Genomic DNA, 72,089 nt, shown 5'->3' with positions numbered 1-72,089 from the left:
CGTGATGCAGTTGATGGTAAGTTCATTGGAAAGCACGACCTGATCATCAGATTCCTGAGAGGAGCGAGGAGACTGAATCCTCCTCGCCCTCGTTCCCTCTTGGGACCTCTCAGTGGTTTTAACTGCCCTGCAGAGTGTTCCCTTTGAGCCTCTGCAATCAGTGGAGCTTAAGTTCCTGTCTATGAAGACAGTGCTCCTGGTTGCTTTGGCCTCCATCAAGAGGGTAGGGGACCTGCAGGCATTTTCGGTTGACAAAGCGTGCCTGGAATTTGGACCGGCTAACTCTTACGTGATCCTGAGACCCCGGCCTGGATATGTGCCCAAGGTTCCCACCACACCCTTTCGAGATCAGGTGGTGAACCTGCAAGCGCTGCCTTTGGAGGAGGCAGACCCAGCCTTGGCACTGCTCTGTCCAGTACGCGCACTCCGTGCTTACGTAGACAGAACGCAGTGTTTCAGGAATTCAGACCAGCTCTTTGTCTGTCATGGTGGGAAGCTGAAGGGAAAGGCTCTCTCCAAGCAAAGGTTGTCTCACTGGATAGTGGACGCCATTGCTTTGGCTTACCAGCAGCAAGGTTGACCATGCCCCCTTGGTGTGACGGCCCACTCCACCCGGAGTGTGGCATCCTCTTGGGCTCTAGCGCATGGCGCCTCGCTAGCAGACATCTGTAGAGCTGCAGGCTGGGCGACACCTAACACGGCCTCTGGGTGACCCCCACGTGTGTAGTCCACTGTAAGCCTCTCTGAGCATGTGTATTTCCCTCGGCAAGCCACCTTGCCACCCCTGGGTTTGAAATATTCCACCTGTGGCTGGACACCCCAGTGATTCTCAATATGCAGCCCCCTGGGGTCATGTGTATTCCAAGTCCCCCCTTTCGGGCTGGGCATAATTGCATATTTCCACTGATATATGCTTCCCAGTGTACCTTGGTACCTTGGCATAATTCCAGCAGCCATTAAAAACTGTCCCTTTCATGTTAATGTTGTTTTTTCATTGTTTACATGTTTAAATATTCTGAGAATGCATAGTTTAGTTCTAATGTTTAATGTTTAAACTGTAATAAATGCATACATTTTTTTTTTTGGCAGCCATTTTGTTTTTATTGTTTATGCCAAAACAGTGATGTTTACAACTTGTTATACGGCAGAAATGGATTCAGCACCTACAAATCATATAGAAACAACACTTGAAGTACTTTTCCTCAAAAATGCCTACTGCATCTTATCCAGGGCTATTTATCTTTATTTTGGGACTCGACTATAGCAGTGCAGGAGCTTCTACAGCAGCGCCAGTGACACAATGTGTTACAAAGGTAGAGCAAAGGTGCCATCTAGTGGCCATTGGCAGATGCGCTGTAAGTGATCGCTACAGAAATGCGCATGACATAAACAGCTGCACTCTCCACAGCAAGACTGTCACAGAAGTCGCGGTGCAGTGTTTGTGTTGAATATGAATAACTGTGTAAGTCCTTATGAGAAAAATTAGTTTCATTTTATCCCTTTCTTGTTTAAAATCGATTAAATATGTGAATATCTAGGAATAATCGAGTATTTGGGTCATAAATCCACTCGAGAGAAATGAGTCATGCCGTGTAGTTAGCAAAGAATGAACGTCATTGCAGAATGCTTATGCATGTTGTTTGTAACTGATTTAGCCTAAGTGTTGCGCTTATATTATTCAAACATGTATATAATTTTTTGTACTGTACAGATTAATACATTAAGGAATGGTGACTCACAATGTCTGTGCTGCCGAAGAAAGTTCAGTAAAGTGTTCAAACTGATTCTGCCTCCTGTCCTGTGTCTGACCGACGCTCCAGGACGAGAACTATAGCCTCCTAAGCACCTGTGGTCCTTTCTCTCAAACGCAATGACTTCACAAACTGGCTCTTTTATTTAGAAGATGATCATGCAAATTAATAATAAAACTAATAAAATCCTTTCGGTGTGCACCCTCTCGTAACACGGACAGTCCCCTGCTTTAAACCTTCACATTACACATAATAATCTTCTCACAACAAAGAATAAAAAACTAAACACCCCATATTGCCTTTAGTAGACCTTGGATCAATTATTAGTATCATTGCTGGTCAGGTCTCATTTTAATGCAAACAGGCAATGGTATTAATTAAGCTCTATTTAACAACCTTTTTAATAAGATCTAACCCTAAAAAGTTCAAACAAACGGTTTGTAAATATTTAATCCATCTTTTAAACGATGTAGTTGTTCAAAATGTATTTCATAGTCAGCAAACACAACAGGCGTGAGGTCAGGGCTAGCCTGGTCCTACCAGACTCTCGTACATTTCATTTGTAAGAGAGTCTGGCCACTCTCCATTGACAAGCGTTAACTTCCTTGAAGGCGGGTACTCTGTACTGAAGTTTAAAAATATTGGATCTGCCCAGAGTCACTCTGGATCTGCCATAACCAATTGCTAACGTTTGGTCGTGACGTAACCTACAACTCAAACTAGCGCCCAACGTCATCGTTCTCAGCCACTCCTTCTGTTCGCTGATTGGACCGCCAAAAAATTGGCCGGAGAAAACCCAAGAATATACCACAAACCCAGACGGAGTATACTGAAGGAAAATGAAAATTGAGCGGAAGAACGTAGGAGGGCGGAGCATGGCTAGGTCAGGGCAGCAAGCTTATATAAATCAGTCCACAACAGAAAACAGTCCAGGGCAGGCAGCAAAGAATCACGGAGAGGATAAACAGTCCAAGAGTAATCCACGTGAAGACAAAATGTCACAATCACAGACTCTGCAACCTCCCTCTCCAGCCATCAGAGAGCACCTTCGCCTGAATATGGACTTTTTCACTACATTTCCCATCATGCATCTCCCTGGACTGATTACACCATACTCATGTTCAAACACTCATTTAAGCCACACTCACACAACACTCTGAGCGAAGTCTTGTGTTGCTATTGTGAACATTTCTGAGCGTTTATTCCTGTGACTGCCTGATCGTTTTGTGACCCTACCCGTTTCTGGATATCTCCCTGTCTGCTAGTGGTGGGCAGATCGAGGCTTCGTGAAGCAATGAAACAGTTGAAGCAAATGGGCCATATTGTGTCGAGGCTTTGAAACAATCCGACACCCGTCTCAACGGTGACACCTAGTGGTCACTTGCAGGTGTTGATCTGAACCAACCTTGACAACGAGCCATTAAAAATGTGTTGTTTTTTTATTATTGTATTTCTCTAATATGTGAAGATTGTAACCTATGGCTCCTCACAGTGCATAATGTTATTTTGGTCATGAAAAATATATATTATTAAAAGAAATCAAGCCACAATGTCTCACTTTTTTTTATAGAAAATTGATTTAAATATTAATTTCTTTGCTGTGGAAGGACTTAGCCTTCTTTATTTTTTTTGAGGAAGAGTCTGAGATCTACTGATGAAAGTCAGGTGTAAGGGTAACCAGTGCCGGGTGTGTGAGAGGGAAATCTAGTTCAAAGAGGTTTAATATTCGTTTGTGACAGATTTTCAGGATAAGCCCATTTATTTATTCTTTTGCTCTTTATTGCGAGCTTTAATCAGTTTGCATGAGAATATTTGGACCTGGTCTGACAAAGCGGTTTATCACACATTCAACAACTGTTGCAACTATTAAAAAATTTAGCATTTATTGTTATAATGTCTCATCTGGATATTAAAACCCTCAAGTTTCTTCAATAATAATCCCAATATTATTTATTTTACAATTATGTACCTAGTGAGTTCCTCTATAGTCTATACTAGCATTAAGAAATTTTCATCTTTTCAATTTACATTAACCTGAAATATTTTCAAATGAATCATAACTAATCAAATCGTGATATCTATATCGATACTCAGCCCTGTAGTTTGATTGAATCAAATAAAATCATCACACAAACAGATTCTTCTGTTAAGCTTAAGCCATTAGTTGGTCCACATCTTCCTCCAGGTGTGTAGATCATCTCGTTGCCCCATGGACGTTCCCTCTTCACCAGGGAGACTCTTTGGGAGGCGTAGCAAAGGACTTTCTCTCCTTGGCGAGGGAGGATTGTTAATAGCACGTCCTTGATCCCTCACTTTATGCTGTGGTTGTTGGTGTAGTTTAAGATGAAAGGCTTAGACCCAGGTGTCACACACTCAACAATTTTGCTGATCATTGCAAAAAAATAATCTTTCCCTGAAATTTTTATTACGGATTTTTCCATACCAAAACTCTATTATTATTATTTTTTTCTTACCCAGTTGGCAGATAATTTTGGTTGCTTTGTGCAAAAACTCACTTAATTTTATTATTTTTCTGATCAGAAAACAATATATAATTTATTATGTCACTTTACTTATCTAGTAAATGTTTCTTGATTTAAGGATTTTTTTATATTCGGACTGGACACAAGACAGAAATACTAAGTAAGAAAAGCCTTTTTTGCAGTGAAATCATTGCAGATTCAGCTGTTAGACCTCTATAACTGAGCAGTAAAGAGGAAAGCACTGACCCCTCTCATCCTCTGTATCACTCTTTTACTGCCATCAGGTCATCGGTTTAGAGATCCTTTGGCCAAAAATGAAGCTTACAGGAATTATTCCCACTGCAGTTTCTATCTATTAGTATATTGTATTTTAGTTTCTGTTTATTTATTTACATATCCATAAGGTGTTTTTAGCGCAATTTTCCTACGGACAAAATTGCGATTGTTAACTCATGATTTCTGTTCTGTCTGTGCGCACCAATCTTGCACTTCTATCTCCTCCTCAACCAGACCACCTAGAGACTTCGGGTTTTCGGCATTATGTTAAGGAAGGTCTAATCTCGGGAACGCACAAAAAAAAAAAAAAAAAAAAAAAAACATACAAAGATTTACTATCTCTTAGTGTTGTGATCCCATGACGTCAGAAAATTGCGCTAAAACACTCACTGAGTTTTTATTACTTGTTTCTTTTTTTTGGGATGAATTGTGTCTGATGTGTGTGATTTATATTGTGTAACAGATAGCGTACAACTAGCGAACTCCAGAAAGCTGTCGTCATAACTTTAGTGACTTTACTGGTGATTGCACTTCTCAATATTTTTTCTATAAACAACAAACAACAATAATTTTTTCAATGAACATTATGTTCACATTTGCATACACTTATCCAGCGAAACATTATTATTTGATTTTGTGCATAGTTCCTTTTAACATAATTTTAATTAATATACACTAAAAATGTATATTCAGGTGAGATTATGTACAAACAGAAGAGAAATTAGCATGTCAATACGCTACAACATATCACGTTACCAATAACACGAATCAAGTCTGCTTATAACAAAAAAATATAGCAATAATCTCAATCTATTAATTCTTAAACACTTTAAATCACTATTTAGTAACCGAGTACGTTCCCTTTCGATACTTTACTCGTGCTGTATCGCTAGACGCTGTTATGGGGAACCAATACGATCATGCCGTGCTATGGCTGCGGAACGACTATAATGTTATACTTGGCCTTAAAGGGATAGTTCACATTGAAATTAAATTTTGGAATGTTTTAGCTTACCTCAAGGGCATCCAAGATGTAGGTGTCTTTTTTTCCGCTGTAGTTTCAATTGTGATATTTTTAGGTCAAACCGTTCTTGTCTGACAGTCATATAATGCAGGTCTATGGTCACCACCTCAAAGAGCATGCACAGAGTCCAAATTAAACAATTACCCATCGTAAGTACACATTGATGGCCTAAGACACGAAACGAGTGATTTGTGTGAGAAAACGAACAGTATTTATATCGTTTTTACCTCTTGTAAACAAACACGTCCAAGTGATCTGAGGGCGCGCGCTTCCGGCACTTTCTTCTTCTTCTTGTTTTTTTTAAAGTGGATCGCAAACAAATATGTGCATTACCGCCACCTATCTCAGAAATGGACCATTGACACTTTCCTATACTTCTTTAACCTATCAACCGACATAAATTCCCCTTATTTACCCGCATAGAGGCTTCATAGAATTTGACCATTTCCGGAAAAATGACCAATTCCCCCCCATGACAGAAAAAAAAAACCTCATTTAATTCCGGCGCTTTCCGGCGCTTGCGCAGTGCAAACGTCACACACCAGGAAGCGCGCGCGCCCTCAGATCACTTGGACGCTTGGACGTGTTTTTTTTTTTTCCTGTCATGGGAGCTGAGAGTGGACGGAGGAGCTGAACACGCAGCACCATGCTCTGTGCATGCTCTTTGAGATAGTGACCATAGACCTGTATTATATGACTGACAGACAAGAACGGTTTGACCTAAAAATATCAAAATTGAAACTACTGCGGAAACAAAGACACCTACATCTTGGATGCCCTTGAGGTAAGCTAAAACATAACAAAATTTAATTTCAAAGTGAACTATCCCTTTAAGCCCTTAGCAGAGCCCAGAGGAACCAAGACATAATAGGGAAAAATCATTTCGCTCAGACGTAAGTTGGAAGGTATTATAGCAATAGGCGACAGCCATAGAGTTATCCCACATAGTAGGTGGTGGAAGTTCATGGTGGTTTGGGCTCGGCTGAGGACAAATCCACTAGACAGAAAGGGCTTGTGCCTGCAGAGTAAGGACTTCTAAATTGTAGAACCTGGTAAATGTGGATGGCGAGGACCAGCCGGCCGCCGCACAGAAATCACCAATGGACACTCTACTGGACCAGGCCCAACACAAGGCCATGCCTCTGGTGGAATGAGCTCTTACTCCGATGGGGCATTGTAGTAGAGGTCTACATGGGTCCAAAAATTCGTGCCCAAACCCGAAGAGACCCGTAATGTGCTGGACCCGGACCTGTGCAGATCCGAGAAATGCCATAAATGTACTACCTGGACCCGTCTATTATTTGAAAGCTGGACCCGAACCCGGCGGGAAGACATAGACCCGACTGGACCCGATTGTCACATATTCCACACAAGTTGTGAAAAATCTAACTTTTTGTCTTACCTAATTTTAACACTGAGAATTTGAATAATTGTAATGTGATGATCAGATCCAGATATCTAAATCAAAGAATATCATAGGTTCGGGCGGTGGTGGTTGGATTATTTATTTTTAACAGCGGATTCGGGTGACTCAAATTGCACTAGATTAATGAATTTATCTTTAAAATGTGCAAAATATTCTTCCAGGGGGGCATGGCCTCAGACCCCCCTGGAGGTACCGAGGTCCACCCACAAAAATACTGTGGGAAACACAGTAGGTTATATGATGGTATATGAAAAACAGTAATTAAATTATCTTATTATTAAAATACATGATCAGGGCCCGTATTCATAAATATTCTAAGAATCCTCTCAGAAAACTCTTAATTTAGCTTAAAAACTTTTACGTAGGAGTCTTAGCTTAAGAGCGATTCGGGAGTAAGGAAAAGACAAAAACGTTCATCTTAGTGAGGATGCGGTGCTGTATGACACAATCTTTTGAAGACTGTGATTGGTTGGTTGTCCAAGAAGGAAAAAAAGAGTGATTTTAAGTATAGGGTCTAGTCTAGTGGTTCTCAACGGGGGCGTTCAGAGAACAACGGGGGGCGTTGGAAGCAAGATTTTTGAAAGGGGGGCGTTCAGGTGTTAATGGGGGGCGTTCACGAGTTTAAATATGTAACGCAAATTTTTGTTCATTTACTTTTATTCATTTTAAGCATTTAGTAGTTGTAATAAACATTTTAAGTGGGCTATTTAAAAAGTGTTAGGACTATGTTTTTGTTCAATTATTTTGTAAAACATATGCGCGCAGAGTGTGATATCATTGTGTGTGCACGCGCGTCTATGGTGCGCGTGAAAGAATACCTCAGCAGCGCTCAAAAAAAACATTCGTCCTCAGCCGCTCTACTCCTGACCGCAAGTCCACCGTCAGTGTTGTAGGTAGGCACTACACTAGGCAGGTTTTTTGTGTTCATTTCTATTGCATGACGATTGAAAGCAGTATCAATAATGTCAAAAATATGATGTGCAGTCAAGTTTGGGTGTGTGTATAGGCCTATGCTGTGAGTGTTCTCACCGCGCGCGCTTGTTGTGATTCGCGGAGTTTTGACGAGTTGTAGGCTATTTTGACGACTTGATATTATTTCTTATTTTTATTCAAAAGTTTAGAATGCCTAACATTCTAAAATCTTCCAGTTCAATGCGACATGTAGCTTATCTTTACTTTTGCAACGACTCTATTATTTTTCCAGTCATAGACCAGCGCTCAAGCACTGAATAGAATCATTAAGAAACACTTATATTTTTTCAAATATTTTCAATAAATCATGTTCCCATTCACTCCGGCGACGAATTTTAAAATTAATTAAACTATATTCTGTTTATAAGGTAAAACTTTTACATTTTTAGGCATTAACTATTTCAAATCCCAAATACCAAAATGTTTTCTTTGTTCACCAAGTAATTTACTGGCCAGGCATTATTGTTAACTCACAAGACAGTAAGGAGAAAATGACAATTTCAGGGATAATTTAAATATATTCTGCAATCACATTTTGGTAATGTATTCATTCATTTCACATCTTCTGCTTGGGTAGTTTCAAGATATAAAAATAATTAATAATACAATAGTAATTTAATTGTTCATATGTGTTTATTCTTGTTAGAAGATTTTTTTTTTTTACTGATTATGAACACAAATTAATCGCAACAAACCTAATTGTATTAATTATACCATTGAAGAAAACAAGCTGATACCATGGTATTTTAGGCCTACAATTCTAACATAATATTTCATGAAAAATCAAGATTGTATTTATTTATTTTTCGAAAGTAAGGTTAATGTAATGCAGCTTCTTGCAATACTCTCCTAAATGCATAATAAAACCTAAGTGCAAACATTACCACTTTAATGACCGTCCTTTATCTTTCAGTGCATTTGTTTTACATTATATGGCTATTACTGTCATGGGATTAATATTCTAACTATTAGGCTATTATGTAGTAGTGTAATGCAGACAGACACAACTAAAAGAGGTTTGAATTTTTCTTTGCACACTGAATATGGTTTGGCACTTTTAATTTTGAACTCTCAAAGTGCACCAGATTGATGAATTTAACATTAAAATGCACAAAATTTTCTTACGGAGGGGCATGCCCCCCAACCCCCCTAGAGGCACACTCACCACAGATTTACCAAAATCCGGTGAGAAATACTGGTATTGCTATGTCAATGCAGTTTATAACTTTTTTTTTTTTTTTTTAATGAATCACTGTGGAGTATAGTCCAATTGTATTAATAAAAGACAATTTTGCACTTATTTCATCTATAAACTCTCACTCGTTCCTGCTCGCTCATTAGTCTAGGGGTGGGGGGCGTTAAGGGACCTGGATATTGGATAGGGGGCGCTGGCCCAAAAAAAGTTGAGAACCACTGGTGTAGTCTAAGCCTTCATTTTGAAATGACATGCGTAATTTTTCCTATTTGACCGTTCTCACACACACACACATTATATATGTGTGTATAAATTATTTTTTTATTTACCATGCTGTTAATTTCCTATAAGGTATTTGATTGGCTTAGAATGATAAAAATGGTTCCACTCTTTCCAATTACACTGATTGCTGGCATGTCTATTTAACCCTCTGAGGTTAAATAGAAGGATTTTCTTCACATTGTCGCACTATAAACTTTTTTTTTTTATTTATTTTTTTTTTTGTTATTGCAGATTAACAAAACAGTAACATATACAAGGTAAGAAATCATTGACATAAATACAGAAGCGAGGGAGGAACAGAAACAGAATAACAACAACGAAAGAAAGAGAGAGAAAAAAAAAAAAAAAAAAAGAAAGCTCAATCTCATTGTTGATATTTATAATCAATAATAATATATCAATATTAGTGGTGTTATTATTATCGATGATAATAATAATCATAACAATAGTAATAGTGTTAGTTTTAGTGATTTATAAAAAAATTATATATATATATATATATATATATATATCAAAAATAAATAAATAAATAAATAAATAAATAGTAAATAGTAATGATAGTATTAGTGACAGTAATAATAATAACAATAACAATACATTAAGATCAGTCCATAAGTTATTGTATATTTGCTCTAAGCTCTAGGTCAGGGGCTGATCCACAACTGCCAGTGAGCACAACCAGCATGTCCCCCCGACAAAGACACCTCTCCTTGATCCAACAATCCAATCCCCTCCCCCCCACTGCCACCAGCGACACCCGGCCACAGCAATTAATCCTCTATGCTCCATTGAGTCTTCCTCCAATAAGTATGCTGGGGCACCATATCAGGCACCACCATACCAAGCTCCCTTAGTCTGGTCGTGACCTAACATAACCAAATGTTATTAGTGGTTGGCCCTCTTGTCCCAAATTTTTTTTTTTTTCCTCCTCCTCCATGGCTAGGACCATGGTGTGCACTGGTTAGCTACCCAGCCAGAGACACCATATCCAACCCAGGTATCAATCCAAATTATTTTACATGAGGGAGGGATTTGGCCGGAGGCAGTGAAAGGGGAAGGGTCAATTAGACCACTGAGACTACAATGACCATGACAACAGGGCATGCCAATCGGACCCACCAACAGCACCTAGAACAGACGCTCAACCCAGACGGTTTATATTATTAAAATATCTATATATATATATAATAATTTAATATTTATACTTAACATTTTGTTATTTATATAATAAAGAGAGGACTGACTAATAATTATATTATAATATTACCAAAAACCACTATTCTTAATACCACCATCACAAATGGAAATAATTAGTAATAGCAATAATATGCAGATTTAAATAAAAGAAAAGTATAGCTTATTGAACATCATATATATCTATATATCTATACACATATATTGGGGGAGTGCGTGGATCCGGTTACAGGTTGCTGAATTATATGAAGATGAGTTAGGAATGGCTTCCAGATATCAAAAAATGTAGATAGAATATTCTTGTTAGTGTATGTTATTTTTTCTAATGTGATGTATTCTATAAGAAGATTAGTCCAGTGATTGATATTTATACAGTTTTTGGACTTCCAGTTTTGCAAAATTACTTTCTTGGCGATAGTTAGAGAAATGAGGAGTGGATTTTTGTATTTAATTGGGAGATGATCAACTTCCATATAGTTATTGAGTAAACAAAGTGACGGAGATGGAGGGATTCCACAACCCATGATAACAGAGAGTTTTGTGGTCACTGATATCCAAAATGAGTAAACTGATTGACAGGTCCATAGGGCATGAAGATAGTCATCTGTGCTCCCCATTGTGCACTGTGAACAAATGTCTGTGTCCCTCAAGCCCATTATAAACATCTTTTTTTCAGTGATGTGGATCCTGTGTATAATCTTAAACTGTATGAGCTGGAGGTTAGTATTGTTAGTCATTGAGAAAGTATTGTTACAGACTTCCTTCCAGAGGTCGGTGTTGGGGGATAAGGCTAAATCATTTTCCCATTTGTTCATGGGTATTATAATTGTTGTATCATTATTTAATATAAGTTTATGTAGTTTGGATATTAGTTTGTTGGTGTTAGTAATTTTCATTATATCTTCCATTAACTTAGAGGGATTAAGTGGGTTATTAATTATGTTGATCTTGGATTTAACTATGGATTTAATTTGTTGGTATTGTAGAAACTGTTCTCCCCCAAGACCGTATCTCTGGACTAGCGTTTGGAATGATACAAATTTATTATTTTCAAATAAGTGATGGAGATGCGTAATTCCTTTTTGTTTCCAGGATGGAAAATGTATAGGTTTATTGCATAGTTGAAAGTCAGGGTTGAACCAGATGGGGGTGTGTCTACATGATGTTAGTGATGAGTTATTAATTTTATTTACTTTCCACCAGGCTGTTAGAGTTGATGCAATTGTAACATTATTAAAATAGTGCATTTTTTTTAATTGATTTTGGTAGGAAGGCGAGATCTGAAACTGAAGTATTTTTACATTGATTTTGTTCCAATTCCATCCATGAATAATTGTGATTTTTATTATGGATCCATTTATACAAATATTGTAGCTGGTTTGCTAAAAAGTAATATTGAAAATTTGGAGCTTCCAGGCCACCTTGTGATTTTGTCTTCTGTAATTTTTCTAGTGATATTTTGGATGTTTTGTTTTTCCAATAGAATTGAGAAATTAATGAATCAAGTGATTTGAGCCATTTATCGCTGGGAGTTGTTGGAAGCATTGAGAACAGATAGTTGACTTGTGGTAAAGTTTTCATTTTAACTGTAGCAATGCGCCCGACAAGTGATAGTGGTAGGTTAGTCCAGCGTTTTAAATCATCTCCTATTTTTTTTAAAAGTGGAGTATAGTTAAGATTGAACAACTCTGACAGTCTGGAAGAAATGTTGACACCCAAGTATGTAATGTTGCCGGTGCGGAGTGGGAGAGAAGAATCATGAGCTGTGGAATCCCAGGCATCCTCTGAAAGTGGTAGTATTGTTGATTTATTCCAGTTTATTGTATAATCAGAAATTTTTGAAAAATTATTAATAATTTTAAAGGTTTCTTTCAGTGATTTCGAAGGGTTTTGCAAACATAACAATAAATCATCCGCATAAAGACAGATTTTATGTTGTGTATTGATGTTTTGTATTCCTCTGATATTATTGTTTTGTCGTATTGCTGCTGCAAGTGGTTCTATAAATATGGCAAATAAAGAGGGAGAAAGTGGGCATCCTTGTCTGGTCCCTCTGTGAAGTGTGAAATTTTGTGATGTGATCCCGTTTGTTGTTATTGTGGCCCTAGGTGAAGAATATAATATTTGTATCCAATGGATGAATGACTCTCCAAAGCCAAATCTGTGTAGAGTGTAAAGAAGAAATGTCCAGTTTACTTTATCAAACGCTTTTTCAGCATCAAGTGATACAATTATAGTCGCACTATAAACTTAAATGTCTCCGTCATTTATGGTCATACAGAAAAAAGAAATATAAAAAAAGAATCTGTGATATTTTTACTTTTGTATGTGTCCACTTACAATCAAATCAAAACATTGTGCTTTTGTAAAATAAAGAAAATAAACAGGGTGTGCGTTCTGCCTCTCCGTCGCGGTGAAATGAAAGCTTTAGCATAAGTTCTGCTGGGAAGACTCAATTACTATGTGAAGTATTACTCGACAGAATCAGAGGTGGTTAAGAACATCTTTACTAGAGCTTCACATGTTCAATACAATAATCTCTTCCGGCCCACGCACACTGCGTATTACGTACACACGTATTACGTATGACAACATCCCCCCTGTTTAACATAAGTGTGTAAACACCTCAGATAACCAATACAACAACAAAATTGCTTTTTTTTTTTTTCAATGGGGTGCACATTATAACTATAATGAACAATAACAACTTGTTTGATGACTACGTGTGCAAAATACACATTTAGTCCATATTTGTTATTCTTTTTACTGCTTGACTATTACTTCAGCTTTACACAAAGTCCTTGTATTGGGCTGGCTTGATAATGACCCGTCCAGACCTTGTGCATGTTGGTCTTGTTGTCTCAGTACCTGTATTGTCTGTTTTTGTATCAAGAGGTTGTGTGATTTTGTTCTCATCTGGATTCTTGTGACTTTGTTCAACCACATCTTTTTGTGGTGTTTCAGCGAATTGTACCTTTTTCTGGACTTTCTGTGTTTGTGGAGCATACATTTCACGAAGTTGGCTCCTAGCGCGTCTAACTGTGTTTCCATTTGGTGTTTGAAACAGGTAACTTCTCGGCTCCTTGCATCTTTCCACAATAGTTCCTGGGTGCCATGTTTTCCTCTCCTTGTCCAGCACTCTCACACTCTGTCCACGAAACAATGGTGGTAAGTCTCTACCGCTACATTGGTCATGGTGTGTTTTCATCCTTGTAATCCTTCTTTCCAGGTGCTGTCTGTGTTCCAGTTTACCTGGATCTGCATGGCTTGGTAGGAGTGTGGTGATTGGTCTGCCAAGGAGTAATTCTGCAGGGGATGGTAAATCACTGTCAATGGGTGTCGCTCGCACCTGCATTAGAGCCATTTGTACATCTCCTTTGTGTTGTATTGTTTTTTTGATGATGGATTTGATGTGTCGCACATGTCTTTCAATAAATCCATTGCTTTGTGGGTAGTGTGGTGAACTTGTGATGTGTTTTATTCCACAATCAGTTATGAGTTTCCTGAAAGGTTGTCCTGTGTACTGCGGTCCGTTGTCTGTCATTATTTAATCTGGTCGACCAAATAAAGACATGTAACATTGCATTTTTTGTGCAACTGCATGGCTACTTACTGGTATGGGCATTTCATCAACTAATGGGTACTTGGAATATCTGTCCACGGTAAGTAGGTACTGATGGCCATGGATCTCGAATAGATCTTACGCCAGGTATTGCCATGGCTTTGTGGGTGTTTTGTGTGGAATGAGAGGTTCTTTTGGTTGTGCATCTTGGTGTTCTGCACAGGTACTGCAAGATCTGCACATTTTTTCAATGTCTGTGTTTATCTTTGTCCAATATACACATTCTCTAGCCAACCTAGTGTCTTTTCGATACCTTGGTGGGCTGCATGGAGTTGAGTCAGAATGTCGCTGGTCATGGATTCTGGAATAAGCACTTGTCTGCCCTTAAATACAACTCCAGCTTCTATGGCGAGTTCATCTCGGAAGGGCCAATAGCTGCGTAGTTCTTTCGGTAAGTCTTGAATTCTGTCTGGCCATCCCTGATGGATGATTTCTTTCAGTGCACTGAGCTTGGGGTCTTTTGCAGTCTCAGTTCTGAGAATCTCTTGTTTGTTTGGTTAGAAGTTTATAATTGCAACAGTATGATGCTCAGGGTCTTCATATTCGGTATCCAGCCCATCAATGCGTTCATCAAGTTCAATGTCTTTATTGTTTTCGGGGTTTGGCAGGCGGCTGAGAGTGTCAGCTAAAATCATTTGGCATCCAGGACGATACACAATGCTGTAGTTGTATCCCTGTGTTTTGATCAGCATGCGTTGTAGCCTGGGAGGAGCAGCATGCAGAGGCTTTGTGCATATGGTGACGAGAGGTTTGTGGTCCGTTACTACGACAAATGATTTGCCATACAAGTATGTGTGATATCGCTGCATACCATACACAATAGCAAGCATTTCTCTTTCAATGTTGCTGTATCTTGATTGACATTCAGTTAGTGTCTTCGAACCGAAAGCAATGGGCCTGTTGTCTTGCACCAGTGCTACACCAATGCCTTTCTGTGACGCATCTACCTCCAGTGTTAGGGTGGCTGCTGGATTGTAGTACTTTAAGCAAGCATCAACAGTCACTGTTGTCTTTAGGTCATCAAAGCATTTCTGATAATTAGTGTCCCACACCCATGATGAGTCACTTTTCAGCAATCCTCTCAGATTGTGGGCTTTATCAGCAAACTTTGGTATGTAGGGTGACAGGTAGTTTAGCATGCCCATGAATCGATGAAGATCATCTTTGTTTTGTGGTGTTGGCATTTTTTGTATGTCGTGGATTTTGGCTTGATCTGGTCTGATGCCTTTGTCTGTGTACAGGTTGCCAAAAAAAGATATGCTCTGCTGTTTGATGATACACTTGTCGCTGTTAAACACCAGACCTGTTTCTACAGCTCTTTCCATCAGGCTTGTCAGATTCCTGTCGTGATCCTCCTCGTCAACTCCACAAACTGCAACGTCGTCTGCTATGCTGATTACACCATGAAGACCTTCAAGAATTTGGTCCATTTTGGCTTGGAAAAGGTCTTGGGACACACTGAGACCAAATGGTAAGCGTCTCCAGCAGTATCTGCCAAAAGGAGTGCGGAACGTGGTTAGAATCTGTGACTCCTCTTCAAGATGTATCGACCAGTATCCGGCTTTTGCATCTAGCTTGCTGAACACATTTGCATTTGCAAATTTTGGGTTTAGTTCTTCCACAGTTGGAATTTTGTGAGGGCACCTCTTCAGGCTTGCATTTAGTTTCTGAGGATCAAAGCAGATTCGAAGTGATCCGTCTTTTTTAGTGCTGAAGGCAAGACTAGAACACCAATCTGTGTGCTCTTCAACTTTTCGCAGGACTCCTTGATCGACAAGTTTGTTCAACTCATCTTGAAGTTTGTCTTTTATGTGGATACTGCATTTGCGTGGTGGGTCGATGAATGGATTGGCACCTTCCTTCAGGATGAGCTTTGCTGTGCCATTGAAACTGCCAATTTTGTCAAATTGGTCTGGGTATTGCTCTCTTAGTTCTTTGATGCCTTTTATGTGTTGATGGGTACTCACATTTGTTTGACGTTCTCCGTGTCCTTTTTTTTCTCTTTCAGTCATCGCATCAACGTTTACCGTTACAAGGCTGAGGAGCTCACTTGTGGGTAATCCAACCATGGCTGGTCCAGGTACATCAACGACATAGAACTTTGCATCTATCCATCTGGACTTTTTATGTTGGCATGGCATGTTGATGGTTCCAAAGCAGGGAATCACATCACCAGTGTATGACGTTAATTTCACATTGGATGCTGATTTTAGATGTTCCATGCTTTGTGGTGATGCACCATACATCTGCTTGAATGTACGCAGTGGAAGCGTGTTTCCAGATGCCCCCGTATCTATTTTCAGGTGAAGCGTGTACCCATGTCCTTGCAAGAGAGGTGGTTTAATATTCAGAGTTGTGTATGCCTCATCTCTGGGTGGTTTTACATGGATGCTATGCATGCACTTAGAACTGATGGTGATGGAGTAAAAGTGTTGTTGGTATGTATACTCATCGTCTTTAGTGCTGTCTACAGTGCTAATGCTGGACTCGTCTTTGCGTTTGTGTTCTTTCCATGGGCGAGCTTGGCTTTGGTATCTGTTGCGCGTTCGTGACTTGCTTCTTCTGCGCTGGCTGGATAGCTCTCTCTGTCTTCTGCTCTTTTTACAGCACTTTGCCCAGTGGCCTCTGTTACCGCACATAGAACATATATCATTATATGCAGGGCACTGCCTTGGCTTGTGGTTTGTGTTGCAATTTTGACACGTTCGTCCTCTTGTTACAACATGGACATTTTCAGTCTGTGACATACCAAGTTGTTGTATCTGTTCATTACCAGCTGCTAAGGCTTCGTACTTTCGCCCCTCTGCTAGTACTTCGGCAATTGGGTGACCTTTAGGTTTGCTGTATAGGTCGTTTCTTAAAGCATCAAAAGGAGTACTGGCAATGATAAGTTCGACTAAGCGTTCATTGAGCTCATCGTCAGTGAATTGGCATTTCAGTCCTAAAGTTCTGGCTCTAGTCACAAAGTCATCGATGCTCTCATTTGGCTTTTGTCTATATTGCATGAGATGGAGCCTGTGGATTCTGAAGTTCACATTTAGCTTTAGTTGTCCTTCAAAGAAATTCCACAAGGTGTCAGGTTCTCTCTTATTTGCATCACTAAGCCCACTTGCATTTAGTCGTTTTAATCCTTCATCTCCAATTCCTCTACATATTTTTCTAGCTTGTTTTCCTGCATCCGTTATTTCTTCATTTTCCAGGTACAGATTCATTTTTTGTTTAAATAAAGACATTGCTTCACTCAGATCGGGGTCAGACCAGTTCATCATTGGTAGATGTGCTGCCATTTTTGCGCATTTATCTTGTACTCACGTTAAAAGTGGTTGTTCTTTTCCGTGTTTTGTTGAATCATCTGGACTGATAAGCAATTATCACGCAGACAATGCTCTTTTACGATCCCAAGCGTCGCGTGTACAAGAGAGCGCGTCACGGAGTGGTCTCCCGCGGCATTCCACACAGCCATATGTTAAACAGACTGAGCTCGCGGCATAATTTCCTCGCTTCACTGGTCACGAACACTCCCGCGGATGATGAATGGGGTCGGCTGCGCCCCTGCCTTCGTCTTCAGGCAGGAATTGCAGATCCGATACCCTCGGATTATGCACTACGGACGGGGCCTACGCCAAATGACTTTGTATATTATCAGCTTGCTGAGCTGTCAATAAATGTATGGTTTATTGAAATAATTCTCCCGAGTCTTTCTGGTAGAACTTTTTTTTTCTTGAGCAAGTCTATAAACTGAAACAAAACTCAGCGAATACTTGTCACACATGTATGAGCCATATACCTTTATAAACATTTAAGTGTGTACTTTTAAATGATCGGATTCAAACTGAAAACAAATATTCTCTTTTTAAGTAATTTGTATAAAACCAACAAGATGTCCAGCTTCTCAAAAGCTTCCTAATTATTTTTAATTTGAGCACGCCCACTCGCGCAAAAGAGATTGACATGCAAATCTCCACGTGGAACGCGATCGCGCTCATTACCTCAGAAACAAAACACCAAAACACTTCACAAGTCTCTGCTTTTCGTCGAGCGCCGTGAGCTTACATTGGAATTACCTCAGAAGAAGAAGAACGCGATTTGAAGACAAGAAAGATGTAAGGTAAGAAATTCTTACATATTAGTTTGTTATTGTTGCATAAATTTCACATTGCAGTTGAACTGTTGCTAGCCTATATGGTGAATATTATAATATTTAGACCCGTGTTTACTGTTACTGTGTTTGTGGATATCTGCTCAAATTTAGATATGTATATGGTAACCATAATGTTTTATATTTGAGCGAAATCGCGTTTGAATGTATCATATTCAAATCGCCATCGCATTTGAAAAGCACCAAACGGCTTCATGTTTTTACTATTATCTCATTTCATATCATCATAACGAATGGAAACATTTGAAGTAATATGATAATTAATATATTTTTCTCTAGCTTAGTTGTTACTGAAATAATTTGGAAGATTTATAGGCTACTATGGTTATTGTTATTATTATTTTATGCAGCACTGCTCATAGCCTATGCCTACAAGGCACAACAAACCGAATGTTCATTATATTATATTATATATTGTTGGAAACATTTATGTGTGTGTGTGTGTGTGTGTGTGTGTATTCTGTGAATTTTATAAAGCAATTTTAACCAGAAAAATCTAAAATGTATTCCCAAAATCGTGCAGGCCTTTCTCTTGATATCAGTATGTTCACTTTTTTTTTTTTTTTCAGGGCCCAGATGCCACTCCTGCTGACTTCAACATTCACATGAGTCTATGTACATGAACATGGTAAAGTGAAAATCAAACACCTTGGAAATGAAAGGTATGTGCAATGTTTTTAGGAATGGCACAAAGGTCTCTGTCTTTGGATCAGTGTGTTCAATACATGCTTTTGTGTCATTTGTTTTGTATCTTTGGATTATGTTGTGTTGTAAATAAATCAAATAATCTAAAAGCCATTCTTTTTTAAATCTCCTCATTTACAGTATTGTGCAAGGTTGCTCAGAATGATAGGGCCCTGATAGCTCCTTATAGGGCCGTTAGGGGAGTGTCTTTGTCTTTCTCAGGTGAGAAAAGCTTGCATATTAATGAGCTTCTGCATAAGGCTTTTTCACACAAAACACGTCATAACATTTTTAAATCAATATATTGTCTTATCTGAATGAGCAGTCAGGGTGATTTTCACATCGTTTTAGAGCAAATATTCTAGGCTACGTCATACAATTTTCAAAAGTCTTGTGAAGAAATAATCAGTATGGGTTTCATGACCTTATTTCAGTGAGAATTTTTTTTTGTATTTTCACAAACCACGCATAAATGTCATTATCTCAAAACAACAAACTTTTACACACATGCTGCTGATATATTATTGTAGCAGAGTTTGTGCTGAATACAGTGTAATTAGACTTTAGCCATGAAAATGTCACAAGTAACAGAAATAAGCACAAATGTCAGAGCATGTCAGAACACCTCCAGGGCCAGAAAACAGCTCAGACCTCAGAGGGTTAAGCGGTGTTCCCTTACGAGAACGTTCTCTCGTACTGCGTTGAGAACGCTTTGGGAAAACTCCTTTTCTCGAGAATATTGAAGCCTTTATTTTAAAACGCATTGCTGCAGCATAAGCGAGAGCATCAAGCTCGCGCGAGCTAGCTGATAGGCTGTGCTGCAGGCAACTGCACGAACCAATGGCGAGAGAGCAGAGGCGCACGAACCAATCAGAGAGCTTGGCGCCCTGCCATACTCGAGCGCGCCAAATAGGGCGTGGCAGGAGAGTATAAATACAGAGAAATCTCGCCATAAAACAGATCTAATCTCCTTCAGCTTCGAGACTCACCTCTTCGCTGAAATCTCCAGAGAGAAGCCGCTCGTCGTGGAAAAGCCCTTCAGCGGAACAGCTTCGCGTCTTGGCAGATCATCTTTGCATCGCCGGCTGAGCGTTTCCCTGTGGCATCCGATGAGTATCCTTTTTTGCTATCTCACAAAAGAGCAAATCGCTGTTTTCACAGCGCGCAAACGGCGTTGATTCAAATGCCTGTTTGTGAGTCCTGCGGGGTTTCCCTGCATGTGTCTGACAGACACACACTGTGTGCTGTCTGCCTCGGTCCTGAGCACACCGAGTCAGCGCTCACTAAAGGCGGCTGTCCACACTGTGACAGCATGACCATGGCGGTTCTCCGGTCACGTCTCACCCTCGCTACTTCAGAGGGTGAACCCGCTTCTCTTCCGTCTTCGGCGCCCCACGAGCCCCGTAGGAAGAAGCGACGTAATCAGAGGATCCCTGAATGCGGTGAGGTTGAAGAGCTCACGCCGGGTCTCTCCCCGCGTGCTTCGCCCTCCCCCCCATCTCCGGTTCTGTTCGCGAGGAGCGATCAACGCCCCTCTCTCGAAGCGGCGGGACTCGTTTCCTTTGGCGGATCCGCGGAGGATGATGACGCAGTTTCTGTGGCGGCATCTGAGAGCGAGGAATGGTCGGGCTCTGCGGACCCCGCCCCCTCCTCTCTGTGTGATCGTCCTGACGCACGTGCGAGCATCGACGCCAAACTTTTCCGTGTCATGTCTCGCGCTGTCGACGAACTAGGACTCAACTGGCTTTCCCCAGCTGAGCCTACGAGAGGCCGCCTTGACGAATGGTACCTGCCGGGCCGCCAACAGGCCCCCCGTCAGCGCGCCTCCCCCTTTCTGCCAGAGGTTCACGAGGAGCTCACTAAAAGCTGGCGCGCGCCCTTTTCAGCGCGAACGCGCTCTTCAGCTTCTCATACTCTCTCCTCTGTCGACGGCGCTGAAGAGAAGGGCTACGTGTCTCTTCCCCCCATCGAGGAAGCGGTCGCCGTTCATTTATGCCCTCCCACTGCAGGCAGTTGGAGGTCTAAAATGGCGCTGCCTTCAAAGCCTTGCAGGGCTACCTCAGCTTTGGCCGCCCGCGCCTATACCGCCGCTGGCCAAGCTGCTTCGGGGATTCACGCCATGGCTACACTTCAGGCGTTCCAAGCAAAGCTCCTCCGCTCCATGGATGAGTCAGGCCCTTTCCCGGACACCCTGAAAGACCTCCGTAGTGCTTCAGACTTGGCGCTTCGGGCCACTAAGACCACCGCACAAGCCCTCGGCCGCAGCATGGCCAGTTTGATTGTGCTTGAGCGCCACCTGTGGCTCAACTTGACGGAGATCAAGGACGCAGATAGGACCGCCTTCTTGGATTCTCCAATCTCCACATCTGGTCTCTTCGGCCCATCTGTTAACGGCTTCGCGGAGCGTTTCACTGAAGCACAGAAGGCTTCAAGTGCTATGAAGCACTTTCTCCCCAAACGCTCCAGCTCGGCTTCACGGCGTCCCAAGAGCGCGCCGCGGCCAGAAAAGTCAGTGCCTCAGGTTCACCAGCCCCGCCCAGCGGCTGAAACCGGTCAGCACCTAAAGCCGGCAAAACGGTACCCGTTCCCCAAGCGCCAGGGGCCCAGGCCGAAGCTCACGCTCGACCACGAGCCTAAGAAGCCGTCCTAACCGACAGGAAGAGGGGTTCATGTCCCGCCGCGGCCGGACCAGCCCCGAAGATCGCTCGAACGCTTCTCACAGCCCCCTCTTCAGTTCAGGCGGCTGGAGTGGTTTTAAATGCAGAAATAGGGCCTGTTATTCGTCATGCACCTCTGCACACAAACGCTGTTTTAACAGCGACCCACAAAAAGCACAAATCGAGCAAAATTTCACTTTCATGTCTAGTCGAGCCCCCGTCTCCAGGCGCTCAGTCTTCAGATATGATCATACCTCTGGTTCATCGGGCTCTGGCATGGCAGGCCATACCCGGAGTCTCAGAGTGGGTAATGAACATTATAAAGCGCGGTTACTCGCTTCAGTTCTCCCGCAGACCACCACGCTTTCGAGCTGTTATTCAAACTTCGGTAAGGAGCACATTGTCTCACGTCCTCCGCACCGAAGTACAGGGTCTGCTGGCAAAAGGGGCTATCGAGAGAGTTCCCGCCGCACTAAGCGAGTCAGGGTTTTACAGCCGTTACTTCCTCGTTCCGAAGAAGGACGGCGGCTTAAGACCCATTTTAGATCTCAGACATCTGAACAAAGCCCTCATGACACGGCCGTTCAGAATGCTTACAACCAAACACATCCTGGCGCAAATTCGCCCAGGCGATTGGTTCTTCTCAGTGGATCTAAAAGACGCGTACTTTCACATCCAAGTGAACCCCCACCACAGGCCATTCTTGAGATTCGCCTTCGAGGGGCAGACATACCAGTACACAGTTCTACCTTTTGGACTGGCACTGGCACCTCGTACGTTCACGAAATGCATGGATGCAGCTCTCTCCCCCCTAAGACAGCGGGGAATGCGCATCCTGAACTACCTCGACGACTGGCTCATTTTGACTCAGTCAGAGGCGGAGTCCAATACTCACAAAGCCTGGCTTCTCAGTCATCTGGAATGCCTGGGGCTCAGGGTGAACTTCTCCAAGAGTATTCTGTCACCCAGTCAACGTATCACGTTCCTGGGAACAGTTCTAGACTCCGTACTTATGAGAGCATGGCCCACATCAACCCGTGCTCTCTCGATCCAGCGGCTCGCCGCGTCGTTCACGAAGGGCGCTATGTACCCCTTCGAACGTATCAGAGGATTTTGGGCCTTATGGCTTCGGCAGCTTCAGTACTCCAACTAGGCCTACTGCGCATGCGTCCTCTTCAGCTGTGGCTAGCACCTCGGGTACCCCCTCACGCTTGGCGTTCAGTTATCTTGAGTATCAGGGTGGACCAGCATTGCATTCTAGCACTGGCCCCCTGGATGAACGCCAGCTGGTATCAGCAGGGCGTAAGCATGGGAGTGGTCTCAGAAAGGAGGGTCATTTCGACAGACGCCTCCAACTCAGGTTGGGGAGCCCTGTACGAGGGCAGGCCTGCCTCCGGCCTCTGGTCGAGCTCGGAGAAACGCCTACACATAAACTGCCTCGAGATGAGAGCAGTTTTTCTAGCCCTAAAAACCTTCCTTCCACACCTGGCAGGACACCACGTCTTGGTCCGGACGGACAACATGTCAGTGGTGTCCTACATAAATCGCCAGGGCGGCCTCAGATCCCGCAATCTGTTCGCCATAGCTACTCAGCTGCTACTTTGGGCTCAGACCAATCTGCGCTCGCTCAGAGCAGCTCACGTGCCGGGCACGTTGAATATAGGAGCAGACATGCTCTCTCGGGGCAACGTTCCCCCAGAGGAATGGTCACTCCACCCCCAGACAGTTCTCCTATTATGGGAAGTCTTCGGGCAGGCAGAGGTAGACCTCTTCGCCTCAGAAGACAACTGTCATTGCCCAATCTTCTTTTCGAAGAAAAAGGACGCGCTGGCCCACGACTGGCCCAATCGTCCCCTTTACGCGTTTCCTTCGGTCTCGATGTTACCTCAGGTCATCGAACGGATCAGGAACACGGGGTGTGCGATCCTCTTGATAGCTCCTCTCTGGCGGTCCCAATCTTGGTTCCCAGAGTTGATGCAGCTGTCTGTTTCAGACCCTTGGCCAATTCCTCTGAGGAGCGACTTATTGGCTCAAGCGAACAGAAAGATTTGGCACCCCCGTCCCGACTTGTGGGCCCTTCATGCTTGGCCACTCAACGGTTACCCCAGGACCTCCCAGAGGGCGTCCTGAATACTATTCTGGAGGCTAGAGCTCCGTCTACCAGACGCCTCTACCACCTTAAATGGTCAGTGTTTTCCAGCTGGTGTCAGGCTCGAAACCTCGACCCGTACACTTGTGAAGTACCAATGGTTCTTTCCTTTCTCCAAGAGATGTTGGACGCGGGACGTTCCCCGTCCACACTCAAAGTATATGTGGCAGCCATCGCGGCTTTTCACGTTTTGGTGGCTGGTTCCTCTTTGGGAAAATGCGACCTTATTGTTCGCTTCCTTAAAGGAGCAAGGAGGCTCAACCCGCCTCGGCCGCCCTCAGTACCGGCCTGGGATCTTTCCCTGGTTCTACGGGCTCTTAAGGGGCCTCCCTTTGAACCTTTACGGTCGACGGACCTAAAGTCCCTTTCCCTGAAAACCGCTCTGTTGCTGGCACTGGCGTCAGTCAAAAGAGTAGGGGACTTACATGCGCTTTCTATAAGCGCTTCCTGTCTTGAGTTTGGCCCTAACGACTCTAAAGTCCTTTTGAAGCCAAGACACGGTTATGTGCCTAAAGTGCTCTCTACTCCGTTCAGAGCACAGGTAATTTCGCTGTCAGCTCTCCCAGCTTCGGGAGAAGACAGTGATGCTCACACGCTCTGCCCTGTTAGAGCGCTGAGAATATACTTGGAGCGTTCGGCCTCGTTTAGACAGTCTGAACAGCTCTTTGTCTGTTTCGGGGGCCGAACCAAGGGGTTGCCGGTCACGAAACTCACATTATCCAGATGGATAGTTGATGCTATTGCTCTAGCATACACCTCACTGGGCCTCTCCTGCCCCATAGGTGTCAGAGCTCACTCTACGAGAGGCATCGCCTCCTCGTGGGCTTGGACTAGTGGTGTCCCTATTGAAGACATTTGTGCGGCGGCAGGCTGGTCAGCTCCGTCCACATTTGCAAGATTTTATAACTTAGAGGTCCCTGCTTTACAAGCACGAGTTCTCTCCATCTAACCCTGACTCTCTGGATCCAGGTTAATTCTCTAAGTTGTAAGGGAACTTTACATAGGCTGGCCTTTTTTGCCCTAGTCTATGTACACACTATATATCTTTAGGCCCGATGTTCTGGTCTGTGGTATTCTGGCTACTTTCCTATCCCGGGATTCCTGGATTAGAGTAGCCACGAGACTTAGCACGGCGTTTTAAAAAGGGTTCCCAAAGCGTTCTCAACGCAGTACGAGAGAACGTTCTCGTAAGGGAACGTACTTGGTTACTTACGTAACCTCGGTTCCCTTAGAGATAAGGGAACGAGTACTGCGTTGCCCTGCCGTGCTATTCTCGAACATCAGGTATTTTCGTTCAGTCGATTAGACCTGTTTTATGGCGAGATTTCTCTGTATTTATACTCTCGTGCCACGCCCTATTTGGCGTGCTCGAGTATGGCAGGGCGCCAAGCTCTCTGATTGGTTCGTGCGCCTCTGCTCTCTCTCCATTGGTTCGTGCAGTTGCCTGCAGCACAGCCTATCAGCTAGCTCGCGCGAGCTTGATGCTCTCGCTTATGCTGCAGCAATGCGTTTTAAAATAAAGGCTTCAATATTCTCGAGAAAAGGAGTTTTCCCAAAGCGTTCTCAACGCAGTACTCGTTCCCTTATCTCTAAGGGAACCGAGGTTACGTAAGTAACCAAGTACGGTTTGAATGTTGGTTTTAATGTATCAAACATGGAATCAAAACCAAGAAGGGTGAGAAAGCCCAACTGGTCAGAGGAACTGTAACGTATACGACTCTGGGTTAATTTGAATTAGCTCAAGGATATAGGGAATTTTGGAAATATTAACAATCATAACTCATGGTCATAATTCATAAGTCGCATGTACATTTATTTTATCAATTTTCGAGATTACCTCGTTCTATGACTGGTCTAATCATCAGTTATTCGTCCAGCGAATAACTGTAAGATCATCACAGTATTTACAAACTCCAATAAAGTTTAGGTTCTGGCCACGAACAGTAAACTTCATGAGTTTATTAAATTAAAACTACTGAATGTAGTCTAATATCGAGCTTGTAGCTTAAGATCTTTTATTTCATTGACTTTAGAATGGTGGGTTTTCAAACACAAAGACAGTGAAAAGTATAAATGGATTTTAATAAGTGTAACTAGATTATATGAGCTACAAATAGAAACGTACGTAAAAATGCAAACAATAAACACAACAAACATTTAAACAATAATAACATACGTGATAAGAATAAAATGAAATTAAAGAAAGAAAGAAAGAAAAAGAAAGGGAAAATTGTTACATACAGAAACCTAAAGTTACGAGACACCGGGAAAACAGCTTTTATCAGACAATGTAGACTACTTGCAAGTTTCTGTGCTCTTTCTGGTCAGGCTGAAGAAGAGGGGGAGCGCGCGTGCGCGTGTCCTGTTCTGCTGCGTCTTCTGGTGTCGCGCGAAGCTTGAAAAGGCTCACTGAAATGTAACGTTACCGAGAAAGTTCGTCTTCGTCTTCCGTGAAGGAAGAGGCAAGATATAACTTAGTTGCAAAGAACGGCTGCTATGGCTCGAACATGTGTTCGAGCGAGGAGAAGGCCGGAGCCTTTCAGATGTTTCTTGGAGCCGTGGAGAAGAGGATGAAGAGAGATCCGGAAAGAGGGAGGAAGAGAGCGTGATGAGGGGGTTTCTTCCTTTTAAGCAAACATCTGTTTACGCCTTCTCTTGGAACGACAGCGAATCAGATTGTCTTTTCTGAGGCGGGGAAATTCTCTTTGTGTGAAGAAGAAAACGCCTACTTTCACCATATGTCTCCTGAACGAAATAATTCATATTTCCTCTTAAGATTATACATACTGAACTAAAGATGTTACTTATATAACTTAGGTGGGACTGATTGAATTAAAACAGGACGGTCAGACAGATACCAAGAATTACAGGTAGATTTTGGACACACATAACGTTAATTTCATATGCATCATTACACACAAATAAAGCTTGATTAAACATACAATAAAATTGTCAGTGTTTCCGTTATGGCACATGACGACACTTGAAAGAAACATAGGAATACATATCAACATTTAGTGACTTGTATGTGTGGGAATGTGTGTTTCAAAGTCACGCAGTTATAAAATCACCAGGGTTCCACGCTGAAATGGGGGGAAGTCAGTCAGACCGGCGCTGGCGAATTGGTCTTTGTGTTTAGTTTAGCTTTATTGTCCCCCATGGGGCAATTTGGTTGTGGGGTGATTATTAACCCGTGAGCACAAAGAAGATGTGTTTGGAGACAGGATATACTAATTTGAACAGCATGTGACCTTATGTCAGTCATTGTCGCTACAGAACAGTGTTTACTGTTAGCCCAGTGAGCGGATGAACATAAGGCCATTCTTAAAGGTGCATTAAGCAACTTTTCATGTTAAAAATACCCGTTTTCTAACCCATACATGCTTAAACAATTGCCTGATGGGCTGAATGAGCCCTTCTCTGATCACTGAGATTGTCTCTATAATCCTGTAAAGTAAAATAAATAAGAGGGATTCGGGCCGGAATTTTAGACTGGGCGGCAGGTTTGTGTATTCGCCACCATTCTCCGTAGAAGATGGATTCTAAGAGACCAGCTTGTAGTTCATTTCAAACACCAACGCAAACTCCACGTAAGATAAAAAAAGAAAACTTTTGTCCGTGAGCGTGCACACTTCTGGTTGCAGTTTCGCTTGCCGCCAGAGGGGGCATAGTTCTGCAAAAACTCAGAGACTTGCGCAATGCACCTTTAAAGGAAAATTCGGGCCGGGTGTCACAGCACGGGGCAAGAAGCAGACGTGGGAGCGTATAGCACAAACTATTAACGGTTCATTCCCCCTGCTTGTGCACACCAGTGAAGACTGCGAGAAACGCTGGTACGTGTTGCAATCCAAAGTCAGAGAGGAAATTGCAGCACACAAGCGGGAGTCATCACGCACAGGTGAGCGCTATAACACTTTTTTTAAACCGCTGGCAAACTTATCTCAAACAATTATATGTATACTGTACATGTGTGTCACGGAACACACGACAGCGCCTCCTCCTGGTTTCACTAGGTCCCTCTCTCCTGCTTACTAGGACTGCAATTCACCTCATTATGATTTCATCCGTTTCACCTGTGCACCCTCAGCTCCCGTTCTGTTCTCATTTGTGAAGTCTTGTTTTACCAAACCTCTGTCTCAGTTTGTTTCTCTTGCTACTCAGTATTTTGACTTGATCTCGTGTATTTGAACTTGGACTCTGAACTCGTTTGTGAACCTTTGCTGCGTGCCTCTGACTACTGCTTGTCTGACTACGATTCTGGATTGCCCCTGTCATCTTTTGAGTTTGTCATTATCTTTAATAAATATCTGCACATGGATCCGACCGTCTCTGCCTCTCCGTCACAGAAGACTTCACCACATCAGGATCCAGCAGATTTCAGTCGACTGGCCTCCGAGGTATCTAATCAAGTTAATGTACTCACTGCCCATCTGCAACAGCTGGTAAAATTAACCACTCTCACAGAGAAGCTTGCAAGAACTGTTCAATCCCTATCGCTGCCTAACGTGACTGAGAATCAAACTTCAAATCCAGCTCCACCCGCTTCTGCACCACCTGTCGTGAGTAACAATTCCATTCAGCCCAAATGATCTCTTCCTGAAAAATTTGATGGCTCACCGTCTGCTTGTAAGGGATTTCTGTTGCAGTGCAGTCTGTATTTTGATCAGCAGACACAGTCCTACTCCACTGATGAGAGCTGCGTGTCCTTCATTTGTTCCCTACTCACTGGTCGAGCTCTGGAATGGGCCACTGCACTCTGGTATGGAGGTCAGCTCTCTTTCCCTTCTTATAACGAATTTCTGATTCAATTTAGAGAGGTGTTCGAACACTCAGCGGGAGGAAAGGATCCAGGTGAACTACTGCTCACGTTACGCCAGGGAAATTCGACCGCAGCGGACTACACGCTCTCTTTCCGTACCCTTGCTGCTCAAACTGGATGGAAGGAGGAACCTCTTAAGCTCATTTATCGCAAGGGACTTAACCCGAACCTCCAAGGAGAGCTGGCGTGTCGCGACGACGGTAAAACTTTAAATCAAATTATGGAGCTTGCTATCCGCCTTGACAATTTGTTACGCTCCCGACGCACACCTCTCAGATCTAGTCCTCTTGAGTATACTCTCCCCAGCGTGGAGTCGGAACCCATGCAGATTGGCTACACACGCCTCTCCACAGCGGAGCGGGAGAGGAGACGCCGTAATCATCTCTGTATGTACTGTGGAGAAGCAGGACATCTGAAGGCCACCTGTCCGGTTAATCCAGCTCTCAAGAATTCTGCTACGGTGAGTTCTAATTGCTCTTCTAGACTATTTTCTGTGGAAAGTTCTCTGAAATTTAATGGACTGGATTTAGACATAAAAGCCTTGATTGATTCAGGCGCTGCTGGAAACTTTATCGACCTCACTTTTGCCAAAACTCATCGTGTTTCTCTCCTCGCATGTGAGTCCGGTGTTATTGTGGAAGCCCTGGATGGGCACCCTCTATGGTCTGTAGAGGTTCAATACATCACTCAACCCCTCACGCTCAGCTTCGGGAAACAGCACTCTGAAACCATCCAGTTCTTCACAATCCACTCACCTGGGCATCCAGTAATTTTAGGACTTCCATGGCTGGAGAGACATAATCCCCAAATTTCCTGGTCTGAGGGGAGAATTTCCCGATGGTCCGAATTTTGCCAGATCAATTGCAAGGCAGCTGTTCAAGGTACTGAGCTCCACAACACTTCCCTTAAGGGAGTGGATTTTCAGAAAATTCCCTCTGAGTATCATGATCTCGCTCTGGCTTTCAGCGAAACTGAGGCTTCTCACCTTCCTGCTCATCGTGCTGGCGACTGTGCTATTGAGCTTTTACCTGGGACTGTAATTCCACACGGAAGAGTATACCCGCTGTCACAACCTGAGACTGAGGCTATGAAGGCGCACGTTGTCGAACAGCTGGCAAAAGGTTTTATTACCACTTCTACATCTCCAGCCTCCTCCGGATTCTTTTTCGTCAAGAAGAAGGACGGGGGTCTTCGGCCGTGCATCGATTATCGTGGTCTTAATGAGGTAACAGTCAAGTATCGCTATCCTCTTCCACTAGTCCCAGCTGCTTTGGAGATGCTCCGCTCTGCCCGCTACTTTACCAAGCTGGATCTAAGGAACGCATACAACCTGATTCGCATACGGAGTGGAGATGAATGGAAAACTGCATTTTCGACTACATCAGGGCACTATGAATACAGGGTTATGCCTTTCGGCCTGTCCAATAGTCCTTCCGTTTTCCAGGCTTTTGTTAATGAGATTTTCCGGGACATGTTGCATCTGAAAGTTATTGTTTACGTTGATGACATTCTGACTTTCTCTGATTCCCTTGAAAAACATGTCCAGGATGTCCGTGCAGTTCTCAAGCGCCTGATCGAAAATCAACTCTATGCCAAGCTTTCCAAGTGCGAATTTCATCAGACATATATCTCCTTCCTGGGCTATGTCATCAGTGCGGACGGTGTCCTTATGGATGACAGCAAGGTCAAAGCTGTGGTTAACTGGCCCCAACCATCTTCTGTTAAAGAGCTGCAGCGCTTTCTGGGCTCTGCTAATTTTTACCGCAGATTTATCCGCAACTTCAGTGTGATTGCAGCTCCTCTCACATCTCTGCTTCGAGGAGGTAAATGTTTCAGGTGGACAGCGGATTGTACTGCGGCCTTTGCTCAACTCAAGGAGAAGTTTACCTCTGCTCCTGTTCTCCATCACCCAGATCCAGAGAAGGAATTCATTGTGGAAGTGGATGCATCTAACACAGGTGTGGGGGCAGTGTTATCACAGCGTCATGGTAATCCAGCTAAGATGTTTCCTTGTGCCTTCTACTCTCGCAAACTCAATTCTGCTGAAAGAAATTATGACGTAGGTGATCGCGAGCTTCTGGCCATGAAGACCGCTTTTGAGGAGTGGAGGCACTGGCTGGAGGGAGCCCGTCAACCGTTTACAGTCCTCACTGATCATAGGAATCTGGAGTATATCAGCTAAACGTTTGAATTCTTGCCAGGCTCGCTGGTCTCTGTTTTTCTCAAGATTTGACTTCAAGGTTACTTACAGACCGGGCTCCCAGAACGGCAAAGCTGACGCACTTTCCCGCCAGTTCGATGATCCAGCCGAAGAATCCAAGCCTGAACCCATTATCCCCACTGCTCTCATCGTGGCTCCCGTTCAATGGGACATCATCTCTGAAATCACCACTTCACTGAGTAAACATCCCGCTCCGCCAGAATGCCCCGCTGACCGCCTCTTCGTTCCACCAGATCTCCGCCACCGCGTGCTTCAATGGGTTCACTGCACTCCCAGCGCAGGTCATCCAGGTATTGCAGCCACCATTCAGTTAGTCTCAAACCGCTTTTGGTGGGCTTCTCTTCAGTCTGACGTTATCAAGTTTGTCCATCTATGCTCTGTCTGTAATACTGTGAAATCCTCCCATCTCAAGCCCGCAGGACTGCTGCAACCTCTGCCAGTACCACGTCGTCCCTGGTCACACATCGCTGTGGATTTTGTAACGGATCTACCTCCAACTCAAGGATTCACTACCATCCTCTCCGTGGTGGATCGTTTCTCTAAGTCCTGCCGTTTCATTCCTCTGACCGGTCTGCCCACGGCCTTACAAACTGCAGAGGCTTTATTCAACCAGGTTTTCCGTCTGTTTGGTCTGCCCGAGGACATTGTGACTGACCGCGGTCCCCAATTTACCTCCCGTGTCTGGAGAGAATTGTGTGCAAAATTAAACATCAATGTCAGTTTAACTTCTGGTTACCATCCCCAGGCCAACGGGCAGGTTGAACGCCTTAACCAGGACTTGATTCGTTTTCTGAGAACTTACTGCCACCAGAATCAACAGGACTGGAGTCGTTTTCTGGCCTGGGCGGAGTATGCCCAAAATTCCCTTCTAAAGCCTGCCACCGGTCTAACGCCCTTTCAGTGTGTTCTAGGTTTCCAGCCTCCCCTTTTCCCGTGGTCCGGGGAGCCTTCCGACCTCCCAGCAGTAGATGCCTGGCTCCGGTGCAGCGAGGCCACTTGGGATGCTGCTCACGTCCATTTGCAGCGCGCCGTTCGCCGTTATCAGCAGCAGGCGGATCGAAGGAGGCGTGAGGGTCCCAGATACCGACCCGGCCAGTGGGTGTGGCTTTCCACTCGAGATCTTCGTCTCAAGCTCCCATGCAAGAAGCTCTCTCCTCGTTTCATTGGACCATTCAAGATACTTCGTCAGATAACTCCTGTTTCTTTTCGTTTGGCACTCCCTGCTCAATACAAAATCTCACCCACTTTTCATGTGTCCCTTTTCAGACCCGCTGTTGCTCCTAGGAGAGAGGGGAGCCGGGAGGAGGTCGCTGCTGTTCAGACTCCCCCCATTGAAGTGGACGGCGCGGAGGCCAGGTCTCAAGATATCCTGGATCCCACATTAACTGCTGCATTTCACCGGGACCACCCTGACCAACCTGCTCCAAGACCCCGTGGAAGACCCCGTCGTCGGCCAGGTCCTCGCTTCCGGAGCCGCTCGCAGGGGGGGGGCTCTGTCACGGAACGCACGACAGCGCCTCCTCCTGGTTTCACTAGGTCCCTCTCTCCTGCTTACTAGGACTGCAATTCCCTCATCACCTCATTATGATTTCATCCGTTTCACCTGTGCACCCTCAGCTCCCCTTTATCTGGACTGTTCTGTTCTGTTCTCATTTGTGAAGTCTTGTTTTACCAAACCTCTGTCTCAGTTTGTTTCTCTTGCTACTCAGTATTTGACTTGATCTCGTGTATTTGAACTTGGACTCTGAACTCTTTTGTGAACCTTTGCTGCCTGCCTCTGACTACTGCTTGTCTGACTACGATTCTGGATTGCCCCTTATCAACTTTAATAAATATCTGCAAATGGATCCAACCGTCTCTGCCTCTCCGTCACAGGATCTTAATACCACACAAATTATGTACAAAGCTAAAAACAAAGTATAATAATAATATCCCTAATAATATCCAAAAATGGTTTAAGGAAAGAGATAGTAGATATAATTTAAGAAGGAGAGGAAATCTCTCTCAATCAATGGCACGCACTACATGTAATGTATTCTATATGTGTAATACGTGATGACGTAAGCAGTACGTTATGATGTAAGTCGTACGTGGGAAGTACGAAAGACAAAGACACGTGAGGGATTGTGAATAAAGGACATCAGTTCAGTTGTCATCTGTTGCAGTCTGAATTTATTACAAGACAAACAATAATACATGGTGTCAGAAGTTGTAAATGCAAAGAAAGAAGAATGGCACAGTTACAGCCACCTTCGAACCTATGTCTACAAGGAAACCTAGCCGAAAACTGGAAGATATGGATTCAAAAATTCGACCTGTTCCTAACGGCTAGCGGAATCGCGGAAAAATCTCAAAAAGTGCAATGCGCCACATTTCTACATGTCGCGGGTGAGGAGGCAATTCAAGTTTTCAATACTTTTGAATTTGGTGATGATGAGAGAGACAAAATCAACGTTCTCAAACAAAAGTTCAAAGACTATTGTGAACCAAGAAAAAACCTACCTTACATCCGTCACATTTTCTTCACGAGGGCTCAAGGACCGTCGGAGAATATTGACTCATACGTCACGGACCTAAAGAACAAAGCCAAAGACTGTGAGTTTGGAGAATTACATGATTCATTAATCAGAGACAGAATTGTTTGTGGCATTATAGATGACACAGTAAGAGCAAGATTGCTAAGAGAAGCAGATCTCACATTAGCAAAAGCTGTGGACATCTGTCGAGCTAACGAAATCACATCCAGTCAAATGAAAGCACTACATGAAGAAGTAGACATGCACAAAATTAAAGCAGTGAAAAGTAAACAGAAAATTAAGAGTATGCCAAGAGAAATGCAACATGACTCGAGTGAAAATACAAAATGCAGCAGATGTGGGTACAAACATGAACAGAGAAAGTGTCCTGCCTATGGACAAACGTGCAGACTGTGCAATAAGAAGAACCATTTTGCAAAAATGTGTCGAATTGAGCATAAACAGCCAAGAAAAATGCACACGCTTGAACAGACAGAGGAAGATGACAAAAATATGTTCCTTGGCACGGTTGAAGTTCAGAAAAACAAATTGAAAAGTATTCAATCTCTCACCACAGAAACGCAAGAAGATAAAGAAAAATGGTCTGAAGTGCTCAAGATAAGTGACATGCAAGTGAAATTCAAGTTGGACACTGGTGCAGAATGTAATGTGCTCTCATTAAAAATCTACAATATGCTGGGCATAACGGAGAAGCTGAGTAAATCTACCTGCAAGTTACTTACGTACTCTGGACACCAGATGTCGCCATTGGGACAGAAACAGCTCACATGTGAGTATAAAGGTGAAAAACACAAGATTCAGTTCCAGATTGTTGAAAGAGATGCACCTGCAATCCTAGGAAGATCCACATGTCAAGCACTAGGGATGATAAAAAGGATACATGACGTTTCTGTTGATGATGATGGCATTCTGAAACAGTATGAAGATCTGTTTAATGGTCTAGGATGCATGCCAGGATATCACCACATTCAAGTTGATCCGACAGTAAAGCCTGTAGTACATGCTCCACGAAAAGTTCCTGTTGCACTGAAAGAAAAAATAATTGAAGAATTGCACAGGATGGAACAGATGAATGTCATTGCAAGACAGACAGATCCAACTGATTGGGTGAGTAGCATGGTTACAATTGTCAAGCCAGACAAAATTCGAATATGTCTCGATCCACAAGATTTGAACAAGGCAATCAAACGTGAACACTACCCACTACTCACAGTAGAAGAGGTTGTATCTAACATGCCAAATGCTAAAGTGTTTTCTGTGCTTGATGCCAACCAAGGATTCTGGCAGATTAAATTGGATGATGACAGTTCCAAGTTGTGCACATTCAACACTCCAATAGGAAGATATAGATTCCTGCGTTGGCCATTTGGAATATCGTCAGCATCTGAAGTCTTTCAGAGAGCTGTAGTACAGATGATTGAAGATCTGGATGGTGTGATAAACATTGTGGATGATTTGCTGGTTTGGGGTGAAACGGTACAAGAGCATGATGCCAGACTGAAAAAACTGCTCCAAAGGGCAAGAGAATACAACCTCAAACTAAACAAAAAGAAATGTCAAATCCGAACATCACAAATCAAGTATATTGGTCATGTGCTGACAGCAGAAGGACTGAAACCAGACGATGAGAAGGTAAGAGCTGTAGTTCAGTTACCTCCACCAGAAGATAAGCAAGCTCTTCAAAGATTTCTAGGTATGCTGCAGTATCTTGCCAAGTTTATTCCTAACTTGTCTGAAGTAAGTGCTCCAGTCAGACAACTGCTGGAGAATGATGCTGAGTGGTTCTGGGGAAGTGAACAAGAGAAAAGTTTTCAGAAACTTAAAGCTCTAGCAACAAATGCACCAACATTGAAATATTATGATGTCAACAAACCGTTAACATTGTCAGTAGATGCCAGCTCTGAAGGCATGGGTGCAGTTTTGCTTCAAGACCAGAGACCTGTAGCATATGGATCAAGAACGCTCACGGATTGCCAACGCCGATACGCACAAATAGAAAAGGAACTCCTTGCCATTGTATATGGATGTGAAAAGTTCCACCATTATGTATATGGCAGAGAAGTTCAAGTAGAAAGTGACCACAAGCCGCTTGAGAGCATTTTCAAAAAACCGCTGCATCAAACGCCATTAAGACTGCAAAGGATGTTGCTAAGACTTCAAAGGTACAATCTGAAAGTCATGTACAAGCCAGGCAAAGAAATGCACATAGCAGACGCATTGAGTCGCGCTTACCTTGATGAACACAACGAAGACCTGTGTAACCGATGTTAGGGCCGAGGGACAATTACCACACTCCGGAGGAGCAGACACCAGAGGCAGACAACAGGATGACTTTTAAAGGTAGGTCTTTTATTAATTTAAAAGAATAAAAACAGTGCTGAGAATATTCGTGGCTGGAACCCGGTTGGGGAAGAGGAACTGGGGGGGGAAATATTCCTCTTCTCTACTGGCTCGTGGGTGGAACAATGGCTTCTTCTCGTCTTTTCGACTCGTCAGAAAGGTGCGTATGGGACAGACAGAAATTTCTTCTCGTTTCCTTGACTCGTCGAAATGTACCTGTAGGACGGACCGAGGCTTCTCGCCTTCAGCTTTCCCCACGGACAAAGCAGGTAAGTATTCGGCTCGTGAAGACGTTCTTAGGACAGCCGATCGAATAACAGCAGCTTCCTCACCTCTTCGGAGGGACAGACAGTGACGGTGCTCAGACTCGGCTTGGGGACGTGTTCATGGAACAGCTGATCGAATGACAGCAGCTTCCTCACCTCTTCGGAGGGACAGACAGTGACGGTGCTCAGACTCGGCTTGGGGACGTGTTCATGGAACAGCCGATCGAATGACAGCAGCTTCCTCACTTCTTCGGAGGGACAGACAGTGACGGTGCTCAGACTCGGCTTGGGGACGTGTTCATGGAACAGCCGATCGAATGACAGCAGCTTCCTCACCTCTTCGGAGGGACAGACAGTGACGATGCTCAGACTCGGCTTGGGGACGTGTTCATGGAACGGCCGATCGAATGACAGCAGCTTCCTCACCTCTTCGGAGGGACAGACAGTGACGGTGCTCAGACTCGGCTTGGGGACGTGTTCATGGAACAGCCGATCGAATAACAGCAGCTTCCTCACCTCTTCGGAGGGACAGACAGTGACGGTGCTCAGACTCGGCTTGGGGACGTGTTCATGGAACAGCCGATCGAATGACAGCAGCTTCCTCACCTCTTCGGAGGGACAGACAGTGACGATGCTCAGACTCGGCTTGGGGACGTGTTCATGGAACGGCCGATCGAATGACAGCAGCTTCCTCACCTCTTCGGAGGGACAGACAGTGACGGTGCTCAGACTCGGCTTGAGGACGTGTTCATGGAACGGCCGATCGAATGACAGCAGCTTCCTCACCTCTTCGGAGGGACAGACAGTGACGGTGCTCAGACTCGGCTTGGGGACGTGTTCATGGAACAGCCGATCGAATGACAGCAGCTTCCTCACCTCTTCGGAGGGACAGACAGTGACGATGCTCAGACTCGGCTTGGGGACGTGTTCATGGAACGGCCGATCGAATGACAGCAGCTTCCTCACCTCTTCGGAGGGACAGACAGTGACGGTGCTCAGACTCGGCTTGAGGACGTGTTCATGGAACGGCCGACCGAATGACAGCAGCTTCCTCACCTCTTCGGAGGGACAGACAGTGACGGTGCTCAGACTCGGCTTGGGGACGTGTTCATGGAACAGCCGATCGAATGACAGCAGCTTCCTCACCTCTTCGGAGGGACAGACAGTGACGATGCTCAGACTCGGCTTGGGGACGTGTTCATGGAACGGCCGATCGAATGACAGCAGCTTCCTCACCTCTTCGGAGGGACAGACAGTGACGGTGCTCAGACTCGGCTTGAGGACGTGTTCATGGAACGGCCGATCGAATGACAGCAGCTTCCTCACCTCTTCGGAGGGACAGACAGTGACGGTGCTCAAACTCGGCTTGGGGACGTGTTCATAGAACAGCCGATCGAATGACAGCAGCTCCCTCACCTCTTCTGAGGGACAGACAGTAACGGTGGATCAGGCAATAACAAGTGAGACAGGACTGTGGTAATTTACCTGCCTTTACTCTCGTTCCGTGCGTAGCAGAGCGGCGTCGTTGGGAGAGTTCGTGAGACTGGACTTTCGTGGACGTGAGAGACAGTGCTCGTGGAGTGTGGTACTCGGGGTGCGTTGAGCTCTTTCCTCCCACCATACACTCAAGTGGGAACCTGGACACAGCTTTAGGCGGATCAATTTGAAAGAATCTTCACAGTCATAAGTCAATATCCATCCATCAAAGTTTCAGAGGAAACGCAGTCTTTTGATCTCATCACACTTGTGCATAAATCACTCTCATAAATCTTCACACGTGTGCGCTTCACTCTTTCAGACACTGCAAACTCACTTCATCTCCACAGTGATTAATCGACTCGTTTCTCTTCTCTCTGTAGGGTGGATGACTCGAGGAATAATGTTTTCAGAAGATCAGCATGAACACATCAACGATCCTCCCAGCTGTTCCAGTTACTACGCTTCGTTCTGTCAACAAGATCACACACACTGCCCGCAAACAAAGGTTAGTTGCACACTGGTGATGGTCAATCTTCAAATGTGGTTTTCTCAACGGGTAATCAATGAAAGGGTGCACTTAACTTTTCCTCGGTGAGTCACTCAACATCCTGCAGTGGTTTTCTCTCTCACTTACTTCATTGCGTTGCTGTCTGTGGTTTCTTCAGAAAAACTCACTAAATGAGCATGCCTCGGGGAATCTCGCAGTAGAACTCCGATCCGGCATTAAACCTTCAGCCTTCTTATTTCACCACCGTTGTCAGAACACACACTGCTGCCTGCCCGTCCCACACTGCTCAAACACTCCGTTTTTATGCTCCTTTTCCTGAGCACATGCTTCAATGAAGCACAGCTGATTTGATTCAGCTGGCGCTCGTTATGGCCAACACTCAACAGAGCCAGAATTAGAACCAATGAGGAATCTTTTTGGATTTGCCAGGTTTTCACCCGGTGACACCCTCCCCCACCGGATCCGTTCTAGTCCCGAGAACGGGGCTCAGACTCCCACTCTCCGTATCTTGCAGGAGGTACTCCTCGGGTCTCCCGTTGGGAGCGTCGAGCTGGGGCAGCGGGTTCTTCCTCTCTTGGCTCCGGAGTGGGGGCTCTACGGATCATAGCCCAGCCCACCCAAGGTGGTGCAGGGGCCACAGGCGCTGGTGCCTCTGGCTCTTGTCTCGGGTAATTGGGACAGGGGCGCAGCAAGTTTCGGTGCAGGACTCTCACGGGGCCGGGCTTACCCTCGGGACGGATGGTGTACACGGGCTGGTCAGGCCTCTGCTGTTGCTCCACTACGTAGGGGGTGGTCTCCCACCGGTCGCTTAGTTTCCCCTTCCCTTGGCGCCGGTTATCCCGCACCAGCACCCGTTCTCCGGGCAACAAAGGGGCCTCTCGGGCAGTGCGGTCGTACAAGCGCTTGTTTTTCTTGGCTGCTACATCGAGATGTTTGGATACCTTGTCGTAGGCAGAGTGGAGTTGGCGGTGGTGTCGATGTACCCATTCGGTGGTGGTGGCGGGGGCCTCAGCTGGAGCCGTCCCTAACAGCAGATCCGTGGGCAGACGTACATGTCTCCCAAACATCAGGTAAGTAGGGGCATACCCCGTTGTGCTGTGGATGCTATTATTGTAGGCCTGTACCAGGGCCGGTAGACTGTCCGTCCAGTACCCTTGGTGGTCCGAATCCAATGTCCCTAACAGACTCAGGAGCGTCTGGTTAAAACGTTCACACCCCCCGTTCCCCTGTGGGTGATAAGGCGTGGTGCGGGTCTTCCGGCATCCGTACAGATTGCATAGCTCCTGGACGACACGGGACTCAAAGTTCGGCCCTTGGTCAGAATGGAGCGTCTCCGGGCATCCAAAGGGCTGGAAGACGTGTCCCCATAGAGCACTGGCAGTGGTGGTGGCGGTCTGGTCTAAGGTTGGTATTGCCCAGGCATATTTGGTGAATAAATCGGTAACTACCAGTGATGCGCGGGTCAATGTATAAACAAACCGCACCCGACCGACGTTTTCAACTAACCCGCCCGCAACTCGGACCGCAAAAAACGAAAAAGAAAATATTGTACCCGACCCGCTTCCTGACCCGCATTTTTTTTAAAGTAGCTATAATGCTCATCGTAGCGTCTTAATATAACTTAATATTCTAATTTTGTCAAGAATTATAAAAAATCGTCAATATAAGCTCATAATTTGTACTAAAATAGTCAAAATGTTTAGTTTTAAAAACAATTTTGCTGGCTATGTCTATTTTGATGTTTCTGCGCAAGTTCAGCAGACAGTGAGGTTCGGGTTTGTTCCGATCAGAGCTCGTGAGCGGAGAGCGCATTTCTGAATATTCCGCTCCGCTCACGGTCGCTCGCCCAACCCAGATGGCCTGCTGGTTCGAAAATATGTGGAATAAGGGCTGCCTCCGACTAATTTTTTTTCTAGTCGACTAGTTGTTCATTTAAGCCATTCGTGGACAAATCGCCCCTTTATATTAAATTAATTACTTAAATAGGCTAGCCTACAGGAATAAGCGTAATGACCGCACGCATAAAGCTTGCCACAAAGAACCGGTTAAAGTAATGATTATGAATGTGTCTAAATTAGCAAGGAGACATTTAATTGTTTAGTAATAAACTGGTGTTTTCTGTGTCGCTGCAAAGATGAAGTTGACAATGCGGAGATTGCGGACTCGCCATGAACGCCAGAGAGAAATGCACATTAGCCTACATAATCAGAGAGTATAGCCTATTTATTTTGGTTTGAATATTTTCGTTTAAAAGTAGACATTTCAAGCTTTCTGTAATATATAGCCTATATTTATCAAATCTGTGAGGCACAAGCTGAGTTTCGGCGCCCTCCAGTTCACATGCAGTGATCGCGTACCGGCGCCTTATTTTGTCTGCTATATATTTGCTTCTTATTTAATAAATACGGGCAATTGATTGATAAAACATTGATCAAAATTAAGATACAATTTATACAAAACGAAAATCTTTTAAAAAGAGTTTTCTATAAAACAAAACTTAATGAAGTCGTCAAAATCATGTTTTACCAAAAACAGCGCCGTTGCTAGGAGGGCGTCAGCGCCTCTGCCTCACGAGTGGATGATAGCCCTGAAGACGCCTAGCAATGATATACCTTTACTGGTAGTATACCTTTAGTTAAGTTATCGCAGCGCGCTAAGAGACAATGTTATCGGAAAATGCAGACCAGGTATATGCATAATGGAGATTCCAAAGCTCTCTTCTTTGGTCAGAACCATGGAGAGCGATCGAGGATTTACTTTTACAATGCAACACAATATTTAAAGAGCATCAAGCTATTAAAATCTATATTATGTATACGCACAGATAATATAACAGTAGGCTATATTAGTCAATATTTTTTTATTAGGTTAAGCAGTGATTGGATAACGTTTTTTTTATTTTTTTTTATTTAACGTTTTTAATTTAAGGCCCACCCACAATTGGTCTGGCTTATCCAAAACTGGAATCCTGGCGCCGTGCCTGGTTGGTCGTGCCAGTTTTGTGGTTATCAAATGTGTAAATAGCATCGCAAGAAGTAGCCTACACATGACAAAGCCAGCACTTTGGTCATCATCTTTCATTATTTCGGCAAATGTCTCCCACACTTTGCTCTTTCTATTTGTGTATTTGCGGAGCTTCCACTCCCCAGTCTTCACCTATTTTCTCTTGCCGCCTCCATCTCTACCTGCAGACTGAGCTCGTGCGTCATCTTCGCGCCAGTTATTCAGCCAATAAAGTGTAAATTAAATTTAAAACGTATTCATAGAAAATTGTGTCTAGAACTATATAAATGACAAAGGTTTAATTGGCATCTTTATTTCAAACGACCCGACCGACCGCGACCCGAATATCATTAAAAATATTTTTGGATGACTCGTAACCGCGGGTAACCGCGGGTGACCGCAGGCACCCGCTCATTTCGGATCAACCCGCGCATCACTGGTAACTACCAAGATGTTCTGGTAGCGATCGGTAGGGCGACTTAAGGTCAGAAAATCCATAGCCACCATATGCATCGGGGCTCTAGGTCTCACTGGGACCATGGGGGCCCGCTCGTCTTGCCGGGACTTGAACAGCGTACAACGGGGGCATCCTTGTACATACCTCCCCACCGATTCTTCCATCCCACTCCAAAAGAAGTGCCGGCACAGTAGTGACACCGTCCGTTCTTGGCCCTGATGTCCTAGCTGGTCATGATAGGCCTGGAGCAATGGCTGGATTTGGGCTTCGGGCACCACCACTTGGGATACCAGCTTGTGGGTCCTGGAGTCCAGAACGGACCTGCAGATCACACCATCTCGCAACTTCAATCTTTTCCACTGCCCCAGAAGCTTCCTTACTCTCCCCGGATGTTCCCGTCGTTCTTCCACCCCAGGGAGTTTGTTCCGCTCCAGGTAGGTACGTAGGGTAGCCAACCCTGCATCCTGTTCTTGCCGTTCCCTCCATCGACGGGGGTCCCATCCCCAACTTACTGGTACTCCCTCCGCTCGTGTTCCAGGTGCTTCCACTACTCCCACCATCAGCCCTTCTTCTGGTTCTGGCCCTGGAGTTCCCCCTTCTCTAGCTGGTGGTAATCGGGACAGGACATCGGCATTTATGTGCTCTTGGCCTGGCCGATATTGTAGCCGATAGTTGAAGTTGGCGAGCTGGGCCACACACCGCTGCTCCACCGCCCCTAGCTTCGCGGTTTGGAGGTGCACCAGTGGACTGTTATCGGTTACCACCAGTACTTCGGCTCCCCACAGGTAATCCTTAAACTTCTCACACAAAGCCCACTTCAGGGCCAACAGCTCGATTTTGAAAGAGCTGTAATTGGCATCGTTCCGTTCAGCAGGGTGGAGGCTCCGGCTGGCGTAGGCAATGACCCTTTCCGCTCCATCTTGTCGTTGGGCCAGTACGGCTCCCAATCCACTGTTGCTAGCGTCGGTGTAGAGGATGAAAGGCTGGGTGAAATCGGCATAAGCCAGAATGGGAGCCTGTAACAACTCCTGCTTAAGTTGGTGGAAGGCGATCTCACACTCCGGACTCCAGGTGATAGTGGGAGAACTCCGGCTCCGTGACACACCAGCCCCGGCCAACAACTGATTCAGGGGTTTTGCAATTTTTGAAAAATCTTTTATGAAGCACCTGTAGTAGCCGACGAATCCCAGAAAGGATCGCACCTGCCTCACGGTCTTCGGTGGGACCCAACCCTGCACCGCGGACACCTTCTCTGGATCGACGGCCACCCCTGCAGCGCTCACTCGGTGCCCCAGGAACTGAACCTCACTTTTGAAGAGCTGGCATTTCCCTGGCTGGAGCTTCAGCCCGTACCGCTCCATTGCCCGGAAGACTTGTTCCAGATGTGACAAGTGAGAATTGAAGTCGGGGGAATAGACGATCACATCGTCTAAATAGACCAGAGTGGAGTCCATCAGCTGCCCTCCAAGGCATCGCTGCATAAGCCTCTGGAAGGTCGCAGGGGCGTTGCAGAGGCCGAAGGGCATACGGTCCCATTCAAACAGGCCGAAGGGGGTGGTAAAGGCAGTCTTCTCGCGGTCTTGTTCCTCCACTCTCACCTGCCAGTAGCCACTCGCCAAGTCCAAGGTGGAATACCAGCTAGCGTTGGTCAGCCCCGTAAGGGAATCCTCGATCCGGGGCAGGGGGAAGGCATCCTTCTTCGTCACCAAGTTCAGCTTGCGATAGTCCACGCAAAATCTCCAAGAGCCCGTCTTCTTACGGACTAGGACAATTGGGGCGGCCCATGGACTGCTGCTCTCTCGAATGACTCCACGTCCCAACATTCCTTTTAATAAGGCATGGACTTCTGTATATAAAGTCGGGGGTACCGGACGGTACCGCTCTCGACTGGGTGGAGCGTCTCCGGTAGGTATAGCATGTTTGACTATATCGGTGCACCCATAGTCCTCATCATGGGTGGAAAAGACGTGTTGCCACTTGGCCAGTAAACTCTGAAGTCGGCGGGTTTGTTCCTCTAGTAGGCCCTCCCCCTGCAGGGACTCGCTCAGTAGGTGGATCGGCATGCCTTGTGTAGCGGGACCAGGGCAAGACTCTTCCCTTGCCAAACCGACTTCGACCACTGTTGCGCTCACCTGGCAGAAGCGGACCTCCTGCTCCTCCCTCACCTGATGGGGACTTACTGGCGTGATACGGGTCAGTCGTTGGTGCCGGTAGAGATGAACAGGGTAAGTATTCGTGTTCCTCACTTTAACTGCAATTCGGCCCCGACGGGCAACTGTTAACCCCCGAGCGACTTCGATAGTCTGGCACTCCCAGTGGGGCTCAACAAGGATGCAATCTTCGGGGCCATAGGCCCGCCCTGGAAGCCGAACCCAGACCACAGCCTCGCTCCGGGCAGGGACAGAGACAGCATAACGACAGGCTACCCGACCAACGTCTTCCCGATCTCGTTGGGAGCTTGCGACCTGCACTCGCCGACAGTCGGTCACAACACGCTCCCACTCATTCTTCTCGGCTGCGGAGGTGTAACGGAGAGGACCAGCCCGAAACAGCTCTTCCCAACAGTCCATAATCACATTCATCCCCAACAGGGCTCGATGTTCCCCCAGACAGGAGTCTCGCACAATCACGACTCCCTTTTGTGGGATCGTGGTGCCATGGATCTCGAAGTTGGTAACCTGATATCCGATGTAGGGGATGTTCAGGCCATTTGCTCCTCGCAGGGTGAGCCAGGGGACTTCAGCTTCAGGTAAGTGATGAGCATCGAACAGATCTTTGGACAGACTCTCAGCAAGCATGGTAACCTGGGATCCTGTGTCTACCAGGCACCGAACAGTAACACCATTGATTTTGATCTCCACGAGGGGGCAACGTCCCACCAAGCCATCTCGTGGAGCTGGATTAACGGGAGGGTCCATCCGGGGGGTCCCGACCACTTGACCCACAGTGGCCGGTCGTTCTAAAAAACCCCCTGCGAGTTCCGTCGGGAGCCGCATTGGCGGCTATAATGTCCTGACTCTCCGCAGGTGTTACAGATCGGACGCCCCTGTTCATCCCACTGGAACCTGGAACTGGACGGGCGGCTGGTGCGTCTTCCCGGGTCCCTCCATCCGTCAGAATACGACCGTTCCCGAGGTAGAGGCAAGGGCTCTGGCCGCCCGCGGCGGAGTTCCCCAAGAATGGATTTTGAGAATTCGGCCATCTCTTCCCGGACGTCTTTCATCAACTCTGCACGTAGTGCTTGCTTCCAGTCTGTCAGTTCGGGCTGTGTTGGGGCACTCGTTCCACTTGCAGCCATACACACTGGTGTCTCTACGGTCTGGTGGTGATCCTGTTCCAGGGCTAAGGCCTCCTTACGTAAATCTTCGAATGTCAAGGCGGCATCCCTTCGAAGCTGCAGTCTCAGACTCTGTTGTATTGGACCTTCTCGTAGCCCCAAGAGGAACTGATCTCTGAGTAGTGTCTCTTCCTCACCCAGTCCATGATGCTCTCGACTCTTCAGTCTAGAGAACTGCTCTCGTAATCGCAGAGCGAATGCTCGTAGAGTCTGTCCAGGTCCCTGCTTACAGTTAAAGAACTGTGTTCGTAGCACTGCCACTGGAGTGGAATCACCATACTGCCCAGACAAGAATTCAAATATGGCCTGTGTGGTGGCCCGGACGGATTCAGGTGCTGCTCGGACTTCCCTCTTCGCCTCCCCCTCAAGCGAATTCAATATGAATTGTATCTTCTGGGCTTCGCGGAGCCCTTGCAGTCCGGCCAAGTATTCTACTTGCGCTCTCCAGTCCGTTAAACTTAACTCTGAGCCAGACCCACCATACTTCTGGGCCCACGGGACTCCCATAAACATAGACGCCATTGGTTGTCGGGCAGCTGGCAAATCTTCGTCCGCCATCCTGGGTCCTCTGGCCGCTCAACTCCGAGTGGTAACCCTGCCGACTTACGCCAAAAGTTATGTAACCGATGTTAGGGCCGAGGGACAATTACCACACTCTGGAGGAGCAGACACCAGAGGCAGACAACAGGATGACTTTTAAAGGTAGGTCTTTTATTAATTTAAAATAATAAAAACAGTGCTGAGAATATTCGTGGCTGGAACCCGGTTGGGGAAGAGGAACTGGGGGGGGAAATATTTCTCTTCTCTACTGGCTCGTGGGTGGAACAATGGCTTCTTCTCGTCTTTTCGACTCGTCAGAAAGGTGCGTATGGGACAGACAGAAATTTCTTCTCGTTTCCTTGACTCGTCGAAATGTACCTGTAGGACGGACCGAGGCTTCTCGCCTTCAGCTTTCCCCACGGACAAAGCAGGTAAGTATTCGGCTCGTGAAGACGTTCTTAGGACAGCCGATCGAATAACAGCAGCTTCCTCACCTCTTCGGAGGGACAGACAGTGACGGTGCTCAGACTCGGCTTGGGGACGTGTTCATGGAACAGCCGATCGAATGACAGCAGCTTCCTCACCTCTTCGGAGGGACAGACAGTGACGATGCTCAGACTCGGCTTGGGGACGTGTTCATGGAACGGCCGATCGAATGACAGCAGCTTCCTCACCTCTTCGGAGGGACAGACAGTGACGGTGCTCAGACTCGGCTTGGGGACGTGTTCATGGAACAGCCGATCGAATGACAGCAGCTTCCTCACCTCTTCGGAGGGACAGACAGTGACGGTGCTCAAACTCGGCTTGGGGACGTGTTCATAGAACAGCCGATCGAATGACAGCAGCTCCCTCACCTCTTCTGAGGGACAGACAGTAACGGTGGATCAGGCAATAACAAGTGAGACAGGACTGTGGTAATTTACCTGCCTTTACTCTCGTTCAGTGCGTAGCAGAGCGGCGTCGTTGGGAGAGTTCGTGAGACTGGACTTTCGTGGACGTGAGAGACAGTGCTCGTGGAGTGTGGTACTCGGGGTGCGTTGAGCTCTTTCCTCCCACCATACACTCAAGTGGGAACCTGGACACAGCTTTAGGCGGATCAATTTGAAAGAATCTTCACAGTCATAAGTCAATATCCATCCATCAAAGTTTCAGAGGAAACGCAGTCTTTTGATCTCACCACACTTGTGCATAAATCACTCTCATAAATCTTCACACGTGTGCGCTTCATTCTTTCAGACACTGCAAACTCACTTCATCTCCACAGTGATTAATCGACTCGTTTCTCTTCTCTCTGTAGGGTGGATGACTCGAGGAATAATGTTTTCAGAAGATCAGCATGAACACATCAACGATCCTCCCAGCTGTTCCAGTTACTACGCTTCGTTCTGTCAACAAGATCACACACACTGCCCGCAAACAAAGGTTAGTTGCACACTGGTGATGGTCAATCTTCAAATGTGGTTTTCTCAACGGGTAATCAATGAAAGGGTGCACTTAACTTTTCCTCGGTGAGTCACTCAACATCCTGCAGTGGTTTTCTCTCTCACTTACTTCATTGCGTTGCTGTCTGTGGTTTCTTCAGAAAAACTCACTAAATGAGCATGCCTCGGGGAATCTCACAGTAGAACTCCGATCCGGCATTAAACCTTCAGCCTTCTTATTTCACCACCGTTGTCAGAACACACACTGCTGCCTGCCCGTCCCACACTGCTCAAACACTCCGTTTTTATGCTCCTTTTCCTGAGCACATGCTTCAATGAAGCACAGCTGATTTGATTCAGCTGGCGCTCGTTATGGCCAACACTCAACAGAGCCAGAATTAGAACCAATGAGGAATCTTTTTGGATTTGCCAGGTTTTCACCCGGTGACACCTGCTTGAAGAGGAGCTAGAGGTAAACTGTGTCACACCTCAACTACCTGTGTCTGAAAAGAAACTGGAAGAGTTCAGGAAAACAACAGCTGAAGATCTTGAAATGCAGAAACTGAAAGACTACATACTGAATGGATGGCCTACAGAGAAAAGTTCAGTGCACAAAGACATTCAGAAGTATTGGACTTTTAAAGAGGAAATCAGTTATGCATCAGGTCTTGTGTTCAAAGCATCAAAACTCATCATTCCAAGTAGAATGAGAAAAGAAATGTTGGACAAAATTCATGAGTCGCATCTAGGCATGGTGAAATCCAAGGAAAGAGCGAGAGACATCATTTATTGGCCCGGAATGTCAGTTGAAATTGAAAAAATGATATCTCAATGTGCCACATGCAACACTCATCGAAACAGTCATGCAAAAGAACCGCTAATACCTCATGCACTGCCAGAAAGACCATGGGCAAAAGTTGGCACTGACTTGTTTCAGCACAATGGTTCTGAATATTTGATGTGTGTGGACTACTACTCCAAATTTCCAGAGATCGCAAAGCTGAATGATACTACCAGCAAAAGTGTAATCCTAGCACTGAAATCACTGTTTTCAAGACATGGTATACCAGATGTGGTAATATCAGATAATGGTCCACAATATGCCAGTCAAGAATTCAAGCGCTTTGCAGAAAACTGGGAATTCGAGCACAAGACGTCTAGTCCGAGATATGCTCAATCTAATGGACAAGCAGAAAGAATGATCCAAACCATCAAGAGAATGCTCACAAAGTCACAAAGTGAGAATGGAGATCCATATATTGCATTGCTGGAATACCGCAATACTCCACTAGATGGCATTGGTATGTCACCGGCACAACTTCTAATGGGAAGAAGATTAAAAACCAAACTGCCGACTTCAAGCAAATTGTTGACTCCAAAAGGAAGTAAGAAAGTTCAAGAACAACTTAAACAGAGGCAGTTAAAGCAAAAAATGTACTATGACAAAAACACCAAACAGTTGCCTGAGATATCACCAGGAGACAAAGTGAGAGTTCAGCAAGGACAAATCTGGAATCCTGCAACCGTTTTGAGGAAACATGACTTGCCAAGATCGTATGTTCTTCGCACATCAGATGGAAAGATCTACAGAAGAAACAGAAAGCATCTGTTAAAGACAAAAGAACAAGAATTTCCATCAACAAATGATAAAGATGACTTTGACACAGAGTCAAACGCAAGTGCAGCACTGGAGAGAGAAATAAATCCAGACACACATCAAGAATGTTCAACTGATGGACAAATCAAACCAAACATCATCACAACATCAGGAAGAGAGGTTAAAATTCCTTCAAGATTTAGAGACTATAAAATGCACTAAATTGACTAAGGCATCTGAGTAAATGTTTAATTACACATCGGAGTAATAATGCTTGTTGGTAAACTCCTTATTGAGTGTTGAGATAGTTGTTAAAGTTGTAAAAAAAAAAAAAAAAAAAAAAGAAGGGGGATGTAATGTATTCTATATGTGTAATACGTGATGACGTAAGCAGTACGTTATGATGTAAGTCGTACGTGGGAAGTACGAAAGACAAAGACACGTGAGGGATAGTGAATAAAGGACATCAGTTCAGTTGTCATCTGTTGCAGTCTGAATTTATTACAAGACAAACAATAATACACTACACTCAAAAGCATGTGCATATCTGTCAATGGGGTGAGACTGTGGAATAGTTTACCTGTAATAATTAAAGAAAGCAAACATATTGTGCAACTCAAAAGAAGGTTTAAAATATCTACATTAGAAAAGTATATAAATTAAGGTGGACATGGGACAAATGTCTCATTTCCTCTTCAAGAGGTTGATATGAATCACCATGCAGTCTGTTTCTTGCCATTTTTGCATATATTTAAATTATTATTACTTTTTTAATATTGTGTTTTTTAATTTTCAGACAAATGTAACTCAAATGAGTAAGTTTTTCCTCAATAAGGATAAATCATGGTATCTTGCAAGAGTAAACGGTAGCCATTTCAAAGCTAGATGTGTAAAAGGGGAAGGCAAACATAAGTTAGCTTCTTTCTTTTCATTTTATAATTTTTTTGTTAAAATATGTTTTGTTACAAATGATCATGTTCTAAAAAAAGTAAAAAGAATAAAAAAATTCATTCATTCACACTAACAGACGTGTGTGTGTGTCTGTGTGTGTATCTGTGTGTGCTATCTGAGAGTAGAGATTTGTCAAACATACACCACACCAATGTTTTCTTTGGTTAAAAAAAAAAAAAAAGAAAAGAAAACACCAAGACTTTAAAAGCAGTATCCAGCTTTATTTAACATTTCAAAAGCAAAATCCAAATTGCATTCTATAAAGTGAAATATGTGAAAAACAAAAAGCTTTTGATTACATGTTTACACCAAATGCATGAGTTCAGAATGCAGCGCATTTTACGACTGGTGAATCAAACACTTCAGTCGACTTCAGATACACTATAGCCCTATCCGCACGGTAAGTGTTTCTCATGTGGACGTCCATAAAAATAAATGTGCATGTCACCTCAGTGATAAAACTCATGCATGCGGATGGCGATTTACTGACGATGGAAGAGCGAGTTTTGTGATCCTATGAACCCGGGAACACGCTGATCATGTGGTCAGTCGCATGATTCTCTGTCAATTGCCAAGTAATAATTAATACAAAATTACATGAGGTAAACCCAAAGTTTATTTTTTTAATGTAGGCTATATAATTGCTGCCATAATAACGAACCATTTCAAATGTTTATGTGCTTTTCTTCTTTATCTTTTGAGCGGTGATGAAATATTGTTCTTGTAAATGCTTTCCAGCATTTCCGTAATACAGTAATGGCCTACGCTATTTCGAATTTCGCTATTTCTAAAAAAATGCATCCGGCCGGGATTTGTCTAAATTACCCGAAGTGTCCTGGATTCGGCTTTTGCTTTCTACAGTTGCTGTTTTTGCTTAGCTTTAGGTCCCACCGGTGGGTCATATGCGTAACGCAAACATTGGTTAAACTGCATCTTAATCTTCGCCCTCAGCACACGAGCACAAGAGACAGAGCAGCGCTTGCTTGTCAACAGTGGCACACCCGGACCCGCGTACAAGAAAGCCCAGATGTGAATTCACAGATGATTTACTGAGAACATTCCTGTGCTTTCGTCTCGGTCTGGATCTGTGTAAAGCAGAATACATGTCCTGCAACACTGGCACGTACGTGTCAGTGTCAAATAAAGGTGCTATAGCGACCTAGAAGCCCTCATATACAAGAGAACATCAGGAGGACAGAAACACATTTTTACTGAAATAGTGCTGTAGATTTTATTTTATTTTAAACTATGGCCATGAAAAGAAACAGTGTTATGTAAAAGCTCTTAAAAGCTAAACAATTTTCCAGAGCCGGACAGTAACTGAGTACATTTACTTGAGTACAGTACTTAAGTACAATTTTGAGGGATCTGTACTCTACTCGAGTATCATTTTTGGGGAGTACTCATGACTTTACTCAAGTACATTTGAGAGGCAAATATTGTACTCTTTACTCCACTACATTTCTATCCATAACTGTGAGTTCCCGTTACTTCTTCTAGAAAAAAATAATAATTAAAAAAAAAGGAAAAAAGAAACATCTCAGAAACCCTCTCAAATGTGATTGGATTGTGCAGGCGCCACTGATTGGGACAGCCTATCAGCAATCACCTTCAGCTTTCCGCCAAAGTCAACTCCATGGTCAGATTTAGATAAGAGACGAAACCATGGATGAAACAATGGATGAAGACGCAGCAGGTCCATCCCGGGAGCGATATTTTTTTCCCCAGGATGGTAGGGGAAGACCCCCCCAATCAGGGATGATTTCCCTAATGAATATTCATGAGTCTTCCCCTACCATCCTGGAAAAAAAATATCGCATCCCGGGAATGTGCCAAGCCGTGGCCCCACCTCGCCAGACTATTTCAATTTTCTGAACAAGTTAATGATAGTTTTCGCTTCGAGTGTTTGCTGTGTTTACCAGTGTAAGCACTGTGGCAGTAGTAATGCAATATTTAGAAAATGTACTCTTGTACTCTTGATACTCAAGTACTTTTAAAAACAAGTACTTTAGTACTTTTACTTAAGTAGACATCTGACTGTAGTACTTTTACTTGTACTTGAGTAAAATTTAGCAAGGGGTATCTGTACTTTTACTCAAGTAATGAAGCTGTGTACTCTGTCTGCCTCTGCACATTTCTTATGACCCCATGAGAAACACTTACTGTCCGAATAGGGCTTTAGATTACATCTACAATAATATAGACTGAGCACCCATTTTAAAAATGTCCCCAAGCCTGATTTAGCCACCATACTGAAATATTTGAGGTTGGGTTACATGTGTGAGATTTTAAAGTAGGATTCTGTAAGTTTCTTTTAATCATAAAGATAAAGTTTCAATAATATCATATTGAATAATGTTGTAATTTGTAGTTACATCATCTGTAACTAAATAATCTCTTTGCTATAATAAACAATTACAGCCTCATTTTAAGCAATGCATGCAGATATCTAAATAATGACTTGAGAAGTTATAATAAGGTATTTAACTGAAGCACTTGATTATTCTTGGAGTTAAACCATCCTGGTATGTTTTCATGATTGAGCGGGTGGCAGAGGGACTTCAGTCGGAGGGTTTGGCACATCATCAATCTTTAAATCCTTGCAGAACAACACTGGTTCTTTACCGATACCCAGTCTGTACTGCCACAGATATACAGACTCGTTTGGCTTCAGCTCAAATGTGAGTGTTTCTTCCTCTTCAGTCACTTCGTTCCAGCTTTCTTTTTCAGTGCTGACGTGCGAACCTCCATATTCTGCAGAAAAGGAGAACTGAACCTTCGCAATTAGCGAGGCAAGATCTCCAGTTTCAGCTGTGACTGACGCAGATATCTTCCAGTTGTGTGTGATCTCGGTCATCTTCTCCTTAGTGTATCCAACCTTTTTATTGATTTTCTTTTGCCATGTCACTGGTGTATTGCTGTCATTAGTTACAGTTTTAATATTCTCCCAAATGCCAAAGGATGGGCCTTTAGTTACTGACAGCCCACCCGGAAGGAAGTTAAGAAGAGCAGGATGAGCAGAATAGACACCAACGCATTTGTCTTCGCTTAAGTCGCTACCTCTGTAGAACTCGTATCCCCACTCTGAGGCTGGCTTGAGGAAGGAGAAGTAACCTAGCCCGCCATGGCCCAAGTAATAGAGGCCGTTTCTGAGGTTGGGATGGAGCTTGTATTCTACAGCTTCCGAGTCGTGATTCAGGTTTTTTGTTCTTCGATAAGTGCCCTTTTCTTGGAAGATGATGTAAAAATAATTGCAAGTTGCGAAGTAGTGGTCTCCACCCTGGCAGTTGGGATGAAGGCTGAAAACTTGGGCATTGCTGTCTTTCTCCAGGTTGGTGACCATACGGTAGGAATTGCCCTTGATGACGTAAAAGTATTTATGACAATCACCAAGGTAGTGGTCTCCATTTTGGCAGGCAGGGTGCAGACTCCAAATAGAGATGTCATTATCTTCATGTAATTCTCTTGTCTGCATAAAGCAGCCGAGATCAGAGCGGATTATATAATACCAGTCTCTCATTCCACAGAAGTCAGTGCCCTTTGCTTTGCTCTTGGGAATAATGCCTTTCATCGTGCCTGAACCTGCAACACAGAATAAACCAAACATTCAATCTCCACTAGGGCTGGGAGAAAAAAATTGATTCACCTAGCAATCGCGGGTTTTTTTTATTTCTTTTTTTACTATTTTAAAATCAATTTGTTTTATTACAGAATTGATATTAATTCCAATAAAATTGGTTTATTTTTGTCCTTGCCGATAGATGCGGTTGACAGAAGTTAGCCACTTTCGTTCCAGCAGTGGATGAAATGTGTCGTTATCTATGAGTGTTTAGTGGCGTAATATCCCTTTCAAGTGTTCGTGTGGAAGAGACGTGAGACTGAAAGCACTGAAGAGCCCTCGCGCTGCTCATATACTGAGAGAGAGATAAGACAGTAGAGCTGCTCGATTCATCTTTAAAAGACAGTGATCTCCATTCAAACACACACACCATCTTCTTCCATTTCGTCAGTCTATTAAACCTTTGACAAAATTATATCGCATTATTCAAATCTGTGTTGGCGCTGACCCGGAGAGAGTCGTCATATAACAGCTGCACAAAACAAAACACAAACAGAATTTTCAACCTCATAGTATCATTATTTCTGTGATACAATAGTTCAAATTATCATAGAAATATAAGTTTAAAGTAAGGATAAAAGTTTAAAATTCAAATATAAACATTGATGTCTACGATATTGATCAAAATAGAGTAAATCAGCGTTTGATAGAAATTTAGACATTGTTTCACCACTAGGTGGCGACAAGTGACTATTTGTTATTGAATCATTTATTCAAGAGCATGTAGTATTTGTATGATGCTTATGAAATAAAAGTCAGAAAGACTTGTTTTTGTAAAAAAAAAAAAAAAAAAACAGTTTTTGTAAATATGACTCATCCTATAGACCAGTGGTTCTCAAACACTGTACCCCCAACACTGCATTATCACATGGGTTACTGAGCTGATGAGTTGAATCAGGTGTGTTTGATTAGGGAGACAAAGAAAACGTGCAGTGTTGGGGGTACTCCAGGACCGGTTTGGGAACCACTGCTATAGACCTTCTGTAGCTCCGCCCCTTTTCAGCGCCGCGCTCGTTGTCTTTCGACTTCCGGTCTGTATTTTCACAGCGTTCTTGCGTATTTATGAATGAACGGCTCGTTTTAAATTTTTCCGGTCTACTGACATTTGTTAAGACATCTGCTTTAAACATTACAGTCCTCATGATAACTTCCGTTAACTCTACAATAAGTAAATCCACTTCACAAGCTAATTACTCCTGGACAGTGATGCTTTAGAGATATACAGAGTGACCGCAAAAACGGAAGTCCAAAGACAATATTCTAAAGATGGCAGCACTCGTTTCTCTGGCGCATACGGTCTATACATCATCTAGTGCTAAAAAAAAATAGAAATATATTGTAATATCGAATCGCAACGCAATTCTTAAAAAAAAAATGCAATCCATATCGTATCAGCACCCAAGTATCGTGATAGCATCGCATCAAGAGATACTGTAGGTGTATCCCAGCCCTAATCTCCACACCAAATGAATATTTTAGTTCTTCTATAGATTGAGCTCACTCATTATCAAAACACCTTACAAAAAGATGGCAACATAATTTTAATTTGTCAAATTGTTTAGATGATATAAGCAAATTCATATTGTAGCCATGTCTCAATTAACTTATCAACTTATACATGATGTCCTCATTCAACTAAATAATACAAATGCACACACTTGTCAAGTCACCTTTATTTATATAGTGCTTTTAACAATAGAGTGTTTCAAAGCAGCTTTACAGAGATAATAGGAAAGATAATGCACAAAAGGTTGTTTCTAGTAGAAAATTGTGTCACAATCCAGCTAAAGTTAGTGATGGTTAATTTTTGTTCTGTTAGATTTTATAACTATAATCTCATGTTTTTATGTGGATACATTATGTGTTAGTATGACAGTGTGATCTATGGGTTATTTGATTGTTGTCATATAAAAATATACAGTACAAAACATGTCTGTAATTAAAGTAAAAATGACTGATAAACACGTCATTAGTATGTGATTAAATGGGTGTCTTGTTCATTATAATTATTTTCATATAAAAGCAACAGAACCAGGTGTCAGATCCACTGCGAGAAGAGAGAACTGTCCGGCTTTGCCGCGTACTCCTCCCCTCGACTACATTACAGGCGAGGCAAGGCACATCTCAAACAAGCCTACTAATGTGTGTGTGTGTGTGTGTGTCTGAGACATATTTCTGTTAGTATTTGACCCTTAAGGCGTATAACCAAAGACAACCCTTACGGAACAAAAATATATGGGAATATAATGCAATATATTACATAATACATTTCCATATATCAGAAACTAGTGTTTATATTTTCCAATATCCTGCTATATATGCACACAATAAAGGGTAAACTTTGTAAATATTACATGTAATGCTATTTTTGTCTTCTTTTATAAATGTTTGACATGTATCAAGTTTTATCCTTTATTGCGTACATATATTGCACATACATGTTAATGATTAGCGGTCGGTGACTGTGGTGTAGTTTGGACCGGAGCGGGTCTGACGATAGCCCGGCTGCTCCCGACATCCTTTAACAGCGTATTCATGCTTGAACTTGAAGTGAACTCAACTTTCTGCAGTGGTGAGTGCGATGAACGCAAAAAAGTAAACAAAAAAATATTAATTTGCGGTATAGCTAGTAAGCCAACTGTTTTCGTTTATTCTTATTTTTGGCTTCGCCTATAGTATCATAAGACAAATAACAAATAAAATTCTAGTATAGCCAAGATTTTATATTTGTAATCCCCAATCACTCTCTCTTGCTTTAGGGAAAATTCTAAAGAACTTTCTATAGAAACTTTCTGATGTGTTTGACTCAGATGCACTTAGACTCTTATGAGCAATATAATCAGTCTGATTGGAGTCTGCTAAATAGTTAACTGAAGTTTAATGACTGGATCGTAAAGCAAACTAGAGCTTAAATCGGGCCCAACAAATCAAGCCCGACCCAACCCGAGCCCGACACGTTCACTTTAATATGTGGGCCGTTTTAACCAGGGGCAGCGCCAGAATTATTTTTAGCACAGCTGTGCTAGATCATTTAGGCCACAGGGGGGAGCTGCGCAGTTATATATATATATTATATTAATACTATTAATAAATGAGCAAAAATTGGCCACTCAATATTCAATATTCAATTATTTTAATTATCACAATTAAAGTTTTAATTGTATTAAATTGAGCAAGCACAACATTCAGCATTCAATCAAATATTCTTAAAGATTAATTATTATTAATAATGTTACTTCAACATACTGTTATTTCAACATAATATGTGTGTGAGCAACAAGCAAGATGTGCATTTGTAAATTCGGTGACAGCGTGTGTAACGAGTAGTGTTACGAATTTAAGCTCTAAAGCAAACCCCAAACACATCATATCTTATAGTCTACTAAGGAACTGTATAGAACATTTCTGACATATTTTACATGCAAGTGTTTTTTTAATCCAATAATTTATTAACACTGCAGTTATTCTTAGCTACTATCTTCTATCCTCTGTATTTTACATTCAATATCTTCTTCTGACTTTAGTATTCGATTTCTACTCTATTTGGTTAATTACTAGTTAGCATATTTATAAAGGTATGTATTACAAAATAACATTGTCTCCAGAATACAGGTGTTCAAATGAACAATGAGTCCAGAAGTGCTCAGTATTAGAAACATACTATATATACTATATAAATATACTAATATTAGAAACATACTAACCTGTTGGACTGTAGCCGGAGTCAGAAGAGCAGCTTCTCCTGGATCGAGTCTGAGAGATGATGTGTCTGACAGATTTCTGTCTTATATAAAGCTCTTCAGAGGGCTGGACAAACACACACACAAGCCTCGATTAGACTAGTCCCTGCAATTGGCTACTGTTTTATCTAGTATTCAACTAGATTGGTAAAACTAGGGGGGTAAAAAATATACAAGCACATATAATATTACATTAATAAAATGTGGAAAAAATGCAAAAACAGTGTATTTTGCTGCAATATTCATTGTTCAGAGTTAGTTCTGTGTAAGGTAATTTTATGTGTATATATCTTAAATAATTTTGTGTGTGAGTATAAAGCCCAGTGGATGGGGAAAGTGGATTAGATCGATCAAAATAAATACAGGAATTTGGAGAGAATTTCTTCTTCCCTAAGGAGAATGTCAGTCTTTGCAATGCTTATGCGGCCAATCAATGAGATGTTAGGAAAGACTGCCTGTCTACAGATTCAGTGACTCTTGTTGTAACTAGATTGAAATTGGCAGGAATTATAACTACACACAAATATTTGAAGCCATTGATTGCTTTTATAAAGTGAAGGTTGATGATGCCTTTATTATTAATTTTATAGCCAGAGAACTTTACAAAACTATCAGTTAATTTGATCAATGCTGGAACAGATCTCTCAAGCTTTGTGAGAAAAAGAGTAGTATCGTCTGCGTACAGTCTGATGTTGTGATCTAATGTTCTTGATGATAGAGTTACTTCTGGCCACAATTACTAAAGACTCTAATACTGAAATAAAGAGTGTTGATGACAATGGGCATCTCTGTCATGTCTCTCTGTATATGATCAAAGGCTTTGATATTGTGCTGTTAGATCTACATGTATATGTATTTTTATATTTTTATATAATTTATAAATAAAAAAAACATTCATCTTAATTATATATGTAAATGTATGTGTGTTTTTATAAATGCATAATAATTATATACAGTACACACACACACACACACACACACACACACACACACACACACATTATGTAAACACAAACTTTGGTAACGCTTTAGATTACAGTCCGGAAAGTACTGCGTAATTAAAGTGATTTTACAGTGTAACTGTCTCTAATTATAGTGTACCTATAAAGTACTTACATGTAAGTATAAGGGAACAACATGTAAACTTTGGGGAATAAAGGGGTAACAACCAGGAGAAATCTTTTTTTATATACTGTAAGTATTGTAGATCTTAGGGGTACTTATTCTACTACTATGATACAACAATCACATTTGGGAACAATTTAAAAGGTTTCCAAGTCATTATTATAATATTTTCTGTATGTATTTTTTATTGTACTTACCCTGTAACTACATGGAACAAGAGGGTAACAAGCACCACTTTAATTTACGGCCCGCAATGTCACACTTACCCTCTAACTACATGGAGCTTTAGCTTTACTTGCCTTGAAGCATGTAAGCTCAAACTTAAACTTCTGCAAAGAAAAAACAAGAACTAAAAAAAAACTGTATAAATGCATAGATATATACCCTTTCATTTTAAAAAAAAGTCTATACAGTTTGTATTGGTACACAATTTTTACAAAATGGTGCACAGTGTATGTTCTCGATAAATTGCTCCCAAATGTAAGATTGTTGTATCATAATAGTAGAATAAGTACCCCTTAGTTCTATAATACTTATATATATATATACTATAATACTATATATATATATTTTAATTCTCCTGGTTGTTACCCCTTTATTCCCCAAATTTTGCATATTGTTCCCTTATACTTAGTACTTCATAGGTAAACTATTATTACCAAAAGTTACGCTGTAAATTCGTCTTAATTATGTAGTACTTTCCGGGCTGTAATCTAAAGCGTTACCCAAACTTTTATTTTGCATATGATTAATCACGAGTAATCATTGGATGGCTCTAATATACACTTCTAAAGAAAGGGCTTGTGAGCAATAAAAAACAGCTGATTGTGGTCTCTTAAATATTTAACTGAAGCTTAATGACTGGATGTAAAGCAGACTTCAAACACTATTATATTGTTTTAATCATATCTTCTAGCCTTCTAAGAAACTTATCTGATATAAGAAACCTTCTGATATGTTGCACACAAAAGCCCTATTCAGATAGGACCTGCTTTGCATTTGAATGGCAGGTCAGTGATAAAACTCATGCATTTGGATGGCAATTTATTCACAGTGAACAAATGAGTTCTGTGTGTGGCAGTGACCCAGAACTCGATCACCTTTTAGTTTTAAATGAGACTGTGGACATGTGGAGTGCTTTAACCCTCTGGGGTCTGAGGTGTTTCTGGCCCTGGAGGTGTTCTGACATGCGCTGACATTTGTGCTTATTTCTGTTACTTGTGACATTTTCATGGCTAAAGTCTCTGAATCACGTAGCCTATAATATTTGCTTCAAAACTGTGTGAAAATCATCCTGCCCGTGTGAATCATCATGAATATTGATGTGTTGAGGGGAAAAATATATTTTTTTTTATTAAATAACATTTGAAAAACCTGTATAAACTGAACACCAAAGAACAGTATTAACTATTGAGCGGTGGTGCGCGCGTTCATGTAACATGTAAGGGACCTAAAGCGCACCTAAAAGCTGTCACAAAGAACCGGCAAAAGTAATGATTATGAATGTCAAATATAGCAAGGAGACTTTTCAAGTGTCTATTAATAAACAAATGTTTTGTGCAGGGGCGTAGCACCAAATTTTGGGCCCTGGGTACAAACCATCTTGCTGGGCCCCCGTACCAAATACCATAGTGATACCAATGCATTTAGATACGTATTGCATTATTATCATAAAAACACTTAAAATGTAAACAAAATAAGCCACTCTGATTAATATATTTTTGTTTTATTGTCAAAAGTACAAGTTAATTGATTATTATTTGTCTGTTTAAAATAAATGCAGACTATTGAATCACAGGGTACACTAACCGCCAAACTAGACATTCAGTCTTTGAATTACGTTTTTAAAATAAGTCCTTTTCAATCATTAAGATGTGCATTAAACTGAGAACAATTCTGTACTTAATGTAAGAGCGTGCGCGAGCTAATTTGCATAGCAATGCGGTAAAATAGGCGCTAATGTTTTTGCGGGTGTTAGATTTTGACAATGGAGGGAAATATACAGTGTTTTCATGTAAACATCTGATTTTTGCAGAGTAAGATTACGGTTAACACCTTTAAATATTACATAAATGTATTATTTTGTATTTTTATTAAACTTATTGAGTGTAGGCCTATAAATCAGCAGCAAAAAGTAATTCTTGAAAAAATCTGCACAGTAATTTTATCAAATCTACACGTTAATAAAAACAAATTGCTATTAGTACTCTTATAAAATTCAATCAGGCAATCATACATTTCTCAATTTTATATTTATATATTAATGTCAAGAATTTAGAAGTGTATTTATATAGCCTACGCTACACTACACAGAAATAATACACAATTAAATTATGCTTATTTTAAATGCATTGAGCAGGCTAGGTATAAAAAATATAGGCTTTTAATAATCTTTCAGTGCGCAAAACCATGATAATATGAAACGCTTCAAAACAGAGCGCGTATGCGCATCGCGGGTTCAGAATGATGAGCTCAAAGCGACATGGAGTCACAGCAAGTGTGCATTTAAAAGTTCACGGCACAAAGCGAAGAAATGTCGAGCGCACAAATCCTAGTGTATATCTGTCCAACAGTTTATTGATCATTTGTTTCTTCAGTTTTAAATTCCAGTTATTGTGCGTTTGATGCTGATTCATAGTCCTTGTGATGTGTGTGATCTAACAGGCACACGGTAGCGCGAGTCGTTTAAAAACAGCAACAAACTCCAACAAAATAAAGTCATTTTATGCAAATCCACAGCCTTTTCTCTACAGATCAAGCATTATAATGTTAATATATCATATTGAAGAGAGTTTTACCGTGCATCCTGCTGTAACCGGCAGAGGCGCGCGCGCTGTTTGAATAACGTTAGTTAGCTGTTACTGAATGGAGATTGACAGCCTCAGAGGAGGGAAAACGAGTTTCCGTAAACTTTAATGATGTAATACGACATCTGTCCCTCACATTAAGCTATGGAATGGCCTCAGATGACTTTGTCACCCAAACTGACGTGAAAAAAGCGCGAGGCGCCGAAAAGCGCGCTGTTTGCATCCCTGTATGTAGGGTGTGATACTATAAAGTATTGGTATATTATTCAAACAGAGTAAGAAGATAAATGTATGCTATTCTACCTGGAGTAGATATTTATGTTAAAACAATGTCAATGCTCGATGATGCATTTGGAGCTCACCTTTCTTTTCAAAAAACTGAGTGAGCAACTGCTTGCCCTCATTTGCCTTTCTCTCTTTAATCTTCTTTTCTTTTCGTTTTTGAGCCCCTTATTTTCCTTCCTTAAGGAAAGACATGACTCTTCCCCTGTCTTCCTAATTCCTATCACAGCTCACTCCAGCTCCTCCTGTCTCTCATCAACTGATTCACCGCGGGTCCGAAGCTGAAGCACCTGACCTGCGGGTCGTACCATTTACATTGATTCGAGAGGGGTGAAAATGACTTTTTTATACCAAACCAGTGCCTAACTACAAGTTTAGTTTTGCACAGGAACTTTTTTATATGCACATAAATGCTATACAAATGTTAGTGCATGTATATGTATGTATAGAAAACTGACTTCTAAGGGCCCCCCCTGCCTCGGGCCCTGGGTACTCGGTACCCTTTATCCCCCCAGTCCGACGCCCTGTGTCAAAGATGAAGTTGACGATGCTGACTTGCGATCTTCGCAGTAGTGAACGCGCCAGAGAGACATTACTTAAGCAGAAAGCAGAACAAATTTTTAATTGTTTTGTTTAAAAGTAGACATTTCAAGCTTTCTATAGATATATGTCTCAGGTCTGTGAGCTAAGTAGGCTACCTTGAGTTTCGGTTCATTTATGAGGGTCACCGTGATTTTGCCAAGTAAGATGTGTTCCTGGATCAACAAATTTTGTTGATCCTGGATCAACATTTAATCAACCAATCACAAGCCTCTGATGTCATCAGTGTGCGCCGACCAAATCCAATCAGTCTATTTTGAACGTTCCCTCCTCTCTTCCCTCGGCTGACTGACAAAAGGTAAGTTATTTTGTCTGTCCTCTTTCTTTGACACTCTCTGCAACTAAAAATCTGACTTTGTAAATGTATTTATTCACTAAAAAATCCTGAAATAGAACACTTAAATTGCATAATGTAATGCAACTCTGAACATACATACAACAGCCATGTGCTGTTTAGCTTAATAGCTGATCTTACTTTACTCCATAACCCTAAAAGTCTTCTTTCTCTCATACCTTTACTCACAAATACACATTTAATATTTTATGTTTAATAATGTTTCAATAAATTTCAGGTTTTTAAAACAGATCACTATGATTTTAGTCCAAATGAAGTGTGCAAAAAATATATGACATTTAAAAAAACAGTAGAATAATTGCTTTTTGAATCTGATTGTAATCAATATTTTGATAATTGCTATCGTCATCATTTCAATACGGGGTAGATTAACTAATGTTAATCCAGGACCATCATGATCATTTCAATTTGGGGTAGATTCACTAATGTTGATCCAGGACCATCATGACCATTTCAATATGGGGTAGATTCACTAATGTTAATCCAGGACCATCATGATCATTTCAATATGGGGTAGATTCGCTAATGTTGATCCAGGACCATCATGACCAATTCAATGTGGGGTAGATTAACTAATGTTGATCCAGGACCATCATGACCATTTCAATATGGGGTAGATTCGCTAATGTTGATCCAGGACCATCATGACCATTTCAATATGGGGTAGATTCACTAATGTTGATCCAGGACCATCATGACCATTTCAATATGGGGTAGATTCACTAATGTTAATCCAGGACCATCATGATCATTTCAATTTGGGGTAGATTCACTAATGTTGATCCAGGACCATCATGACCATTTCAATATGGGGTAGATTCACTAATGTTGATCCAGGACCATCATGACCATTTCAATATGGGGTAGATTCACTAATGTTAATCCAGGACCATCATGATCATTTCAATATGGGGTAGATTCGCTAATGTTGATCCAGGACCATCATGACCATTTCAATGTGGGGTAGATTAACTAATGTTGATCCAGGACCATCATGACCATTTCAATATGGGGTAGATTCGCTAATGTTGATCCAGGACCATCATGACCATTTCAATATGGGGTAGATTCACTAATGTTGATCCAGGACCATCATGACCATTTCAATATCGGGTAGATTCACTAATCTTGATCCAGGACAATCATGATCATTTCAATGTGGGGTAGATTCACTAATGTTGATCCAGGACCATCTTGACCATTTCAATATGGGGTAGATTCGCTAATGTTGTTCCAGGACAGTCATGATCATTTCAATGTGGGGTAGATTCACTAATGTTGATCCAGGACCATCATGACCATTCTAATATGGGGTAGATTCACTAATGTTGATCCAGGACCATCATGACCATTCTAATATGGGGTAGATTCACTAATGTTGATCCAGGACCATCATGACCATTCTAATATGGGGTAGATTCGCTAATGTTGATCCAGGACCATCATGATCATTTCAATTTGGGGTAGATTCACTAATGTTGATCCAGGACCATCATGACCATTTCAATACGGGGTAGATTCACTAATGTTGATCCAGGACCATCATGACCATTTCAATATGGGGTAGATTCACTAATGTTAATCCAGGACCATCATGATCATTTCAATTTGGGGTAGATTCACTAATGTTGATCCAGGACCATCATGATCATTTCAATATGGGGTAGATTCGCTAATGTTGATCCAGGACCATCATGACCATTTCAATATGGGGTAGATTCGCTAATGTTGATCCAGGACCATCATGATCATTTCAATATGGGGTAGATTCACTAATGTTGATCCAGGACCATCATGACCATTTCAATGTGGGGTAGATTCGCTAATGTTGATCCAGGACCATCATGACCATTTCAATATGGGGTAGATTCGCTAATGTTGATCCAGGACCATCATGACCATTTCAATATGGGGTAGATTCACTAATGTTAATCCAGGACCATCATGATCATTTCAATTTGGGGTAGATTCACTAATGTTGATCCAGGACCATCATGACCATTTCAATATGGGGTAGATTCGCTAATGTTGATCCAGGACCATCATGATCATTTCAATATGGGATAGATTCACTAATGTTGATCCAGGACCATCATGACCATTTCAATATCGGGTAGATTCACTAATCTTGATCCAGGACAATCATGATCATTTCAATGTGGGGTAGATTCACTAATGTTGATCCAGGACCATCTTGACCATTTCAATATGGGGTAGATTCACTAATGTTAATCCAGGACCATCATGATCATTTCAATTTGGGGTAGATTCACTAATGTTGATCCAGGACCATCATGATCATTTCAATATGGGATAGATTCACTAATGTTGATCCAGGACCATCATGACCATTTCAATATCGGGTAGATTCACTAATCTTGATCCAGGACAATCATGATCATTTCAATGTGGGGTAGATTCACTAATGTTGATCCAGGACCATCTTGACCATTTCAATATGGGGTAAATTCGCTAATGTTGTTCCAGGACAGTCATGATCATTTCAATTTGGGGTAGATTCACTAATGTTGATCCAGGACCATCATGACCATTTCAATATGGGGTAGATTCGCTAATGTTGATCCAGGACCATCATGATCATTTCAATATGGGATAGATTCACTAATGTTGATCCAGGACCATCATGACCATTTCAATATCGGGTAGATTCACTAATCTTGATCCAGGACAATCATGATCATTTCAATGTGGGGTAGATTCACTAATGTTGATCCAGGACCATCTTGACCATTTCAATATGGGGTAGATTCACTAATGTTAATCCAGGACCATCATGATCATTTCAATTTGGGGTAGATTCACTAATGTTGATCCAGGACCATCATGATCATTTCAATATGGGATAGATTCACTAATGTTGATCCAGGACCATCATGACCATTTCAATATCGGGTAGATTCACTAATCTTGATCCAGGACAATCATGATCATTTCAATGTGGGGTAGATTCACTAATGTTGATCCAGGACCATCTTGACCATTTCAATATGGGGTAAATTCGCTAATGTTGTTCCAGGACAGTCATGATCATTTCAATGTGGGGTAGATTCACTAATGTTGATCCAGGACCATCTTGACCATTTCAATGTGGGGTAGATTCGCTAATGTTGATCCAGGACCATCATGACCATTTCAATATGGGGTAGATTCACTAATGTTGATCCAGGACCATCTTGACCATTTCAATATGGGGTAGATTCGCTAATGTTGATCCAGGACAATCACGATCATTTCAATATGGGGTAGATTCACTAATCTTGATCCAGGACAGTCATGATCATTTCAATATGGGGTAGATTCACTAATGTTGATCCAGGACAGTCATGATCATTTCAATATGGGGTAGATTCACTAATGTTGATCCAGGACCATCATGACCATTCTAATATGGGGTAGATTCGCTAATGTTAATCCAGGACAATCATGATCATTTCAATATGGGGTAGATTCACTAATGTTGATCCAGGACCATCATGACCATTTCAATGTGGGGTAGATTCGCTAATGTTGATCCAGGACCATCATGACCATTTCAATGTGGGGTAGATTCGCTAATGTTGATCCAGGACCATCTTGACCATTTCAATGTGGGGTAGATTCGCTAATGTTGATCCAGGACCATCTTGACCATTTCAATATGGGGTAGATTCACTAATGCTGATCCAGGACAGTCATGATCATTTCAATATGGGGTAGATTCACTAATGTTGATCCAGGACCATCTTGACCATTTCAATGTGGGGTAGATTCGCTAATGTTGATCCAGGACCATCTTGACCATTTCAATGTGGGGTAGATTCGCTAATGTTGATCCAGGACAGTCATGATCATTTCAATATGGGGTAGATTCACTAATGTTGATCCAGGACCATCATGACCATTTCAATGTGGGGTAGATTCGCTAATGTTGATCCAGGACAGTCATGATCATTTCAATATGGGGTAGATTCACTAATGTTGATCCAGGACCATCATGACCATTTCAATATCGGGTAGATTCACTAATTTTGATCCAGGACAATCATGATCATTTCAATATGGGGTAGATTCACTAATGTTGATCCAGGACAGTCATGATCATTTCAATATGGGGTAGATTCGCTAATGTTGTTCCAGGACAGTCATGATCATTTCAATATGGGGTAGATTCACTAATGTTGATCCAGGACAGTCATGATCATTTCAATATGGGGTAGATTCACTAATGTTGATCCAGGACCATCATGACCATTTCAATATCGGGTAGATTCACTAATTTTGATCCAGGACAATCATGATCATTTCAATATGGGGTAGATTCGCTAATGTTGTTCCAGGACAGTCATGATCATTTCAATATGGGGTAGATTCACTAATGTTTATCCAGGACCATCTTGACCATTTCAATGTGGGGTAGATTCGCTAATGTTGATCCAGGACAGTCATGATCATTTCAATATGGGGTAGATTCACTAATGTTGATCCAGGACCATCTTGACCATTTCAATGTGGGGTAGATTCGCTAATGTTGATCCAGGACAGTCATGATCATTTCAATATGGGGTAGATTCACTAATGTTGATCCAGGACCATCATGATCATTTCAATACGGGGTAGATTCACTAATGTTGATCCAGGACCATCATGACCATTTCAATATGGGGTAGATTCACTAATGTTGATCCAGGACCATCATGACCATTTCAATATGGGGTAGATTTGCTAATGTTGATCCAGGACCATCATGACCATTTCAATGTGGGGTAGATTCGCTAATGTTGATCCAGGACCATCATGACCATTTCAATATCGGGTAGATTCACTAATCTTGATCCAGGACAATCATGATCATTTCAATGTGGGGTAGATTCACTAATGTTAATCCAGGACAGTCATGATCATTTCAATATGGGGTAGATTCACTAATGTTGATCCAGGACAGTCATGATCATTTCAATATGGGGTAGATTCACTAATGTTGATCCAGGACCATCTTGACCATTTCAATGTGGGGTAGATTCGCTAATGTTGATCCAGGACCATCATGACCATTTCAATATGGGGTAGATTCACTAATGTTGATCCAGGACCATCTTGACCATTTCAATATCGGGTAGATTCACTAATCTTGATCCAGGACAGTCATGATCATTTCAATATGGGGTAGATTCACTAATGTTGATCCAGGACAGTCATGATCATTTCAATATGGGGTAGATTCACTAATGTTGATCCAGGACCATCTTGACCATTTCAATATGGGGTAGATTCACTAATGTTGATCCAGGACCATCTTGACCATTTCAATATCGGGTAGATTCACTAATCTTGATCCAGGACAATCATGATCATTTCAATATGGGGTAGATTCACTAATGTTGATCAAGGACAGTCATGATCATTTCAATATGGGGTAGATTCGCTAATGTTGTTCCAGGACAGTCATGATCATTTCAATATGGGGTAGATTCACTAATGTTGATCCAGGACCATCTTGACCATTTCAATGTGGGGTAGATTCGCTAATGTTGATCCAGGACCATCATGACTAGGGATGGGTATCGTTAAGGTTTTAACGGTATTACTACTCTTACCGATACTCCTTATCGATCCGGTACTTTAACGGTATTCTTATCGGTTCTTTTTGTTATATTAAAAAAAAGGAAAAAAATAATTTAGAACATAATTAATATTGCTTTATATTTTGAAATGTAAAATAAATATCTATAGCAAAAGAAAAAGCAATGCTTTAACAAAACAAATAAAACATGCATGTTATGCAGAAGGGTGCAGGCTTTTGTGCTTTATATACAGAAGACATAGGACACCAAAAACAAAGTACAAACACATGGTCAAACAAAAAAAAGTATACAATAAAACAAATATACAAATTATATACCCAGTGCTTTAATTTCAGTAATGTCTACTGACATTACTGTTCAGGAGTAGCCTAATATGGGCTAAAAAGACATAAAGTCAGATGTAAAATAACACTGCATAGTTTATCATAGTTAGATGAAATTAAGCTTATAAAAGCCAAAATTATTCATTCAAGAGCTGCGACTGATTTTCTCTTTGCCTTTTGTTGTTTGATTCACATTAATGGAGCAATCGTCAGCAGGATTATTAGACTGCTGCCTCTTTAAGACCAAATGCAGATCTAATCATTATTGCGCATCATATTTTCTCCCGACTATTTACGCTCATTTAAGACATAAACTGTATTTAAGTGAATAAGCTGTTTAAGTGAATCTCCAAGACGGCCATTTTGACATATTTTTGTGTATATTTGATCGTTTAGATGCGCACACGAAGCCCAAAATATATGTTGCTTGTCTCGTTGCGGTGTGTTTCGGAGCGCGCGCCGCATTTGGAACAGCGTCTATTGCTCAATTTTGGTACTTTTAATAGCCTTTTATTATCAAACGCGTCCCGCAGTTTAGCAACAGTATAGACTACATTTGACAACAATCACCGATCATGCAGATTCTGAAGTTACGTTTGGGATTTAGGGAGAAATGACAGCGCACCGCTGTGAGGGGAAGGAAGTTGCGCTAAACAGAATGAATGTGGCTTTAGTTTTTAATGGTTATTATAGCCTACCTCAAAAATCTTTTTTATAATCATTGGAAGCCAAAATCCAAATCTGAAATAAAATTTGTTTAATATCAAAGATCTAAAGTGTAGCCTAACCGTTTGAATGTTTAGTTCTGTCCTCATCGTCACTCATTAAGCAGGGCTGTTGTGTTGTGCGCGCCGTCGCTCCACGTGAAAGATCTCTCTCTCTCTCTCTCTCTCTCTCTCTCTCTCTTTAGCAAAAATGCATCACAGTCAAATAGTTCAATATTATTATATATAGAAGTGGCTGGCGAGATTAAATTTGCAAGATAATAATTTCTTAATAGCAATAGCACTTTCTTAATTTCTCCAGTACCGACAGCAGAACCGATAACGTCCGAGCTTATCGATCCAGCGGTATTTCAAAATTCAGCACCAGGGCCCGTTTAATACCGGGTTTCGGTACCCATCCCTAATCATGACCATTTCAATATCGGGTAGATTCACTAATCTTGATCCAGGACAGTCATGATCATTTCAATATGGGGTAGATTCACTAATGTTGATCCAGGACCATCATGACCATTCTAATATGGGGTAGATTCGCTAATGTTAATCCAGGACCATCATGATCATTTCAATATGGGGTAGATTCACTAATGTTGATCCAGGACCATCATGATCATTTCAATATGGGGTAGATTCACTAATGTTGATCCAGGACCATCATGACCATTTCAATGTGGGGTAGATTCGCTAATGTTGATCCAGGACCATCTTGACCATTTCAATGTGGGGTAGATTCGCTAATGTTGATCCAGGACCATCATGACCATTTCAATGTGGGGTAGATTCACTAATGTTGATCCAGGACCATCATGATCATTTCAATATGGGGTAGATTCGCTAATGTTGATCCAGGGCCATCTTGACCATTTCAATGTGGGGTAGATTCGCTAATGTTGATCCAGGACCATCATGATCATTTCAATATGGGGTAGATTCGCTAATGTTGATCCAGGACCATCTTGACCATTTCAATGTGGGGTAGATTCGCTAATGTTGATCCAGGACAATCTTGACCATTTCAATGTGGGGTAGATTCGCTAATGTTGATCCAGGACCATCATGACCATTTCAATGTGGGGTAGATTCACTAATGTTGATCCAGGACAGTCATGATCATTTCAATATGGGGTAGATTCGCTAATGTTGATCCAGGACAGTCATGATCATTTCAATATGGGGTAGATTCACTAATGTTGATCCAGGACAGTCATGATCATTTCAATATGGGGTAGATTCGCTAATGTTGATCCAGGACCATCTTGACCATTTCAATGTGGGGTAGATTCGCTAATGTTGATCCAGGACCATCATGACCATTTCAATATGGGGTAGATTCGCTAATGTTGATCCAGGACAGTCATGATCATTTCAATATGGGGTAGATTCACTAATGTTGATCCAGGACCATCATGACCATTTCAATATGGGGTAGATTCGCTAATGTTGATCCAGGACCATCATGACCATTTCAATATGGGGTAGATTCACTAATGTTGATCCAGGACCGTCATGACCATTTCAATGTGGGGTAGATTCGCTAATGTTGATCCAGGACCATCATGACCATTTCAATATGGGGTAGATTCACTAATGTTGATCCAGGACCATCATGACCATTTCAATATGGGGTAGATTCGCTAATGTTGATCCAGGACCATCATGACCATTTCAATATGGGGTAGATTCACTAATGTTGATCCAGGACCATCATGACCATTTCAATATGGGGTAGATTCGCTAATGTTGATCCAGGACAATCACGATCATTTCAATATGGGGTAGATTCACTAATGTTGATCCAGGACCGTCATGATCATTTCAATATGGGGTAGATTCACTAATGTTGATCCAGGACCATCATGACCATTTCAATATGGGGTAGATTCACTAATGTTGATCCAGGACCATCATGACCATTTCAATATGGGGTAGATTCACTAATGTTGATCCAGGACCATCATGATCATTTCAATATGGGGTAGATTCAATAATGGTGATCCAGGACCATCATGACCATTTCAATATGGGGTAGATTCACTAATGTTGATCCAGGACCATCATGATCATTTCAATATGGGGTAGATTCACTAATGTTGATCCAGGACTATCATGATCATTTCAATATGGGGTAGATTCACTAATGTTGATCCAGGACCATCATGATCATTTCAATATGGGGTAGATTCACAATCAGTTCAATATGCGGTAGAGGCACTTATGTTGATTCAGGACCATCATTTATTCAGAATAAATGAATCACCAATCCCTTTACATTCATGTGGAGAGCTTTAAAATGTTTTAAAATGTAATCTTTCAACTTATCAGCTCTTTGTTAGTGTTTCCCCATTTAAAGTTAGTAAATGTGTTTGGTGATGCTGATTGAAAATGAACTAACTAAGTATCATTTTTGTGTGTATACATTTCAGAAATGTTCCATGATGGAGGAGTTTATCAGAAAGTCTGTGGAAAATGAAGAAAGGAGAAAAATAAGAGAAAAACAATAAACTCAAGATGCATGTTCTATGATCAAGATGAGAACTTTATCACAGAAATAATTAACAAAGAGCACGCAAAATTATTCAGGACCACAAATTGTTCCAGTTTAAAAAATAAAAGAAGAGGATATTATATTTTTCATTGCAGAATATCTGGAAATGTATATGAAAGAAGTCACAGAGCTGTCGGGTGTAAAGCATACCTCTCTTTTAATATCAATATTCTCAGTGTAAAATAAGTTTCTTACATCTTTAATATGTGGAATAATTAAAAATGTTTTATTTGATGTAGGCGTATGATTCCTTCTTATGAACACAAACAGAAACATACCAGCCACCACACCATATCTAGCCACATTGCAATGGTACTGTAACGGTAATAATTAATAATAGATCTAAAATATCAAATTTACATTGACGGAATCTCTTTTTAGCACACAAATTACATCACATTGAAAAAAGGCCCCGACAAAATGTTGCACAACGTTTTTTAAACAGAAACAGTGATGCGTTGAACACACTGTTCTGATGACGCATGAGTTGCCGAGCTGCATCGAACACATTTGTAAATTACTTTCCTTGAACCCATTGTGCGAGTTCACTTTAACCCTCTGGGGTCTGAGGGGTTTTTGGGGTCCTTGAGATGTTCTGACATGCCCTGACAGTCATGATCATTTCAATATGGGGTAGATTCACTAATGTTGATCCAGGACCATCTTGACCATTTCAATGTGGGGTAGATTCGCTAATGTTGATCCAGGACCATCATGACTAGGGATGGGTATCGTTAAGGTTTTAACGGTATTACTACTCTTACCGATACTCCTTATCGATCCGGTACTTTAACGGTATTCTTATCGGTTCTTTTTGTTATATTAAAAAAAAGGAAAAAAATAATTTAGAACATAATTAATATTGCTTTATATTTTGAAATGTAAAATAAATATCTATAGCAAAAGAAAAAGCAATGCTTTAACAAAACAAATAAAACATGCATGTTATGCAGAAGGGTGCAGGCTTTTGTGCTTTATATACAGAAGACATAGGACACCAAAAACAAAGTACAAACACATGGTCAAACAAAAAAAA

The sequence above is a fragment of the Squalius cephalus genome (genome assembly GCF_949319135.1).
Source record: "Squalius cephalus genome assembly, chromosome: 9".
In the NCBI taxonomy this organism is placed as follows: domain Eukaryota; kingdom Metazoa; phylum Chordata; class Actinopteri; order Cypriniformes; family Leuciscidae; genus Squalius; species Squalius cephalus.
The sequence above is the reverse complement of the archived record's forward strand: the minus strand, read 5'-3'. Positions refer to the sequence as shown.